The sequence below is a fragment of the Neovison vison genome, chromosome 3, assembly GCF_020171115.1.
Source record: "Neovison vison isolate M4711 chromosome 3, ASM_NN_V1, whole genome shotgun sequence".
Taxonomy (NCBI): domain Eukaryota; kingdom Metazoa; phylum Chordata; class Mammalia; order Carnivora; family Mustelidae; genus Neogale; species Neogale vison.
In genome coordinates, this window is record NC_058093.1 from 123,731,221 (window position 1) to 123,799,957 (window position 68,737).

The 68,737-nt window shown below is 53.7% G+C and overlaps 3 protein-coding genes across 7 annotated transcripts in view; 1 reads left to right on the forward strand and 2 right to left on the reverse strand.

The window, feature by feature from the left end:
• Nucleotides 1–16,787: 16,787 nt before the first annotated feature.
• Nucleotides 16,788–28,863, reverse strand: RBFA (ribosome binding factor A). Of its 2 annotated transcripts, XM_044242764.1 has the most exons (7): nucleotides 28,654–28,863; nucleotides 26,544–26,586; nucleotides 25,595–25,771; nucleotides 25,001–25,113; nucleotides 22,818–22,902; nucleotides 18,607–18,680; nucleotides 16,788–17,579 (listed from the first exon to the last, which is right to left on the reverse strand). In XM_044242764.1, exons 1-7 carry the CDS (start codon nucleotides 28,812–28,814, stop codon nucleotides 17,204–17,206), a joined length of 1,029 nt encoding a protein of 342 aa, XP_044098699.1. In that variant the 5' UTR covers nucleotides 28,815–28,863; the 3' UTR covers nucleotides 16,788–17,203. The 2 variants fall into 2 exon arrangements, with proteins under 2 accessions (XP_044098699.1, XP_044098700.1); XM_044242765.1 differs by lacking the exon at nucleotides 28,654–28,863 and having other exon boundaries at nucleotides 25,595–25,821; nucleotides 26,544–27,219.
• A 9,472-nt stretch (nucleotides 28,864–38,335) lies between these two features.
• Nucleotides 38,336–52,344, forward strand: TXNL4A (thioredoxin like 4A). Of its 2 annotated transcripts, XM_044242767.1 has the most exons (5): nucleotides 38,942–39,011; nucleotides 39,632–39,860; nucleotides 39,966–40,093; nucleotides 48,875–48,978; nucleotides 51,948–52,344. In XM_044242767.1, the coding sequence occupies exons 4-5, from the start codon at nucleotides 48,935–48,937 to the stop codon at nucleotides 52,117–52,119; spliced, it is 216 nt and encodes a 71-aa protein (XP_044098702.1). In that variant the 5' UTR covers nucleotides 38,942–39,011; nucleotides 39,632–39,860; nucleotides 39,966–40,093; nucleotides 48,875–48,934; the 3' UTR covers nucleotides 52,120–52,344. The 2 variants fall into 2 exon arrangements, with proteins under 2 accessions (XP_044098701.1, XP_044098702.1); XM_044242766.1 differs by lacking the exons at nucleotides 39,632–39,860; nucleotides 39,966–40,093 and adding an exon at nucleotides 38,336–38,593 and having other exon boundaries at nucleotides 38,827–39,011.
• The window catches only part of HSBP1L1 (heat shock factor binding protein 1 like 1), an 18,079-nt gene continuing 464 nt past the window's right edge, over nucleotides 51,123–68,737 (reverse strand). The window contains exons 2-4 of one of the 3 annotated variants that reach the window (XM_044242770.1): nucleotides 68,084–68,150; nucleotides 67,072–67,181; nucleotides 51,123–51,193 (exon numbers count right to left, since the gene is read on the reverse strand). In XM_044242770.1, coding sequence (XP_044098705.1) covers nucleotides 51,188–51,193; nucleotides 67,072–67,181; nucleotides 68,084–68,150 — 183 coding nt within the window. In that variant the 3' untranslated portion in view covers nucleotides 51,123–51,187. Of the gene's footprint in view, nucleotides 51,194–54,793; nucleotides 54,876–64,637; nucleotides 65,395–67,071; nucleotides 67,182–68,083; nucleotides 68,151–68,737 lie in introns of those variants that run through there. The other 2 variants (XM_044242768.1, XM_044242769.1) reach the window with 2 other exon arrangements.

The window sequence follows — 68,737 nt, forward strand, 5'->3', positions numbered from 1 at the left end:
AAGTAGAAGAGCTGTGAGTGCAGGAAACGGTGTGCCGACCCCCTACTCCCCCACGCCCACCTGGGTTCCTGGAACGACCTCAGACCCCATTCTGCTGCACCCACGCCTGCACCCGTGGGCCCTCCCCATCTTCCAATCAGATAGAAAGATTGTTCAAAATAAAAATGTGCATGGACACAATGCTGTCCTTCTGGGTGCTCTACAAAGGCCTTCCTTTTGTCAGAACCTACCCAGAGGCTCCAACACGTCCCAGATGGAGGGTTCTAGGCTTGGCCTTGGGGGGAGGGGGTGCCCCTCTCTGTGGGGAAGTGTCCAGGCCATAAGCTAGGAGTACTTCAGTGGTTTGAGGGAAGGGAAAGGTCAGTTCCTCCTGGGAGTTAACATCCCCAGATGCTAGGTAGGAAAGAAGACATTTCAGGGAGTGCGTCCTGCTGGGCTGATCTGGCCTGGTGCTACCTACACCTGCCAGGGTGAGCCCTGAGCTCTAGCCTGGAAGGGACCACAGAAATCTCAGGGTGTGCAGAAGCTAGGGCTCTTGAACAGAAAAGCTGCTCTCAGGGAAGCTGAGGAAAACAGACTCCAGAGCATCCCCACAAACCTTCCGTAGCCGGAAAGGGCCCTGAAGGAGCAAGACAGGGGACTGTGGGCTCTTGAGGCCGAAGTGCAGACCCACAGACCTGAGGTGCATCCCAAGCCCTGGGGTTCGGCTCCAGTGTGGCAGGAAGGGGGTCTCCTCCCGCGAGTGCCCGAGGGCTGAGCAGGGCGCTTCACTTCAAGACCCCCAGTCGGACGGGCTTTGTGAGGGTAGAGAGACAGGGTGAGGAAAGTAAAGGCAGATTCTCAGAAGGGTGGCGATTTGACAGCGTTACCCAGGCCCAGCGGGAAATCCGGGGAGTTTTAAGAAGGATGCTCTGGGGAGAAATTGTTCAAGCTGACAGTTGGGTTGCTTCCCACATTTTCATTTAACTAGGGAATCGCGTCGTGAGTGCCAGGGCTCAGGAACTCTTAATGACTTTCCCAAAGCAGTGGTGGCCCCCAGCGGAGCCAGTGCCCTGTCTGCTGGGGGTGCCCAGGCTCCCGAGGACTAGGGAGAGCTGCCGGGCGTGCGGGGAGGGGGAAGCCCAGGTCCAGCCTTGTTTCTGCTTATCTGATGCACCTACCCTGGGATCTGGGGGCTGGGACCCTACGTGTTAAATGTTGGTTAACAGCTGATGAGTCCTGGCTGCCTCTAAGACAAGGAACACAAATGCTTTCCCTCATCCCTTAGAAACACACAAAGCAAAACACACCACCAATACCACAATTTTCCCAAACTAAAAAAAATAAGGGTTGAGTTTAGTAAGCTCTGTGTTACCTCCTCTCAGTTGCCCCAGACCTCTCCACCCCCGCCCGTCCCGGGGGCCAGGTCAGGTGCAACGGTCCCCACCACCCAGACCACACCTGGCCTGTGCTAAGTGGCAGCAGGAAGGAAGAACAGGGCCCTGCACAGCGGCTCCACGCAGAGAGCGGCCAGCTTCTTCCTGTCCGCATCAGGGTGCTGCCAACAGACGTGGACCTGCGGGCCCTGGCTCGCTCCCACACGGGACCCTCAGCCAGCTCACCTCGTGTCTGTCAGGAGAGCAGACTGTTCGAGGACTTGATGCCGACGGCATGCTGATGGGCACGCTCAAAAGAGACGGCTGCTTCCCTTTTCTAGCGGGTTACAGGAACCGCAGACCAGCAGCTCGGCGGGTACTAACTCGCCAGAAGCCCGGGACCTGGGGCCCTGCGCAGGCATCGCCCGGGGGAGCACGGTCCAGAGGGTGCTCAGGAAGCGTGGGCAGCAGGAAGGGGCCTGGAAGAAGAGGTTCCACTGCTCGCCAGCACCAAGGAGCTGGAAGACAGACGCGAAGCTGAATGCGGAGCCACTGATGGAGACAGTCTGGAACACAGCGGGCGTCCGTGATCTTTCTAAAGAATCAGAAGCAGTGATGTGAGTGAGGCTCGCATTCAGGAGACTTGTCTAGAGCAAGCCTGGAAATCAGAAACGAGTAAGACAGGCCCAGGGCAAACCCTGTGCTATTACGGACACATTCGTGTTGTGCTGAAGACACTGGAGCACACTTGGTAACGGGTTTGCGTGGGGCCGGCGACAGGATGGGCAGGGCGCTGTTTTTATAGATTTTATTTATTTGCCCAAGAGGGAGAAAGCCGCAAGCTGGGGGAACAGCAGGCAGAGGGAGAAGCAGGCTCCCCGCCGAGCAAGGGAGCCCGATGTGGGGCTCGATCCCAGGACCCTGGGATCATGACCAGAGCTGAAGGCAGAGGCTTCACCAATAGAGCCCCCCAAGTGTCCTGCACAACACTTTTTTACAGCCCAAAACATTCTAAAGTCTAAAACACATCTGGGTCGTGGGCTCTAGGTAAGGGAGTGTGGGTCACCTTTATATCGAGGGGCTGAGAATTCCATCAGGAGGCCAGAAAAATCGCTGGTGAGGTCTATAGGACACTTATGTCCCTCCAACTTGCAACAACCACACAGACCACCTCAGGCAGGAATCTCCTTAAAACATCCCTGAAGCAGGCACGAGGGCCTGAGATCAGGGTGCTGGTCCAGCCTTACAGGCTCACATACAGTAAGCTTGGGGTGTCCGGGGGCCTCAGTCAGTTAAGTGTCTGACTCTTGGTTTCAGCTCAGGTCACGATCTCCGGGTCATGAGATCGAGCCTGCACGGGGCCCTGTGCACAGCGTGGAGTCTGCTTAGGGTTCTCCCCTCTGCTCCCCCCTGCTCTCACTCGAAGGCCCTCTCTCTGAAACACATACATGCTGTTCTTGCGACTAAGAATAATGCTGTTCACTGCACGAAGGGGGCAGTCGCTTATCCCAGGGAGGAGCTGATGTTGGGCTACTCGTACCCTGGGGAAAGGCCCTCCCCGAGCCCTAGGGAAGCCTTTTTCAACCATCAGCTAACATGTTAATAAAAGCTGCAATGAAGGTATAATCCGAAAAGTCTTTCTTGTACTAGTGACACCGCTGACTACCCTTGCTGGTGAGAGAACAGCGGCTCACCGAGGCGCGCACTCCTGCCCGCACACCCGAAGTCAGACACAGACTGGGTCTGCTCACCCTTAGAGCGACAGTCCAACACCAAGAAGCGCAGTAAAAATGCAAATAAAGGCAAATTATTTAACTGTGAAATAAACTCATCTAGGGGTGCCTGGGGGGCGCCGTAAGTTAGGCGTTTGCCTTTAGCTCAGGTCATGACTCCCCGGTCCTGGGACCGAGTCCCTCCCCAGGCTCCCTGCGCAGCGGCGAGTTCGCTCCTCCCTCTGCCTCTCCCACTGCTCCTGCTTCCTGTTCTCTGTCCAATAAATACATCAAATCTTGAAACGACACACAGCTCTTCTCTGAAATGAGCCCAGGCATTGCCTCTTTGGTGGCAGCGGGCGCCCGCTGTCGAGAGCCCACAGCTAGCTCCCCCCGGGGAGGGGGGCTTCACCTCTGTCTGGGTGTATCTCTTTCCTGTTTGGAAGACGAGGACTGATCTTTCGAGCCCGCAGCCCAGCAAATGGTCGGGGGCGCCTGCGGCTGGCTGGCCAGGGCAGCATCTATTTCCCCACATCCTCTGCCCATCCCCTTTGTCTCTTCCCGAAATTTCTCCAGCGTGTTGTCCCCTTACTGCAGACCCACCGTCCAGCACGTACGGGAAAGCTCCTGGAGAAAACACGAGACAACCACCTCTTTTGGTAACAAGAAAATTGCTAGACAGTAGCTCATCGGTGGGCCGCAGACACACTGGACGCGAGGTTCCCCAGTTCCGGCTGCCGCCCGGCCCCTCCCCTTGCCGGGAGCCCCTTCCCCACGGCAGCGGCCGGCTGTAGGAGGCGGGTGTATGAGCCACAGCTTCTGCTTGTGAGGGGCTCCCTGGCCCACAAGGCAGGGGGTGCAGCAGAAGCGAGGACCGCCGGCTGACCCTGCCTCCGCATCCGGTTACACAGCAAGTCTGATGATGGCACCTGCCTCCCAGCGCCAAGTAGGGGAGTGGAAGGGCTTCGAGTAATGATGCCACAGGCGCCCGGGGACGTCAGCAGGTGCTGTTACTGTCCCTGTGGCAGCGCACACATTGCTCTAGGCTCTGCTTTCCCAGATGGCAGGCGGGCCGTCTGGACGCATCACCATTGCGCTATTAGTGGCTAACAGTGAGCGAGCCGAAACCCCTTGCTGCCACAGCTGGGTTCCCGTCGGGGAATTCTCGGCTGTCGGGATGCTTTCTGCCGGGTCCTTACCGGGATTAAGTGACGTTGATTCTTATCTCGCCGCATCTCGCCAACAGGAGAGTGAAGGGAGTTCATTCTCGGTTCACACCCGTCCAGGCACAGTTTCCCACGCTGCCTCCCATCGACCAGGCTTGTCTCCAAGCCACGGTGTCCAGAGGCAGGAAGGGGGCTTCTCCTCTCGCACCCTCACTTCTCACTGGCCAAGTGCCCGTTTCTAGACGCTGGCAAGGACAGAGCTGCCTCGATACCTTGGCTCTGAGGAGGGACACATGCTGCCCCAACTGGATTCTGGTTAGCAAGGGAGCAGGTAGGGGACCCCAGCACCCCCACGCGCTGGGATGCCTCAGCCCCAAGGAACGCATCGCGAACGGTGCAGCTACGAACTGGCGGACAAGCCCAGACCCTCCAGCGGCCGAGAGCTCGGAACCGCAGCAGCGTCATCTGCGTCTGGGCCGCTGTGGGGCCACACGAGGTTGTCCACGGGAAGCGCCCCCTGCATGGTCACGCCGCAGTCAGCAGGAAATGTCAACGAGCGTGGTTATCAGCTCCTCCTTTCCCCGGAGGTCTGCCTCTGGTGAGCTACTCAGCGCAACTAAACTATTCCGGTGCTCAACTGCGTAAGTACTGAAGGTCCTGACAGCGCGTGTGGCCTCAGACCCCGAGGAGTCCGGACAACAGCCGCAGGCCTGCGTACGTTTTCCCAAAGTGCTTCAGCGTAAATAAGATGAAGTGTTGTCTTCCTTTAACACCGTATGAGACCTACCGGCACACTTTTCCCGTTTCCTTTTCTGCAGCATCTCTATTGTGGTAAAACCCACGTGACAGAACCTCACCGTCCTAACCACTTAGCGTCCGGTCCGGCGGTACCCGCACACCCCGCAGTGCGGCCGTCAGCAGCATCGTCCCCAGAATTCCGCGCATCTCGCAAAACCGGCCGCCTCGGCCCACCGAGCCCTGGCGACACCCCACTCCCCAGCTCCTGGCACGGCCACACGCCGTCTCTGACGCCGGCTCCTCGAAGCACCTTGCGTCAGCGCACCCTACGGGATTTGTGTTATTGCGACCGGCTTATTTCACTTAATGTGGCCCTATCCGTGCCAATACTTGCATTTTTTTACTTTTTCAAAATTTTTAAATAACTCTATTTTGTCACGAATATTTAGCAGAGAATATGGTTCCCAATGACCTCACATCACTTCTACATACAAGTTTCATGTTGTGTGTGTGTGTGTTTCAGTTCTTCCCCCGATGTGGGGCTGGAACTCAGGACCCTGGGATCAAGAGTCGCATGCTCTTCCAACTGACCAGCCAGGGGCCCCTCTTTGCTGTTTTCTAAATAGTGCCCCTAATGGGTGTGAGGTGGCACCTCACTGTGGCTTTGATCTGCATGCCCCGATGATGAGTGATGTAAGCACGTTTTCCTGTGGCTATCGGCCCTATGTGTAACAGCTTTGCAGATTTCTACTCAAATCTTTTCCTGTTTTTTTAATTGAATTGTTCATTCATTGTTGCTGCTGACTTGTAGGCATTCTTTGTGTATTTTCAATATTGATTAGTTATCAGATCTATGATTTGCAAATATTTTTGCCCATTCTGTGGGTTGCTTTTTTACTGTGTGGCTAGTGTATCTGTGTGACATTTAAAATTTTTCATGAAACTTGTCTTTTTCTTTTGTTGCCTGTGCCTTTTATGTCGTATCTGAGAAATCATTGCCAAATCCCAAGTCCTAAATCTTTTGACCTGTATTTTCTTTTAAGAACTTTATATGGTGAAGTCTTATATCTACGGCTTTGACCCATTTTCAGTTGCATTTTGCACATGGTGTGAGGGAAGGGTCCCGTTTCCCCAGAACCACTTCTTGGAAAGATTCCTTCCCTGTGGAACGATCTTGGTGTCCTGTCAACACATGTGCAAGGGCTTATTTCTGGGCTCCTGATGCCAGTCCATCCGTCGGTCAGTCTGCTTTTAGGCCAGGACCACAGTGTCTGATTACTGTAGTTTTCTGCTAAGTTTGAAATTGAGAAGTGTAAGTCCTCCAGTGTTTCTTTTCAAGATTGTTTTGGCTATTCAAGGTCCCTTGAGATTCCATATGAGTTTTAGGAAGGGCTCTTCTATTTCTGCAAAAAACATCACTGGGATTTTGATAGGGATTGGACTGAATCTGTATCCCTTTGGGTAATACTGACATTAAACAATATGAAGTCTTCCCATCCCATGAGCACAGGCTGTGTTTCCATTTATCTATGTTTTAATTTCTTTTTTTTAAAAGATTTTATTTATTTATTTTGACAGGCAGAGATCATAAGTAGGCAGAGAGGCAGGCACAGAGAGAGGGGGAGGCAGGCTCCCTGCCGAGCAGAGAACCTGATACAGGGCTCGATCCCAGGACCCTGGGATCACGACCTGAGCCAAAGGCAGAGGCTTTAACCCACTGGGCCACCCAGGCGCCCCTGTTTTTATTTCTTTGAGTAGTGTTTTGTAGTTTTTATTGTACAAATCTTCACCTCCTTGGTTAAATTAATTCCTAAGTATCTTATTCTTTTTAATGCTACTGTAAATCAGTTATTGCTATAACTTGCTTTTCAAATCATTCATTATATACAGAAACGCAACTGATTTTGTGTTGACTAAATCCTGCTACTTTTCAGAATTTGTTAATCAGATCTAACAGCTTTTTGTGAGGGCTTTATGATTTTCTACATTTAAGACCAGATTATCAGCAAACAGATAGAATTTTACTTCTTCATTTCCAATTTGAAGTCCTTTTATTTCCTTTTCCTGTTTAATTGCCCTGGCTAGGACTTCCCACACTGTGTTGAACAGAAGTGGTAAAAACAGGCATCCTTGACTTGCTCCCGATCTTCCAGGAAAAGCTTTCTTTCACCATTGTTTGCTGTTTTCTTTGCACATACGGCTTTTGTTAAGTAGTTTCCTTCTATTCCTATTTTGTTGCATGTGTTTTTTTTTCATGAAATGTTGTTGAATTTTGTCAAATGCTTTTTCTGCATCAAGATGATTGTGTTTTTCCCATTTTGTTCGATGGGGCATTTATTGATCACATTTATCAATTTTTGTGTGTTGACTCAACCTTGCGTCCCAGGAAAAAATGCCTCTTGGTCATGGTGTATGCTTCTTTTAATAGGCTACATTGCTTGCTATTTACTTTATTGAAGATTTCTGATCAATCAATGATCATAAAGGATATTGGTTTGTCGTCTTCATTCCACATAGTGTCCTTGTCTGGCTTTAAGGCGGTAATGATGACCTCCCAGTGTGAATTGGGAAGTGTTACCTTCATTTTTCTTTTTTGAAGTCTGAAGACTGGTATTAGTTTCCGTAAATGTTCAGAATTCACCAGTGAACCCGTCAGGTCCAGGACTTTTCCCTGTAGAGATTTCTGGTTATGGTTACTGACTTAATCTTACTGGTTTTAGGTCTGTTCAGATTTTTTATTTTATTTTATTTTATTTTATTTTTGTGACTTGGGCTTGGCAGGTTTTGTCCTAGGAATTTGCCATTTCACCTAAGTCATCTAATTTGCTGGTGTATGAATGTTCATAGCACTCATAATCCGTTTTATTTCTGTAGAATTGATCATTTCTCCATTTTCTTTTCTGATTTTAGTAATTTCAATCTTTTGTTCTTCATCTGAAGTTTTGTCAGTTTTGATCATTTTGAAGAATGTACGTTTAGTTTATTGATATTCTCTACTGATTTCCTGTTCATGACTTCATTTGTCATAGCTCTAATCTTTATTTCCCTACTTCTGCTAGTTTTGGGTTAGGGTTAATTTTTCTGTATTTCCTTAAACTGTAAAGCTAGGTTGTTGATTTAAGATCTTGGTTTTTTTAATGTAAGCATCTGTAACTATAAATGTCCCTTTAGCACTGCTTTTGCTGTATTCCGTTAAGTTTTGACATGTTGTTTTCATTTTCATTCATCTCTAAGTATATTTTAATCTCCCTATGATTTCTTCTTTGATCTATTGGTTGTTCAAGAATGTGTTGATTTAATTCCCACATATTTGTGAATTTCCCAATTTTGTTACTGATTCCTAACTTCATACCATTGTGGTCATAGAAAATGGTAGAACAGCTGTTTTTAAATTCATTGAGACTTAACGTGTGGCCTAACATATGATCTATCCTGAAAAATTCCCCTACGCCTCCGAGAACAATGTGTGTGCTCTTGCTGGTTAGTGTCCTGACGTCAGGGTTAGTTAGCTTATTCTGTTAAGTCCTCTATTTTCCTACTTCTGTCTGGGTTTTGTATCCTTTAGTACACGAAGGATATTAAAGTCTCCACATATTATTTTAAAACTATTTCTCCCTTCAGTGGTGTCAAATTGTGCTTCATATATTTCAATGGCCTGTCATTGGGCATGTAAATATCTGTAATTATGGATCTTGTTTTATGGAAATTTTTGTTAACAGGCAGTGCCCTCCCTTATCTCTTGGAATTTTTTAAAATTTAAACTCAATTTTGTTTGATATTAGTGTAGCTGCTCCTGCTAGCAATGACTATTTGCATGGAACACATTTTTATATCCTCTCAATTTTCACTCTGTGTCTTTAGATCTAGAGTCTTGAAGACAGCATGTAGTCGGACGATGGTTTTTTATCCATTCTGCCAATCTGTCTTTTCGGTGGGAAGTTTAATCCTTTTATATTTAAGACAATTACAGATAAGGAAGGACCTCTGTTATTTTGCTATTTGTTATGTGCCTTACTGCTTCATTTTGTCTCTCATTTCTTGAATTACTTACTGTCTTTTGTTTATTTTGGTACTGAAACATTTAAATTCCCTTCTCATTTCCTTTTGTGTATATTCTGTAGCTATATTCTTTGTGGTTAATGTGGGGATTATATTTAATATCCTGAAACTGAAACACTCTAATCTGAATTTATACCAGCTTAATTTCAGTAACACTCAAAAACTCTGCTCCTTTAACATCTCTCCCCAGCCCTTTCAGTTGCTGAAGTCACAACACATAAATTAACAACTCCGTTAAATGCCCTAGTCTCTCACACCCCGTAGAAAGCAAAATGTGGAGTTACCAACTGCTGTGACAAGACTACATTTTATGATCGGCTGTGTACTTTTCTTTACGGAGCTCTTTCCCCACACACAGCTTGCAGTTGCTGTCTATTCCCCCCACCGAACCCCGCAGGAGCCCTTCACGCACTTCCAGAAGGCAGGTCTAGCGTAAGAGCACCCCTCAGCTTTTATTTACTGACCAACGTCATAACTTCTGCCTCACTCTGAAGGACATTTTGCTGAGTACAGAATTCTTAGTTGGACGTTTTTCTTTCTGCACTTCGCATGCATCAGCCCACTGCCTCCTGATCTCCAGTTTCGGATGGAAATCTGTTAACCTTACTTGTGACCCCTTGTATGTATTGACTTGTTTCTCTTGCTGCTTCAAGATTCTGTGCATTCGGCTTTTGTGTTTCTTACTGGGGGTGTCTGAGTTCATCTTAACTTGGAGTTCATAGAGCTTCCTGGATGTTTCCTCAAACTGGGGAAACTTTCAGCCATTTCTTCAAATACTTGCTCTACCTCTCTCCTCCTTCAGGCAACCCCCATGATGCAAAGATTGGTGTGCCTGGTGGAATCCCACAATCCCTTTGGTCACATTAACTTTTATTTTTTTTCTTTCTGTTCCTCTAACTCAAATTCCTTTGTCTTATATTACAATCCACTGTTTCCTTCTTGTGCTTAAAACCTGCCTCTGAATTCCTCTAGTGAGTTATTTCATTTCTGTTATTGTACTTTTCAGATCCAGAATTTCTTCATGGTTTCTTTTTGCTTTCTCTTAGTGGATGGTTCCATTTTGTTCATTGTTTTGTTGACTTTCTCTACATCTTTCGTTAGTTGAGAGTCAAGGTAGTCGCTTTCAAGTCTTTGTCTAGTAGCTCTGCCATCAGGTCTTTTTCAGGGACAGATTTTCTTTTCTTTTCAATAGGCCATACTTTCCTGTTTCTGTGTGCATTGTGGCTTTTTTTTTTTTGAAAACTGGACATCTGAATCTAACCATGCAGTAACTCCGGAAATCAGATTCTCCCCTTTCCCCAGAGTTTGTTTCTCCCTGTTGTAGGCAGTCTCTATGCCAAGGAGCCGCAAAATCTCTTCCCCAAGCCCTCTTTCAATTCTGACACCCTCATGGCCTCCATTTACCACAAATGCACAAAGACCCTGTAAGAGGAGCAGTGTTGTGACCCAGGGATCAGGACAGACCCCAAACCCAACTTGTTACCACAGAGCCTGGGGAGGGGGAGGGGTGTCTAGACACTGCTGTACATCAGAACATGTTCAACATTATTTCATTACAGAAAAGGGTTAGAACCCTCCAGTGTGTTGCTACCCAAAAAAGGTATAGCTTTTTAACAATAGAGGACCTGGTCTTCAAATCCTGCCTCCTCCCTAACCTTGATGGCTCTGAGACTCGGAGACTTTGTAAAATGGAGCCAAAACCACAAGACAAATGGCAATGGCAACGGCCAGATAGCCCTGTTACGATGTTGTGCCTTGAGACCTCACAGCCTGGGACTCCTGGGTGGCTCAGTTGGTTAAGGTCTGCCTTCAGCTCAGGTCATGATCTCAGGGGTCTTGGGATCGAGTGCCATGTCGGGCTCCCTGCTCAGCGTGGGGTCTGCTTCTCCCTCTCCCTCTGCTGCTGCTCCCCCTGCTCACGCATGCTGTCTCCCAAATACTGGGGGGGAAATACCCCCTAGCTTAATGGCTTGTGAACAGGCATTCACACATCCATGCACTTGCACTTGTGCAAAAAGAACTGCACACACAGGCCTCCAGACTCAGCACACTCAGGCACGCACACATGTCCAGACTCAGCACACTCGGGCGCGCACACATGTCCAGACTCAGCACACTCGGGCGCGCACACATGTCCAGACACAGCACACTCGGGCGCGCACACATGTCCAGACTCAGCACACTCGGGCGCGCACACATGTCCAGACCCAGCACACTCGGGCGCGCACACATGTCCAGACACAGCACACTCGGGCGCGCACACATGTCCAGACACAGCACACTCGGGCGCGCACACATGTCCAGACACAGCACACTCGGGCGCGTACACATGTCCAGACTCAGCACACTCGGGCGCGCACACATGTCCAGACATAGCACACTCGGGCGCGCACACATGTCCAGACTCAGCACACTCGGGCGCGCACACATGTCCAGACTCAGCACACGTCCAGACTCAGCACACTCAGGCGCGCACACATGTCCAGACTCAGCACACTCAGGCGCGCACACATGTCCAGACTCAGCACACTCAGGCGCGCACACATGTCCAGACTCAGCACACTCAGGCGCGCACACATGTCCAGACTCAGCACACTCAGGCGCGCACACATGTTCAGGACAGTGCTGAGGCTGCACGTGGCACACGTCCCAGCTCTGCTGGTTTCTAGCAACAGAATTCAGGCAAGAATCTGCCACAGACCTTTTGTCCCTTCTCAGTGACATTCCTAATGATTCTTCCTCTGCTTTTCTTCTGGTAACTAAAATACACTCAATTACTTTTGGCTTTGTGACCAAGATTAACATGCTCTAAGAACACCTGCTTTGAAGATGCAAGAGCTGAGCATGGGGTAGAATGGGGCCACCTGCCTCCTCATAAACCGTCCTGACCGTAAGGACGCGTGTGTGATGCGGCCCGTGCACCAGTGTGCAGGCCCCAGACCTGAGCAGGGACAACACCAGGAATTCAAAACAGAATCCAAACAGTAGGTCCAGCCATACAACGCGGACACCACCATCCTGTCAGGCACTCTGACTACTGGCTCGTTTCTACGGAGCCTGCATCGGGCACCTTCCCAAACCCGTGTGCAAGCCGCCTGCACACAGTATGGCAGCACGGAGGCAACCGTATGTTTGGGGCTGAGCCGAGAGGACTGACCGGACACCGGAGAGTTTCCTGCACACACATTCTTCCTCAAACAGCCTACTTCAAAAGGCCGTGCCTCATCTTGTGGCTCACGGTGAGAGGTGCTTTCCTAAGCGAACTTGAAGATACACAGAAAATGGTGTTGCAGGGACACGAACTCCAAACAAAACGGTATAGGCTACAGCGTTTTGTTCTGTCTTCGGTTACTGAAAACCTACTTTAAAAAATAAAAGGAAGGACGCCTCCTCGGTGGCTCAGTCAGTGACACGTCTGCCTTCGGTGCAGGTGGTGATCCAGGGTCCTGGGATCGAGCCCCGCATCGGGGGTCCTTGCTCAGCGGAAGCCTGCTTCTCCCTCTCGTTCACTTGTTCTTTGTCTCTCATATAAAATCTTAGAAACAAACGGAAACTAGACTGCTCCCCTCTGCAGCAGGTACTCTGGGTTTGAGCTCAGTGGCGTCTGCGTCCACTGAGTCCACTGCGTCCCTCTGTCCACTGCGTCCAGACGGTGTGTCATCCCAGCTTACTCTGCGGGAGACGATCCATGTCCACCTCCCGGCACAGGCCGCGCTGAGCTGAGACGGGCAGTCGGATCCCTGACGCCACCTGGGACCGTGTGTGCCCAGACAGGAGCAGAGTGAGACACCGGATGCTGGGAGCCACGTGTCTGCTGCGTGTGGTCGTGCCAGCAGGTGCCTGGGTAGCAGAACTCGTCCTTTTCCAGGGAAAGAAGCAGCATGGAAGCTGTGGCTTTTGAGTTTTAAGGGACAAGTTCTGGGGAACTGGGTGTACCTATGCCCAAGGGAGACAGAAAATCACTCCTGACATCTCACTTGGCCACAGTCTTGCCAGGAAACAGGCCAATTTGTATGGATCCTGTTCTAGGACGGAAAAACCAGGACCCTGGCACTCGCCTCACCCAGATTCAAAGTTCCAGAAATCAAGGCTCAATGGCAGGACGGCCATCAAGATTCCTGCAGAAACCACATAGACTAGCAGGGGCCGGGGCGTTGAAGAGGGAAGCTACCCTGAAAGTCTGTTAGTGCAGACCGTTGGGGCGACCATGACTGCTGCAGAGGAGGGGCTCCCGGTGGGAGCCGCAAAGATCCAGCTCTGCAGTCAGGACCCAGAAGATCCAGTGTGCCTGTGTTCTCCCAGATTACGTGAAACCTCTTAAAACCTCGATTTTCTGCTACAACCCCAGGGACCAGTGGCTCCTTTGCGCTCCTGTTTCCGGTCCTGTGTTCTGCTTTGCCTCAGTTTTTCTCAGGCCCAGAGTGAAAAGGGGCCCCAGGCTGTGCCTTCGTTCACTGCTCATGTCCCCCCTGAGCCAGCAAGAACACTTGGCCCTGACCTTGGAGCAGCCCCAAACAGTCCGTTAGTCCGTCGAGCAACACGTGCCACACTCTGGCTGGAGAAACCTTGGGCCAGAGGCAGGCAAGAGGCTGATTCAGCAGTCCGGCCGTGAGGCCTCAGCTGTAGGGGCCGAACCGAGACCTGGGGGTTCACAAAGGCTTCCCCAGGTAAGGCAGGAAAGGGGAAGAGAATGTGCCAAGATCCCGTCCGAGGAACAGGACTGAGCGTCGCGAGACACCAAGGAAGGCCGTGGCACCTGCGGCGCCACCAGGGTGGCAAGAGCAGCCGGCAGGGAGGCTGTGCGGCCGGGGGCGGGGCTCGCATCCGAAAGGGGAAGGGGCATCAAGCGTGAAACGTGAACGATTAGCAAGGAACCCCTGACTTGAACAGAAGGAACATCGCGACGCAAACCTGCGGAGGCGAAGCGGACCCTGACGGGGGGCGGGGGGCGTCCAGGCTGGGAGTTCGGGGAGGGGGGCCTGGGACTCTGCCCTGCACTTGGCATCTGTGGCCCGGCCCCGGGTCCCTGCCAACACGGAGTAACCTGCCCCGGCCTTCCCCTCCAGCGCCGCGAGGGCAACCTTTCCCACTACGGGGTCCTCCGGGAACGCAGCTCCACAAACTGAGCGTCGGGTGCCCGCCTTGGGCACTGGAGTGCGGGCTCGGGCCAGGTCCCCAGCCACACCCCACAGAACCTCCCGCCCCCCAGCCTTGCCCCACAGCCACGCCTGCCCCCGGCTCCGCAGGGACAGGTTTTAAGCCCCCATCGCAGGAACTTACGCAGATCCTGTCAAACTTCACTTGGTTTCGGTTCTTTCTCTCAAGCTACCGAAAGGCAACTTGGTCGTAGGACAGCTGTCCCCTGGGCTACACTTTACGTAATTCCAGTGACTCTCAATTAAGAAACGAGCAAACTGGGGTGCTTGTGGGGCGGGGGGCGGGCTAAGGCCTCTGCCTTCCACTCGGGTCATGATCCTGGGGTCCACATCAGGCTCTCTGCTGGGCGGGGAGCCTGCTTCCTCCTCCCCCGCTTCTGCCTGCTTCTCTGCCTACTTGTGACCTCCGTCAAATTAATAAATAAAATCTTAAGAAAAAAGAAACAGAAACGAGTGAACCCCGGGACAGGGGATCTCAGCATCCAGTTCCCACGCCTCAACAGGCTGGTGCAGGGCCAGGAGGCCGGGACCACACGGGGCAACGAGAGCCCTATTTCCCTCGAGAGCTCAGATGCGTCACGTTTAGCTGTGGTGCCCTGAACTTGCTCTGTGACAAATACTTTTATTTTTTGAAAAATCCCATGGATCACAAACTCTTGAACAGAAAAGATGCCATAAAGAAGCAGATTTCCAATTCTCCTGATAGGACCCAGAAGGCCAAGATGGCAGACGGAGACCGAGGAACTCCTGCTGGAGATCAGGGCGTTTCCAGACACAGACAAAGCTGTCCCCGAGGCCCCCTCCCACGGAAGCCTGTCCCCTTTTCTCCCCATTAGGTGCTTCAGTTGCTTAACGGGCCACCATCTTCAGCGGCTCTCCCGCTCCTCGGTCCTCTAGGATCTCGTCGCTCCGCAGCAGGGGGGAGGGCGGGCTGTGGTCACGGCAGGGCCCCTGTGCAGACCGCAGCGTCTTGTGGAGAGGAAACGGAGACCAGCCAGAGAAAGGGCTGGGGAGGACGCCGGGGAGCCACGCCCGCTCCCCAAACCTCTACACACACCGACGCAGGAACTCTGTGAAGGGGAACTCCAAGTCCTCTCAAAAGCATCAGCGGTGAGGGGCTCCCGGGGGGCTCAGTGGGTGCAGCGTCTGCCTCCGGCTGAGGTCATGATCCCGGGGTCCTGGGGTCGAGCCCCGACTCAGCGGGAAGCCTGCTCCCCCCCTGCCTCTGCTCTGGCACCCCCGCGCTGTCTAGTAAGTGAAAGTTCTGAAACAGCCGAGCAGAGAGGGCCGCATGCCAGCTGCGTCCGAGTCCCTGCCCACCCCGTGAGCCCGGTCCACGCGGCCAGCTGCACCGGTCAGGAGGTGCAGAGGCGGCCCTGCGGTCACGCCCCCGGCCCTCAAGAACACAAGGGCTGGCGCTGCGGGGTGAGGGTCTGTCCCTGGAGGGCCAGTCCGTGGAGGACACCAGCTCGACACCGCCACAGGCTGCTCCCAGCCTGGAAGCTCTGCTCCCTCTGTCTCTGCTCCAGCCCCGGCCCCAGTTCTGAGACGCAGCGATGCCCCCCGATGTGTGTGCCACACAACTCACAACCTCACGATCCCACTGGCCCTGGGGCCCGGGCACTTTGGGCAGCGTGGACGCACAGCGGCCATCAGTAAGCAGGCTGCTGGGCGCCGCAGGGTCCTGGGTTAGTTTCTGACGCTCCGTGTTTGCAATGTTTTAACATCCTGGGGGCCTTGTTGGCGGGAGATGCTGCCCCCACCCTCCCAGGGACAGTGAACAGCTGAGCCCAGAGATCACCTTGGTGCACACAAACCCACCAACCCAGAGCCCACGCTCCAGCCCCCTCCTTTACCTGGTTCTTGCACGCCAGAGAGCACTTCCTCTGCCCCGCGTCCCCCAGGCCCAGCACCGCACCCCCCCCAGCCCGGAGCCTGCTGAAACTACGCTCCCGAGCCCACTCACTCCCGCAGAAGCCCCGGCTTCTCTCTGCGTCCTGACCGGGCCCGGGGCTTCCCCGAGGAGCCCTGCGCGGCGCGGCACGTCTCCGCCCCCGGGGAAACACGGTGCGCGGCCCACTCTCCTCTCCAGGCGGCCGCCTCGAGGTCTGCCGCCCAGCTCACCTGACGAGAGCCGAGCACACGTCTTCTCAGACAGGTGCAGCACGTGTCTTCTCAGGGCAGACGGGGAGTCTCGTCAGCAAGCGCACTCCCGAGTGAAACGCTCGCTAGGCGTGGCTACCTGCGTGCCGCGGGACGGGTGGGCTCACGCAGAACCCACCCCTACACCACCATGCCCAGCGCTCCGGAGGTGGTCCTGCCTGTGACCTGTGACGTGTCCCTTCCATGGGGCCACTCTGCGGGCAAAGCCAGCACTTCCCGGTGCCACCTGCCTGCACACAGAGCACGGGGGGCGTGCCCGCACGGCTGGGGGATGGCACGGCTGGGGGATGGCACAGAAGGGCAAGTCATGTGCCCCAAGCCACGAGCGTCCTCGCCCCGTCTCACTCCCGCGAGTCTGACTGTGCGAGCTCCGGGGACAGCCCATCAGCATTTGACACTGAGGACACCTGGGGAAGGGAGGAGCCCTGCACTCGGAAGACTTGGTAAGGATTTATTCTACGTCCTGCCGACAGCACACATCTGACAGGGCACAGCACGGAGCTCCTGTCCCAGGGAAACTGGACGTGGGGCCATCCTTCGGCACACCGACCGTGAGCATGACGTGTGGGGCACGATCGGACACCCGTGCCAACAAGGGGACGATGTTCGGCCGTCCCAACCACGAACCCATGCGCGGGGGCCGCACAACAGCCTCGAGTCCCCACGAGTCCCTGGCACATCCGAGCAGGGTACGCCCGTGCGGGCACTCGTGAGAAGGACCGACGGCGTCCAGCTGACAGACTGTCCCACGCTTCCCACGACCACCGCCCTTCTCAATGCAAGGTCCAAGTGCACCTGTGTGGGGGGCAGCACAGCCCCCGTGGAGCCCTGCATTCTGCCAGCACGGCTGACATTCAGGGCCCACCCCCTCCCCACGCCCCGCTCTCTGCCCCTGGCCGCCGCCTGCCCTGCTGCTTGGGGCTGCTGTCCACACCCTGGGGGCCCCCCAGGTCAGGGCTGGGGTTGCCGCCCGCCGCCCCCAGCAGGTGATTCCTGGGGCAGAGATCCCCATCTGCACAGGGTGTGGCTGCCACCTTCCCCTCTCTCGTCTCCGCCGCCAGATCAGCCGTCAGCCGCGACTCCTCAGGACTCACAGTCCTGTGCCCTTGCTTCCTCTTGTACTCCATGATTTGTTTGTTGAGCGCCTCATGATCGATCCCACACAGACTTGAGCACGTGGCAGAGGTCGGGGTGCCTCGCGGAGCAGGAGCGTCCCAGGCCCTGGCGCCGCTGGAGAGAGAAGAGGCTCCCGGTCAAGCATGAGAGGCGACGAGGGCCACTGCTCCTCCCCTCCCCCTCCACTTGCCAGTGGGCTGCCGCGTCCGGGGGAAGCTGGGCCGTAGGCCACTGGGCTCCCCGGCCCAGAGCCCCTGTGCCAGTGCTGCTGGAGCCCGCGGGCGGGACAGGCCAGCACCGTCCCACACAGGCCTTCCACGAGACGGGTTTTCCATCTCTCTCCCCGCTTAGACACGGCTAGTGTGTGGGGCCGGGTCACAGAATGGCAGCTGCAGCGTTTTCATCTACCCCGCCCGTTCCCCGAGAAACCAAAGGAAGATATCTGACCTGGGATGACCCTTTCAAAACCCAAATTTGGCCAAGTCATGCCTCTCACCCCTTTCCTGATCAGCTCTAGAAGGTCTCACCCCCACAGGCCGGGCTCCCCAGGGCTTGGGGCCTTCCCTCCTGCTCCTGAGGCTGGAGCCTGGGGACCCCGCCCGAGATCCCGACAGGACCCCGGACGCGGAGGCACCAGTATTAAGGAGCGGAGGCTGAGCGCCGGCTGGAGCTCTTCCCTCGCCTGCGACAGCCCCCAGCTCGATTGTCACGTCTCTTTCTCAGACCGGGAGGCCTGACTGAAAACCAGCGCTGCCCCCACCCACCCGCCTACCGATCCGCCAACCAGACCTTCCAGAGCCACGACCGTCTGTGGCTCCCTGGAGGCCTCGCCCAGCAGAAGGCGAAGAGCCCACTACGTGTTCCCGGACCCTGGGTGCTAGGGCAGGACACAGTGCACCCAAGAAAACCGTGCTGCGTGGACGGAGAGGCTGAGGGAGGGCCAGCTGCCCTCCCTTGAGGAGTCGCTGCGGCGACCAGAGGCCTTCCCAGCCACCACGCAGCTGCTGCTACTGGGAACGGCCACGGGCCTCTACAGGCTGGGGGCCCGGGCAGGGTCGGAGGGCGTAACGCACCTGCCGCAGCAACCGCAGCCCCACACCCGGACATCTGTGCGAAGAACCAAGGTCACGGCCCCACGTACCCGACGTCGTCTTGCACGGAGTCGTCTTTCTCATCCCGGGGTCCCAGATCAGCCACAGCCAGCAGCCGCTCGACCTGAGGAGGAGGGACAGAGGGTGCGCCGGTGAGCCCCACCGCCCCGCTCCGGCACCCGCGCCCGGCTCTGGTGGGCCACGTGCAGCCGCGCCGTGCTGGCTCGGACACGGGCCTCGGCCGACACCTCCCGGCGGTGCTTCCACACACAACCACGCACCGTCCCGTGTTCTCGGACGACCCACGGGAGCCTTCTTCAAACTGCACTTAGAGCTGCGAACATCGAGCTTCTGAAACAGTCAGGTAAGCGTTGGCTCCAATACCTAATTCCTAAGGAAGTGCAGGACAGTTCAATTCTGCCACAGAATCTGTGTTTGCGGAAAGAAAGCCTCCCGGCCCAGCGATAAAGTCACAGTCACGTGACTCCCAGCTCCACAGGGGCCGAGGGGACTCCGTGGAAATGAAAGCTCTCCTTGGTCGGGGCAGTGCCCAGAGCCCAGCTCCCTGGACACGGAGGGCAGCTCACCCCCTCACCCGCCGCCCTGCACACCCAGGACGCGCGCCCGAGACCCCAGCCTGCGGTGCGGCACGCCCAGGAGAGCCCGGTCCGGGACCAGGGCCCGCCATTCCACAGCAGCACAAAGTGCCATCACAAACCGAGGACGCGCCAATAAAAATCAGAAACGTGAAAAGCAGAACCAGAAAAAGTCCACAGAAAAGACCAGAAACAGGACAACAAAGCCACAAAACGAGCACTAACTGCACGTCTCCCAGGTTACTGCTCGCACCTGCCAAGGGACCTGAGCTGGACACACGGGCATTCTGCACAACTCCACACTGCACACCTTCAAGAACGGGCCGAAGCCTGGAACAGACTCACAAAACAAAGAACGGCAGACACGTGCATGGCAAGATACCCCCCAGTACGAGTCGGCACACACGCACGTGTGGCCGCCAGAGGCCACCACAAACGCAGCAGGACTCCTGATGTCTGCCGGGAGCTCGCGGTGGCCCAGACGGTTCCGTCCGACCAGCAGCTCCGGAAAGTCAGGCACGCCCGCCACTTCTACGCACTGACCTAAACACGCGACGATGAACCTTGTGCACACGGTTCCCAACACCTTTACTCACCGCTGCCAAAAACCAGAAGAGACCAATGTCCACGAAAGTGAACGGGTCACTTAGCAGTAGGGAACCACTTACACGTGAAACGACGGGACTCTCAAGAACAGCGCCGAGCAATACAGCCCGTGTCTGCCTCTGTCTGCAGAGCTCCAGAAATCTGGAGAAACCACCTGACAGCCGCTGGTTGTGGGGGCCCCGCGGGCAGGGGTGTGGGGGCAGGGGCGGGGCAGGGCACAAAGGCACGCCGGCCACCATCCCTGCGCACTGCCTGGAAATCAGGCGTCACCAAAACGTCTCTTTGAAGCCTTTACCGAGCACTCCATGCGAAAGCAACCAAATCCCAACGTGTCCCCTCAGGCTGCGGGGACGGGAGGCTCAGTGCCGACCTCTGAGACAGGACATGGGCTGCTGGGACGCCCTCTCCAGGGAAGGCTCAGGCCCGACTGAACAGGAGCCGGCAGCCCGCGTGGGCTCTCCTGACGCCTGCTTCTCCAGCCGGAAGACAAGCAAACGTGTAATAAATCACAAAGCCACTATCATAGTTGACGCATTTCAAGAGTTTACGTTTTTCCCTTTAAAATCATGGTAAGATCAACCTTTTGTTTTTTTTAATTTATTTATTTGACAGAGATCACGAGCAGTCAGAGAGGCAGGCAGTGGTGGAGGGGGGGAGTAGACTCCTCACCAAGCAGAGAGCCCGATGCGGGACCCCATCCCAGGACCCTGAGATCATGACCTGAGCCGAAGGCAGAGGCTTCAACCCACTGAGCCACCCAGGCGCCCCTAAGAACCTTTGGAAAACCCTCTGACTGGAATGGAAGACTCGGGGAAGTACACCATCTTTACGTGGGGAGGGACACTTCCCCAGCGGACTGCACCCCCGGGCATCCCCAGCGTTCCAGAGACAAAGCCCAGGAGCCTCTTCACATCCCTCCCACTCACCCGCTTCCCCAGACACAGCCACCAGTTTGACTCCCAGCACCAGAGATGAGCCACACTTGGCTCAACATCCTGGAAACAGAACTGCAGGGAACACGGCCTCCTCCCTGGCTCTGCATCACCTGCGAGGTGAGGGGAGCTCGTCCGCCCTCCACCTGTGCCCAGGGGTCTGACCCGTGCCCAGGGCTTCCGACGCGTACCCGGGGATCCAACCTGTACCGGGGAGTGTGACGCATACTTGGGCGTCAGGGAGCCTGACGCACACCCAGGGTCAGACGGAAGAATCATGCCGCCGGCACCCTGGGTGCGTCTCTGGGGCACAGTCAGTTTAAGCAGCAGTGTGAGCGTGCCCTCGGCTCCCGCTGCTAGCCGCTCAGCCCACAGCAGGGAGGGGGTCCTGCAGCGTCTCTCTGGCCCGCTGTCTGCTCACTAGTGGAAACCCTCTGGGGGAAGGGCGAGCCCGGCCTCTGTGAGGTTTTCTGTGCCACTGGGCACCGCTGCGTGTGTTTACCGGACTGACACCGGCACCCTGAGCACGCTTGGGGCAGAGCTCATTCCTGCTCTCCCGAGTGTTCCAGAGAAGGCAGAGTAAGCTGCCGCAACCACGGCCAGCCCCCCGCGCCTCCAACCACCGGCAGCTTTTCAACGTGTGCAACCAACATAAGACAGAAATAAGCTAACAGGTACAGAACTCCAAGTTTCATCCAATACCCCCATTCCAAAGGCACGCGTCTATCCAAACTTCTTTACTACAGACTGACTTTAACCCCTGTTTCAAAACACGTTGCCCTGACTTATACAAGAGCAAGCCGATCATGACCGTGCCCTCAGTGAGCCACCTGCCCCGGCCAGAGACTCCCCACGCCCCTGCAGCCTCTGCCTGCTTCTGACTACAGAACACAGACACCTGAGGACAAGAGGAGCAGAAGCCTAACCTTCTCTGACCCCAACACAGCAAGGACACAGGCGGACAGGCGCTGGGCAGGCCCAGGTGGCCTCCGTGGCAAACAGCCACAGCACACTCTCTAGGGACAGAACAGCTCTGGGGTGCTTGGAGCACTCCCTGCACCTCCCTCCCTCCAATGACTTTTTCTACAAAGGCGCCCACAGAGCCAGATGTGCCCGACCTCCCCAGAGAGGGACCAGCCATGAGGGAGAGGGCTCTCCCCGTCGCCGAGAGGTACCGCCTTCTGCCAGCTCCGCCAACCGTGCCTGGGTGAGTGCCGTGCGCGTACGGACCCAGCGCACCCCATAACCTGGCTTCTGCCCGGCTCTCTGAAGATGGCACTGGCCACGTCACTCTTCTCGTGAGAAAACCACGCCTCGTCAAGGGTTTAACTTGTACGATACCTTCAGTATTGCTTAAATAACGAATAACAAAAAATGAAAACATCCCGTTAGATTTGTTTTCCTCTGTGGATCTAAATACCACCTGGTCCTGGGGCGCCTGCGCACCTGACCCTCGGTTTCGGCTCAGGTAGTCATCTTGGGGTCATGGGACTGAGCCCCGAGTCAGGCTCCGTGCTCAGCGGGCAGCCTGCTTAGGATTGTCTCTCCCCCTCCGTCCTGTCCCTCCCCACCCCCGCTCACATGCCCCTGCCCTTTCTCTCAAGTAAATCTTTAAACAAAAAAATAAAAGCGAAGAAAAAGACACTATTTAGTCCTGTGCTGAGTAACAGCTACCTGCTATACCATCACGACTGCTACTGACTGGGGTCTTCGTAAATTTTTTAAAAGCATAACACACCTTAGTAACTATCCGTTAACTACCACCCAGAAAGCACACGTAACCTCACAGCCTGTAACCTTCGTAATTAACTTACAATTAACAGAATGTAAATTCAGTGTAAGTAACGTAGGTCAAATCCGGAGAGAAAGGCAGTTTGTAAGGCAAAAAGCAGACACGTGGTTTCCTAGCTAGAGATTTAGTGGTAAACGTTAAAGACCAGGAGGAGTGGTTACCGCTGGGGAGTCTGGCCGGGACAGGGGCCTGGGAGCCTCACTGTCCACTTAGACTCTTGGAGACTGATCACTGCTTGTAACTACACCCATGGTCGTTCCGGCACCGGAAGATGAACTACTGTCTGACTCGCCCGGTCATCCTGTTCCTCGCGGGGAGCTCCCGCAGAGCCGTACCTCTGCCAGAGCTGCGTCTCCCTTGTCCCGAATGAACACGATCGGCGGCACGTTCCTCAGGGTCTGCTGGGACATCAAAAGGTGCCTGGAGAGAGACGGTGCAGTTTAGCAGAAGGAAATACACGTTCATCTCATGGAATAAACAAGGGATCTGCTATCATGTTATTCAAACCCGAAAACGTCAGCACCAGACGCCTTCCTTCGCCCACTGCCACACCACACCAGGAATACGGAACACCTCGTAACTGCGTCACTGCCCAAACGCAACTCCTGAGAGCCTTACGAGCACCCTGATGTTGGCCTGGATGCCTCCTGGGCATCGCAGTGCCCACGGGCTGCGTGGTTTGGGCGTGAACAGTGGGCCCAGGCCTCACTGCTCCACTCGGGGGACATTCCCTGGCAACAAGGCCAAGAAGCGCGCCAAGGACCTCAGGCTCCGAGGGGGACGCGCAGCCCCGTGTGCACGGCCGCTCGTGCAGGCAGACAGACACGAAGCAGCAGCATTAGCGCCGGGCAAGGACACTGCTGGGACAGCCTCTCTGCAGTGACAACAGGTCCTGGGACGCAATTATAGCCAAGCCTTTCCTCAAAACCTCAGCTCGGCACAAGAGCCGGGAAAAGGGATGGTCTGTTCAGCTGGGTTTTCTGATGACCTAAAACTAATCAGAAAATAATACTGTTTTTGCCAACACGTGTTGGAAATCTTTCTCCTGTTACTGTTAACAAAGGAAAAATCAGATGAGCGCTCGCTGATGTAGGAGACTCCTCGGGCCTCCTGGGACAGACGTCAGGAGAACTGAAGCAGACAGTACGCACAAACACCGGGACTCCCCTGCTCCGAAAAACAGAGTGCGATGGACTCGGGAGAGGTGAGGGCAGAGAAAGGAAGGAAGCAGCGGGGAGAGCACGAGGTCTCAGTGCTGGCTGGTTGGTTTCTGCATTTCCTCAAACCGAGGAGGAAACTGAGTAACCCTTTACTACCGCCCAGTGCCGCAGTTCTCCAGACGTCTGGTCTCAAGACCTCTTCATGCCGGTCAAGATCACCGAGGACAGCGAGGGGTTTCTGTCGATGTGCGTTCTCCCTGTGCACATCCAGCACACTATAAATTACTATAAATTACAACTCAGAATTTGAGCGGCGCCTGGGTGGCCCCGTGGGTTAAGCCGCTGCCTTCGGCTCAGGTCATGATTCCAGGGTCCTGGGATCGAGCCCCACATTGGGCTCCTTGCTCAGCGGGGAGCCTGCTTCCTCCTCTCTCTGCCTGCCTCTCTGCCTGCTTGTGTGTGCTCACTCTCTCTCGCCAACAAATAAATAGAAACAAACAAAAAATTCAGAATTTGAAAAATATGCATTAGTTCATTTCAATAACAAACTTACTAAGTGACCACGTGGATTTTTTTAAAAGATTTTATTTACTTATTTAACAGACAGAAATCACACGTAGAGAGAGAGGAGGAAGCAGGCTCCCACTGAGCAGAGAGCCTGATGTGGGGCTCGATCCCAGGACGTTGGAATCATGACCTGAGCCAAAGGCAGCGGCTCAACCCACTGAGCCACCCAGGCGTCCTCAAATAAGTAACTCTTAAAAAAAAAGGGGAGGGGGCTTGAATTTTATCACTGGCGACAAAACAGTCCATTGTTTCCCCTGAAGTGACAGTTTCACTTGCTCGTTTTAGAGGAAATGTCTGCCAACTGCCCACATCTGAAACGGCGCAGCGAGCCCCTTGTTCCCGCCAGCAAACGAGTGTCTGCTTCAGCTCGGGGCAACTGCGCCTTTGCCCGAGGCAACCGTGCCATGCCAGCACGTGCTGTGAGCTGGTGCTCACTCTCGGTGACACAGGACACTGAGATGACACGTGCCCAAGGGTCAGGACGGAATGAACTCAGTCGCTTCTGCTTATTCACCAAGGATGTCCTTGCGAAAAATTGCGCTGCTCTTCCCCGCGAGCAGGTGGCAGGAAGCTGCAAGGACTAGGGGCTGTCGGCGGCCAGGAGCCCCTAGCGTCTGGGCCCCCACCTTGAGAACCACCGTCCTAGGTTATGTCCCACGTGAAAATGTGAATTACGCTTGAAATTTAAGAGTACGCTTCCCAGAGTTTGCTCAAAACCAAAAAGACTCGGGCACCACGGGGAGACTGGAGAAGTAAGCAGAAGCCAGCGGGCGGAGGACAGGGCGTCTCACCTCATGTGGGCGGCACTCCTCTGCAGGACGGCCTCCGTGCTGGCATTCTGCTCCGCGGGGACCTCGGACCTCCAGTACACGCGGCAGGCGGAGAAGTCTGCGGTCAGAGACACCTGAGCCCCCCACCACAGCCGCCGGTCACCTCCAGCGGCCGCGCTGGCCCGCACACGGCAGACAGGAGCCGAAACAGCTTCAGGCACCCGCCACGCCCCTCCCCTCTCGCAGGTGCTCCAGCCCGTCCCCTCGCCGCAGGCCACCGGCTCCTGCCGCACAATACAAATCCTCGGCGTCCCCGACCCGCTCCCAGAGCGCACATCAGAAATGCCCGACCTGCGGCTTCTCAGCCTCCGTGTGTCCCTCTAGCTAAACTCAGAGCACAGGAAGGCAGGCGCGGAAGCAGCCACCCCGCACACCTAACAGCACTGTGGGTGCCCGCACCCCACACCCGGACACGCACACCCCGTCGACACTACGTTAAGGGGTGACACTTAACGGGGCTCCTGAGCTCTAAGACCTCGGGACCGACGCGGGGCCTCCTCCCCAGGCACCAGGCTGCCGGCCTCGCCTGGTCCCCGCGCTCTGGCCCGAGTGTACCTTGGAGAGCTGCACGTTCAGGTCACAGATCTCCTGGCTCACTTGCGGGGTGCACAGCAGGTCCGTGAGCGCTTTGTAGAGGAGGCCGTTCAGAGCCCGCAGGCGCACGTGCTCGTCCCTCCTGGTCTTCTTCGCGGCGCTCTTCGTTAGGAACTCCAGCCGGGACGGCTTGTACATCTCCGCGCAGAACAGAAAGGGCAGAGTCACAACTGCACGCGGGACTTGCTCTAACCGAGGAGAAGGGGCCGGGGAGGACGGCCCGCAGGCCAACGAGAGCCGGCGTTAGTCTCAGCGCGCTACGCTGCGGTCCACAGACCTGGCTCCTAGACGCGACTCGCGTCCCCCCAAGTTAAAAGGACTGTCAGTACGTGTGTCTGCACCTGAAACAATCTCACATGGTATGAAATTCTCCTGCTTAAACAACTCAGGGTTAACATAGGACGCACTTTTTCTAACAAGAGCCACTGAGTACGTGAAGTCTCGCGGTCTATCCGCACGCACAGAGGCGAACACCAAACGCACGTTTCCGTGCTACTATTTGCTAACACAGACGGCATTCCAGGATGCTTCAGAATAATTTTTTTTAAAGGGCACCTGGTGACTTGGCTGAGCGTCCGACTCTTGGTTTTGGTTCCGGTCATGACTTCAGGGTTGTGACATGGAGACCTGAGTTGGGCTTGATGCTTAGCGGGGAGTCTGTCTGCCATTCTCTCCCTCTCTCTGCCCCTGCCCCCTGCTCACTCACGCTTTCTCCCTCCCTCGCAAATAAACAAACTCTTCTAAGAAGTAAAAGTTTACACTGGCAGTGTCTTTAGTCCCGCCCCTGCAGACCCAGAGTCCTGATAGGGAAATGGAAGGACGGCCAGGCTGGGGCTCTGCCCACTTCTGGACGCCGACGCCTACGCCCACCAGAGCCTGAAGCAGCCCCTCGAAGCCGCCTGGCACTTACCAAGTGAGAGCCCAAGGAAGGACCTTCGTACCAAAACTTCTTTCTATGGGGAGAAAATAAAACGGTGACACTGGTGGCAAATGGAGGAAAATACGAATCAACTCAACAGCACGATGCCACCATCCTGCCTAAAGGGCTAAACTTGCGCACAGAAACGGATGTTACCGCAGGACTAAGAAATTCAGAATTCTAATCAACAGGGGCTGTGGGGGAAACAGAAGATAATTTTAGTTCAACCTTCTAACGTTCACCCAAGGTCTACCTCCATCCCGAAGGTGGAGAGAGCACCTCAGAACACCTGCGAAACCGCAGGCGAGCCCCATACGCGGGGTGTGCGGCCCCGCACTGGCTGGGCTGGACGAGGACAGCAGGTGGTGGTGGGGGAGCAGTCACTGCTTCGCTGAGAGATTACAGATAAGCAAGAAAAGCTAGCTGCGCGAGCCCTGTGGTGTGGACTGGGGCTGGACATCAGGGTGGACTCCAGTGTCCCTGAGTATCTGACATATACAGAGACCTTTGCAGCCGAGAGTACGGGCAGAGTTAACAAAAATACATTTTCTGCTTTGTCAGCTGACAAGGCCTAAGGGACAGGCACCCCAGCTTTCAGATTATCATTTTTTTTAATTTAAGATTTTATTTATTTGACAGAGATCACAAAACAGCAGAGAGGCAGCAGAGAGAGAGAAGGAGGAAGCAGGCTCCCCACTGAGCAGAGAGCCCCATGCCGGACCCATCCAGGACCCTGAGATCATGACCTGAGCCGAAGGCAGAGGCTCAACCCACTGAGCCCCCCAGGCGCCCCCAGATGATCATTTCTGACGCGTCCAGCAATAACAGAGCTTCTCAGAGCACTGCGGACTGCAGGAAAACAGTTTCTAGGGACGCCTGGGTGGCTCCGCAGTGAAGCGTCTGCCCTGCGCTCGGGTCATGATCCCCGGTCCTGGGGTCGTCCTGGGGTCGAGCCCCCTCCAGCCGCCTGCTCAGCGGGGAGCCTGCTTCCGCCTCTGTCCCTCCCCACCGCGCCCGCTCCACCTCTAACAAACTTCAAGGGAAAAAAAAGTTTTTCAACTGAAAAGCCACCACAGAACCCCGAAACGATGCGCGTGGCACAGGGCACAGGACCTGTGAGCTCCCAGGGGTCAGAGACCACCGGAGCGCGGCAGGGCTGCTGGCTGGACACGCCCCGTCCAGGCGCACGTGCGCACCCGCAGGGCAAGACCCGCACGCGCCCCGGAGCACGACCCCTGCCCCGTGCGGCTGCCCGCGGGGCGTCCCCTAGAGCAGACAGGACTCGGTGCGCCCGACAGACGCGACCTCGGGCGGCCGCCCGGGCCCGCAGCGACCGCCCGCAGCAGGCTCCGTGGCAGGAGCACGAGGAGCCCCGCAACCCACACGGGGCACGCGCACAACCCCCAGGGCCGCGGGACCGAAGCCGGGTCCAGAGGGCCTGACAGCCGGCTCGGCGGGACGCGGTCCCGGAGGGGCCCTGCGGCGGGATCGGGGCTCCGGTCGCCGAGCGGGTGCGACCCCGGGACGCTGCTCCCCCCGCCGCCGCGGCCCCCGGGAAGCCGTCTCGGAAAGCCGGTCTGCGGCGGGAGAGGCCGCGGACGGCGGCGCAGGGACCCTCCGCCCGGGACCCCCCCGAGCCCGCGCCGACGAGGCCCGCGAGAACGGCTCTCGGGAAGCAGCGGGCGGGACACCGGACCCGCGTCCACCAGCGACGAGCGCCATTACTGCAGCTCCTCCGCCGCCGCGACCGACCGAGCCAGAGCGGGGCTGCCCGCCACGTGCCGCCGACCCGACGCCGCGCCCGCGCTCTGGCCGGGCCGCAGAGACCACGCCCCTCGGACCCGCCCCCGATGGGCCCCGCCCCGCGGACCCGCCCCCGGTGAACCCCGCCCCGCCCCCGCGAGCCCCGGCCCCGCCCCGCGAGCCCCGGCCCCGCCCCGCGAGCCCCGCCCCGCCCCGCCCCGCGGAGCGTCCCCCTGCACAGTGGACAGACCCCCCCCCCGCAGCTGCGACCTGCCCCCCAACCTGACGTGAGTCGCCCTCCGCCACAAGGGCACCGCCCCCACGCCCAGCGCCCCCGCGCGGACTGGGGGCGCATTACTTGGTTTTCGAAGCGAATTTCTTGAGCAGGTTCTTGCCGCAGGAGACCGGGGAGCCACGCAGGGCCCGCGCCCCGGCCGGAGGGAGAGCCGCGTGGCCACCGCGGAGGAACGCCCGGAGCCCCTCGCCAAACCCGCACCGGCGGGGCGTTACCGCCCACATGGCTGCGGCGGCGGAGCCGGCAGGGGCGACGCGGGGCGACGCAGGGGCGGGGCTGTGGGACCCGGCGGAAGCCCGCGGCGGGAGGGGAAGGCGGCGCGCGGGGTCGTCGGGCGCCGGGCGACCCGCGTACGCAGCGACGTCGGGGCGGGGCGACGTCCCCTCCCGCGAGGTGCGCACGGGGCGGGGCGCGCGGGGCGACGTCGGGGGCGGGGCCTGGGGGGCGGCGCGAGCTACAGCGGGTCCGGCCGAGGCGCAGGGCGGGGAGGGGAGGGGAGGTGCGGGCGAGCCGGGGCTCCCGGAGCCTCAGCAGCCGCCCGTGCGCGCCGGACGGAGGCGGCCCCGGGCCTGTGGGGCCCACCCGGCTCGACGCCCCGCGCCGCTCCCGCCCTCACCCCCGGGGCCGCAGGCCCGGCGCGAACGTGGCGCGCGGACGCTGGCGCCGGCGGCAGGAGGGAAGGCGGCCCCGGGGGTGCGGACCAGCGCGGGCTTCACCCAGAGGCGGGCGTGGGGACCGGCCGCCGGCTCTGCGGGGCGACGCCTCGGAGCCGCCCGGGGGCCGCCGCGGGAGCGAACGGCGCGCGGGGCTCTCGGCGGACCGCGTCCCCGTGCGCTGCCGTCCCCGTCCGGCCCCGCGCGCCTCCGACCGAGCCCGCCGGCCCCCGCGGCCGAAAGAAAACCGGCTCCAGCAACGGCGCAAAGGGAGACTGTCCGCATCTGAGCCGACCGCGCCCTGACCAGCCGCGGAGAGCTTCGGCGGGCCCGGGAGGGCCACGGGGACGCTCTCGGCGCCCGCGCGCGGCCCTCGGGGCGCGGCTTCACCGCAGGGCGCGGCCCTGGTTCCCGGGTGTCTCCGACCGCACGTTCCGGTCGGACGGGAGGCTGTGGTGGTCTCAGGGCACCGCGCCTCCTCCAACCCCCGTACGTCGGGGCGCGGCCCGAGCGGCCCGGCCGGGCTCTCGGCACACGACTGCGGCCCGGCCAGCAGAAGAGGCCCTCGGGGTTCCGCGGTGCAGGCGCTCGTCCCCGCAGCACGGGCCGGGCTCCCCGTGACGAGTATTGGTGTTCCTAAAGCCTCTGCTTTCTGCTCAGGTCATGATCTCAGGGTCCTGGGGCCGAGCCCCGCATCGGGCTCTCTGCTCGTGGGGGAGCCTGCTTCCTCCTCTCTCCCTGCCTGCTGCTCTGCCTACTTGTGATCTCTGTCAAATAAATAAATAAAATCTTAAAAAAATTACTAAGGCCAAAGCCCACACGCAGCCGTCAGCCTCCATGCTCTAGGAATCTTAGGGACCCCAAACCTGCAGAAATTCTCTGGGGACACTTGTAATTTATGTCAATGCGCCGTGACTGTCCTTGCCCTCAGGCCTGACCCACGTGAGGCAGAGCCTGTAACACCCTTAGCGAGGGTGGGACCTATTCAGAAGGACGCTCGGGCCCTGCCAGCAAGGAGGGGACCCCACGACTCAGAGACAGCGGAGTCCTGGCCCACTGCAACAGCCCCGCCCACAGAATCTGGTGCCAGGCGGGACGAACCTGAACTGCACCAGCAGGACATGGCGACGGCGTTGCTGGTACTGACGTAACAGGATGACCCTGATGACCTTTGGGGCAGACCCCTGGACTTGCCCTGTGACTTGTTAGTGAAGCCACCAAAAAAGCTGACTCAGCAGCAGACGAACCCCCGAGCTTCTAGGTTTCTGAGTAAGTCGACAACGGTCTAAAATCCTCGTGCTTCTTACTGGGTACGGACACTCTTCTGCTCTACGTTAGTGGTTCTCAAACATTTGGTCTCAGGTACACTCTTAGCTCAATCTTTTTGTTTTATTAAATTTTCTTCCTTTTTTTTTTTTTTTTTTTTTTTTAAAGTAGTCTGCGTGCCCAGTGTGGGGCCTGAGCTCACAACCCTGAGGTCAAGAATTGCACAGACTCCAACGGAGCCAGCCACGGACCCCAGGACTTCTTTACACCCTTCTTTAAGTTTTTTAAGATTTTGTTTATTTGAGAGAGAGCAAGTACCGCTGAGCAGGGAGCCCCCCTGGGGCCCGATCCCAGGAGGCAGATGCTTAACTGACTGAGCCACCCAGGCACCCTCCTTCACACTCTTAAAACTGAGAACCACAGAAAACGTTATTTTTATGGGTTTTATCTGTCAACATGTGTTGTACTGGAGACTACAGAAACATTAGTACAGCAGCACACGCTGCGCTGGTTGTCCACGCCGCCGCCCGCAGGGGCACTGCACCACCCGTGAGGAGGTCGCAGGATCGTTCAGTGACGGTAACGCCGACTGTACAGACCCTCAGAGCGTCTCCAGACCACATTCTGAGAATGTATGCTAAATAAGCTTTTTTTCAGAAACCTAAGTTCTGTGGTCAGTCTTGGTAAAGTTAGATACTAAATTCAGTTGTAATGTCAGACTTCCAACGGACAGTAATTTGCTTACTAGACACAAAGCTGGAGGAATCAAACCTGAGAACCGCTACCTTAATGAACGACACCAAGATTCAAGATAAACGACGTGACAAGACCCCAGTCCCCGGATCGATGGGTCAAACAGAGAACCATGAGTGCCTGCGTGGCTCCGTCGGTGGGCCCTGGATCCAGAGCCCCGATGGGCCTCACGCTCACAGGGAGTCGACGTGAGACTTTCTCTCCCTCGCATCTGCCCCCCCACCCCGTGTACGTGATGCTCCTTCTCTCTCCCTGAAAAAATAGACAGGGCGCCCGTGTGACTCCGTCAGTCAAGTGTCTGCCTGCAGCTCCGCTCACAGTCCTGGGGTCCTGGGATCGAGCCCCGCGTCGGGCTCCCTGCTCAGCGGGGAGCCTGCGTCCCCCCCCCCGCCCACCCCTTGCTTGTGCGTGCTCTCGCACGCTCACTCTCTCCGAAAAATAACTAAAATCCTTTAAATAAAAATAAAATGTCCTTAAAACAAGACACAGAAGCAAACTGGGCAGAAATAAATGTAAAATTCCAAGCGTAAAAGACAATTGAGAGAATAGTTTCGATTTCTGCTAACTAAAAATCTAACACGCTGCGCGTGAACGGGCCCACCAGCAGCCCAGGCCGTGGAACACGCTCACGTGCAGACACAACACGGCCCGTGCGCAGGTCCCGCGAGCACGTCCTCAGAGGACCTCCCGGACCCGAGCGCTGGAAGCGGGGCCGGGGAAACGCCACCGTTTCGGCGGTGACCGAAGGACCTGAGACAAGCTCACATACACGGAGCGGGGGCAGCGGCTCTGAGGCTCCGGGAGGCAAACCAGGGCCACCGGGGAAGGCGAGGGTGCTTTGGCTGTACAGGAGCCAGGCCGACCTGCCGCGGGAGCCGCCGCCCGAGAGCCTGGAGGCCCCCGCACACAGACGTCTGGCCTTCTGCTGAACCGGACCAGACAGTGGAGGCCTGCCCAGGCCCCTGCACAGTCCAGACGCCCCCTCCCCCCCAGTCTGTGGTTTAAGGGCTGCAAGGGCGGAAAGCAGTGACTGTGCGGAGCGCCCGAGCCTCGGGGGAGACGACCATCCTGCCCGGCTCGCTCACGGGGCAGGGGCTGCGGGCGCGCCACGTCCAGCGCCACCGCTTTGATGTCCCCGGTCTGGAGAGCTTCCACCCACGCGTCCTGATGCACCGACAGACCCGAGTTAACGGGACGAGGCCTCTGCATCACTGCGGTCGGGCAGGACCCAGGAGGGATGCTTTGGTCACTGTTGCTGCTACTGCAGGTCCGTCTCCATCCTGCCAGCGGCTGACCAGGAGCTTCATTCTGCCGGTTCCTCAGCAGACGTGCAGAGCCGGCCCGGGCCAGGCGGAGCGCTGAGCCCCACGCACAGCTCGCCCCACGCACAGCTTGCCCACTGAACCCTCCAAGAACCTGGCAAAGCCTGTGCGTCTCACATGGGAGGAACTGAGGGCTGACGCCAGGCCACACAGCTCCTAACCAATCAACCCACATCTGAGCCCAGGTTCGTCTATCCTCAGGCCCGGGTCTCACGCTACACAGCGCCTCCCTACACAGCGCCTCCCCGGGCCAGGGACCCAGCCCCAGGGTTAGGCTGCTGCAAACACACTTTACAAACAAAGCCACCGCAATCCACAACTGTCATTTCAAACTCAGAAGGGCAGAGCTGAGAAGAAAGCCCTTCCTCGAGGCAGAGACAGGCAAGGAGCCCGGGACCGGCCTCCTGACAGCTGATGCAGAGCGTCCCTGGCGTGCGGCTGGAGAAGCCGCGTCCCACACCCTTTTCCGGGCTGCTTCCCAGCATCTTGAGCACATGCACCAGCCTCTGGTGTGGCAGAAGCTGGTCCTTCCTGCTCACCTGGAGGGTCTGAGTTTTCACTGGACCCTCGGGCATATTAGCGCAGCCGTGTGGTCTTCTCGTCTTCCGACAGCAGCTCTTTGAGGGTTCCCAGACCCAGTTCCCGCGTGGGGTAGAGAGAGACATTCCCACACGTTCAAGGCTAAGCAGTCCTCAGGATACCAGCAGCGTGTCTGAGAATTCAACTCCGTTCTGACACTGTCTACCTTGGACACAGCATCCGATCCCACAGGTTAAGGACTCAGTCCTGTAAGACGGCCTCCTGCCCCCGAATTCAGACACTCTTCGGAAGTCCCTGGCTGGGACTCATGCTTCTGACCGACCAGCCACAGACTGGCCGTTCCAGTGACCTCCTCCTGAATCTGCTGCAGTGGCTCACAGAACGCAGGGAAGGGCTCACGGTGACCTGCTGGTTAAAGGTAAGAGTCAGCAGCCAGACGGAGAGGTGCTCGGGGACAGGTCCGTGGGAAAGGGTGTGGCGTTTCCATGCCCTCTCCTGACAGCGGCTCGTGCTGGTCTCTGGGAGTTTGCCAGCCCGGAAGCTTCCGAACCCAGTCCTTTTGGGTTTTACGGAGGATTCTTTGCATGGCCACGATGGATTAAATCATTGGTCACCAGCTGACTGAACGCCCAGGCCCTTTCCCCTCCCCAGAAGTCAGGCGAGGGGTGGAAAGTTCCAACCCTCTGATCACATGGTTGGACCTCCTGGTAGCAGCCCCCGCCCTGAGTGAGGGGGTTCCAAAAGTCACCTTCATTAACAAAAGACACCTTTGTCAGTCTCAACACTTGGGAAGTCTGGAGGGTTTGGGGAGCAGAGAGCCAGGACCTGTGGATGAAGACCACAACTGAATGACCAAATACGTATTGCTTATAAATTACAATCCCAGGCGGCAAACACTGTTTTCCTCATTTACAGATGAGACGTGGTGGCTGTTGGTAGTCCCAGGTGTCACGTGTCCTCTGGCCCGGAGCCCCCAGAGGTGCCCGGCTTGCGTGTCGGGCAGCAGCACAGATCCTCGATTCTTTACAAACACACAACAAACAACCTACAGCACACGCAACCACATCTCGTGTGTAAGCACAAAGTGCTACGTGAATGTCAAAAACCAAACTGAGTTACTTATTTTTTAAAGTGAAGGCTTAGAAAATTCATCTCTGTAAATCCTGCTTAATTACACCTGGAAAACCAAACTGTAATGTCTCTCCCCCAAGAAGTCCAAAGTGGGCCGTGAAAGCCATGACTGTGTCATTCTCATCCTCTCGTTACTAATTTGAGTTTCAAAACGACGTGGAAACAAAAATCAGAAATAACCTCCGAACAGGAAGGAGACCCCCTCGCATTCAGCACCCCCTCCGCCCCCGCAGTGTATGTGGACTCTCGGACGCCGTGGCCATCAGAAGGAAAGCAGATCAGAGGCACTGACGGCCAGGGTGTTTCTTCCAACATGACCGTCCAGCCCCGTGGCCTGTGCTCAGCAGAGACCTGTATGTACCTCTGCCCACGCTGATGACAATGGCCGTGGGCTTCATCAGACTCAGCTCCCTCTTCCCAGCCAGCCTCTGGGTCTGGGACCTCAGGCTCACAGCCAGCGGCACGAAGTCCAATCGCCAAAGCAGGTCATCCAGACTCTCGGTAAGTGGCACCAACAGCTTCCTCCTCCTCTAATTTCCTATGAAGGGAACAAGGAAGAAAAACCATGTTCTCTAATCAGAAATTCATCACGTCGCCCCAGGAAGGAGTTTCTGAGGGAGCCAAGGGTGCAGCCTGTCGCTGCTGGGTCCAGGACCCATGGGAACCCTGTGGGCATGTCTGGGGTCTCTGGGGGCAGGCCGTGGGGCCTGAAGAATTTCATACCACACTGGGGCTCCCTGAGGCCAGGAGCTGCTTGTCCCTTGAACCCCCAGAGCCTGGTACAAGTGTGATGGTCCATCAGACATAGCTCGGTGACAACAGGACATCGATGAAGGGAAGTAGGTCCCAGTCCAAGTTAGAGCACAGGCACCTGCTTCTGGGACCACAGAGTACCCCGATGTCGGCAAACGCATCTGGGTTTTGCAGAAGACATACCAACAGAACCGGAGGGTGCCTGGGAATGCTGCTTCTCACACAGGGAGCAAGGCCCCCAGGGTTTGATAGAGGGAACCTTTGTGTTTTGCTTTGGTTCAGTCCTAGCCCTGCTCTGGTCCCCAGACAGCTGTTCAGAGGGATTTCAAGGCCCAGAGGTTATAGGTTCCCGGGAAGCTGCCACAGCGCTACAAACACAGAATTCCAAATTACCCAAATTCTCCCCTAACACGTGTTTGGGTTAAGGGACAGCCCCGAGGCAGGATGGATGCCATGCCCACATCGCACAGGAACCCTGGCGTCTCTCTCTGTGCCTGTGTTCATCGCCCTGAAGTCTCTCCACTGTCTATGGTGCAAACACTGGCTGGACACCCCATCTCCCAGCTCACCAGGCCTCCACGAGTTTCTCACCAGCTGCGAATGTGGTCCACAGGCAGTGGGAGGCCCCTGAAAGGTTGTGAACAACATCTATCATCCGGCTGGTTTGCAAGGAGGACCGGAGGTTCAACAGCAGCTGTGAGAAGCCCCATAGAATATGCATCTCAGGTGAGAATGGCCAGGGCCGGAGCCAGCGGCATCGGAGAAGCGAGAGAGAACAAGCAGGTCCGCCGCTGTGTGACCACCGTAGCCCGGGTACTGACGGAGGAAGGAGCCCGCGCACGTCGTGGAGGGCCGACACCACCTTCCGTATTAAATGGATCAGGCAAGTTGCCCGGTGCTAGGGCCCGCTTCTCCCTTTCACTTTGGAAATCGAAGCCTCTTTTCTGGTGAATGTTTTCAATAAAAAAAAGTCTCAGCCACATTCCCACTTAAGCACAGCCGCTTCCTCGACCCTCACTCTTATTCTTTGGAGAGAAAGAGCAGGGAGTCTTGTGACTTATGGGGGGAGCCTACGTCCAAGCCATACTGAAGGCAGGGATGGTGTGTTCATCTCAGGTCCCTTTTCTGAATGTTTACCTGCATCTCCTGCTGCGGTAGAGAATCCTCGTGTCCAACGCTCTGGCTCTCTGAGCTGCCTTATAGCCACTGCTGCCCACACTGACGATTCCCAGGGTGGCCCCGGTCACCTCCTGGCCCATCCAGTTTGTAGATGTCTCTGTATCTGGCGCACTGGCCAACATATGACCTAAAATACACAGGGGACAGAGTGAGCAGCGGGGCCGGCACACAGAAAGCCACGCCACACCCTTCCCACACCACAGACAAGGCTTCTGCAAGGCTGAAGGGAGGGACAGATGGAAGCTTCCTCCTACCAGCACCGGAGCGTCCTGGTAGAGAGCTTTGGAACACCAACTTCTCTTACGTCAGGGAAGGCCTTCTGGTAGAAACGGTGTCGGCACCTGTGTGCACACGAAGAGCCTGGTTCTCGCTTCCTCTTTCCTCAAGCGCCTTTGCACCCAAGCTCACCGGGAGGATGGGGCACCCTCCCAGGGAGGGCCAGGGCGTGCGGAGACCGGTGCTGCCTTCTCACTTGGAGGCCTTCACCCCAGGGCAGCATGCGACGGACCAAGGAATGACCCCAAGGGCATTTCCATAGAGATGCTGAACTGACTTCAGCCATCAGGGGTACGCGTGGAAGCTTGTGGGGGGCGGACATGGCGGCTGTGGGACAGACTGCCCGTGCCAGGTGCAGGCGAGCCGGGCTCGAGTCCCGGGTCCGCCGAGAGTGGCTCCAATTCCCAAGTGCAACCAAGCCCTGAGCTCGGTGTGAAGAAGTCAGGCCCCGCGAAGACCTGCAGTCTGAAGACAGGCGCGCGTCACCGCGCCTGGGATTGTCCGTCACACGCTCCTTGGAAAACCAGCAGCTCCAGTGGCCGTCTCCCTGCTGCCAGCAGTAGGGCCATCCCCCTGGGGGCCGTGGGCTGGACACGCGCGTGGTGCGTCGGCCGCCTTCACACCAAGGCCGGCCGGGAGCTTCAGGTCCGGGGGATGCAGACCCACTCGGCGCACTCCCGCCCCGGATACACACGGCTTGGGTCTTTGGGCCAAACTGCATTTCATTTCCCCGAAAGTCCTGCCTGGTAATGAGAGGAAAGCGTGTCCGCAGATGTCCAGCACGACCTTACGCGCAGCGCAGCATCCTGCGGGTGCAGACGCCGCGGCCGGGCCAGTCCCGATCCGCCGCGGCCTGCGGGACGTCTGCTGCCCCGTCTTCAACAGGACGGTCGGGGCTCCCCGACTGCCCTTCCAGGGTTCCGAGCGCCCAGTTCCCAACACGGTGGCGCCCCCGCCCTCAATTCCACGCCGTCCTCAGGGCACCAGCTGAGTGTCTGAGCCGGCAAGGGTTCAACAAGGTCGTGACGCTCGCTACGAAGACGGCGGCAGCTCCCGCGGGCCGAGGGCGGAGTCCGCCGTGGCTGCCCCGCCCCCACCGCGGCTGCCCCGCCCCCACCGCGGCTGCCCCGCCCCCTCCACCCCGCCGCTGCCCCGCCCCCTCCACCCCGCCGCTGCCCCGCCCCCACCGCCGCCCCGCACAGGCCCCGGCCGCTCCCCGCGCTCCCCCCGGCAGTTTCCGACCAGCTCCCCCGCCGGTTCCTGGCCCTGGCGAGAGCGGCGCCCACGACTCCGGGACGCGGCCTCCTGCTTGCAGGTCCTCAGGGGCGGCGACACAGGACAGGGCGACCGAGACGCCGACACCGGGTTTCCGTCCCCGCGGGGCTGCGCCGGCCCCGAGGGACAGTTCTGGTTCCCTCAGCGTGGAAGGTCTCCAGAAAGGACCCCAAAGCTGACCTCTGGGGGTTTACGGAGGCTTCGCTGCGGAGCCGGGGCTGCTGAAATCACGGCCCTCGGCCGAGTCCACCTCCGGCCTCTCCCCGGGGTCGCCGCGGCGGTCGCGAGGGGCCAGGCTGTACCGCCCCGTCGTCAGTCCCAGGCAGGCCCCGTCGGACAGACCCAGCCTCACCGCGGCGCCACGGTGCCCCGGGGGTGCGGAGGGGGCAGCTGGCTGGGCGGACCAAGGGGGTGGGGTTGGCGTCCGACCTGACAGGACCCCTGGACGGGGGTGGGGACTGGACAGAGCGGACCCCTGGGACGGGGTGGGGACCTCCTCGGTCCGGCCCCTCCGCACCCCCGGGGCACCGTGGCGCCGCGGTGAGGCCGACGGGGCCTGCCTGGGACTGACGACGGGTCGGTACAGCCGGGCCCGGCGTGACCACCGCGGCGCCTCCGAAAAGCGAGCCCGCGGGGTTCGCCCCCAGACCACCTACCGCTCGCGCGCCGCCTGGAGCCCCGGGCCTCGGGTGTCGCGCGCCTCCCAGTGCCGGGCGCGCCCCCCCACGTCAGCGGGCACGCGCACGCTCACGTCAGCGCGCACGCTCACGCTCACGTCGGCGCGCACGCAGCGTCCGGCACGCGTCCACGCCCGGAAGGACCGCAGCGCGGGACGCTCTAGTCGGACTGGCAGAGGTGCGAGCGGCCGGAGCTGGGGGGCCGGGAGGGCGGTGGGGCGGGGAGGGCGGGGGCGGGAGCCGAGCGGGGCAGCCCCCACGGGTTCTCCGCGCCGGGGCTGGGGTCGAGCGCGGGGGTCCAGGGGTCGAGCGCGGGGGTCCAGGCGGGGAGCGGGGTCCCGGCCGCCCGCCGTGGGACCGAGGCCCTTTACCCCGTGCCCGGCAGCCGCGGGAAGGAGCGGGTGCGCGCAGTTCTCCTCGCAGGCCCCCGGACCCGCCCCGAGATGTCGTACATGCTCCCGCACCTGCACAACGGCTGGCAGGTGGACCAGGCCATCCTGTCGGAGGAGGACCGCGTGGTGGTCATCCGCTTCGGGCACGACTGGGACCCCACCTGCATGAAGATGGACGAGGTGCTCTACAGCATCGCCGAGAAGGTAGCGCGGCGCCCCGGGGTCGGCCTGGGACCCGCGCGCGGCCGCCCCCCACCCCCACCCCCATCCCCATCCCCCCGCTTGGCCCGCTGGCGCGGGGCTTGGAGGTGCGGTGGGCTCGTTCGCGCCCCAAGTTCGGGCGCGGTCGGCAGAGGGAGGAGGAGGTTCCCGGCCGCGTTCTTGCCCTGCGAGCTTGCGTCTTTCCCGGGAGAAGCTTCGTGGTTTCCCGGTGTCGACGGGGTGGGCGGTTCCTCGCCGCAGGGGCGCGAACAGGACACACTTGGGGACTAGTGAGCTGGGTAGCTTCGCGGACGGGGGCTGTGCCTGCCTGGGGCCTTGTGTCCTGCCGTGGGAGCCCCCGGCCTGCCCCAGCGTGAACCCTGCCCCTGCTCCCGGCCCTTCCGTCCACCCCACGCTCTGCACGTCGCTTGGCTGCTGTCTCGGAGCCAGCGCGTGGCGGGCGGCGACTGGAGAGGAGAGAGTCGGGCTCCGGGTGTTTCCCGTCAGGACTCCGGCTCGTGCGTGCCGGTGCCGGCCCGTCCCGTAACCGGGGCTCCGCGCTTCTCTGTAGCTTCTTCATGGTGGTTTGGAGGTTACCTGAATTTGGATTTTTGCAATTGTAGCAACAGGACAAAGAGCCAGTGTTAGGCTGTTAATGAGACACCTAACTTACCGATATTCCGAAATTGATTTGAGAGGCCACCGGAAGGAAGAGTGAAAGCGATGGACACATGGAAGCCCTGTTCTCTCTCAGAGGGTCAGGGGCCAGAGGAACGGATGTCAGAGTGTGTCTTGCATTGAGGACAGGAAAACTGACCTTCTGGGACATCTGGCGGGCTCCGTCCGTCCAGTGTGAGATCCTTGCGGTCCTGCGTTCAAGCCCCACCTTGGGTTAGTTTACTTAAAAACAAACAACTGACCTTCCGCTGCTAATTTTTACTATCTCTTACTTGGTAGGAGAGGCAGACTGCGGCAGGGGTGGTGGCACTGGGGACACTGGAGACCGATCTGTGTCAGTCATCATGAGCGTCCCTTGGACTACTTGCTGAAGTGCGTCTCCGAGGTTCCCGTTCTGCTGGTCTGGGGTGAGGTCCAGAAACAGCCCTTTTCAGAAGCCATCCTGGCCGTTCTGATGCTGATGGGACTTTCAAAACCCCTCAGTGGCGTCAGGATCAGAGTAGGTGCGCTGTGGTTGCCAGCCGCTCCCTTCCTCCTCCCCCGGCAGCTGGAGAGCGTGCCCAGGGAACTCGGGAGAGCAGCAGTTTCCTGACATGGAGATCCTCCCAGCTGGGGCCCAAAGTCATCCATGTGATGCCAGGAGATCTCTCTCATGCCTCTGCTTAGGTTGTGGTGGTCAAGGGCAGACACAGCCGAGGTCCGTGCTGCCTGGGAGCACCTCTCTGAGGAGCACGTGGCTGCTCCACTGACTCTGCGGTAGCTCGGCTGTGTGTTCTGAGTCCTGCGTTGCAGCTGGTGGTGTGAACACCAGGCAGTGACCGGCTCCTGCTGCCCTCCGCACAAGGGTCAGGATACTTAGAGATGGCAGGATCATTTTCATATCTGAGCAAAACCAGCAAATTGCTCTTAGCTAGAAGACAGATTTTGTGTGTTAATATAAGCTTTTAGGGACTTCCACAGTTCTTTTCTCATCCCTTCCTGTTGGTTATAGACTGAATCCCTGTATCGGTAGATGCCCTCTTTTTTTGGTATTGAACCTATTGATAATAGCTTAACTGGGCCCACTTTGAGTGTTTTTCTTTTTTTTAAGATTTTTCTTTTTTGTCCAAAAATTTGGATTTCTATTTATATTAACAAAGTTTTAGTAAAATATTACATAGTACAGTTATTAAAAATGCAAACTTGAAATGTGTCCTAAGATTATTGCTTAATTTTTTTCTTAGTATAAAGGCAGAATACGAGTTTATGATTCTGGAAGCCCTTTTTGGGGAAGCTCAAGGGGAATTTTTGAAATTTAAGGTTTTAGTACAAAGAACAACTTAACTCTCCATTTAAAAATCTTCCTCTGGGGGCGCCTGGGTGGCTCAGTGGGTTAAGCCTCTGCCTTCGGCTGGGGTCATGATCTCGGTCCTGGGCTCAAGCCCCGCATCAGGATCTCTGCTCAGGGGAGAGCTTGCTTCCCCCTCCCCCTCTGCCTGCCTTTCTATCTTCTTGTGATCTCTCTCTGTGTGTCAAATAAATCAATAAATCTTAAAAAGAAAAATAAAAATCTCCCTCTGCAGAAATGGCAGAGAGTGGGGGATCTTCCTCATATTGTTACAAGCCCTGTTTGGATACCCCAGCTGTTGTAGAGTAAAAGTTCCGCTGTTTAGGCTGGACTTGATGCGATTGTTTCTCCTGGAACGTGGTGCGTTGACTTCCCACCCCCCACCTCGTGCTGGGTTAGTTTTGAGCTGCACTGAAAACACAAGAGATCTGTGTACGGTTTCACAGATGTCTGGAGTTTGGTAGAGTGAGAATAACAAAGTTTTTTGTTCAGCTGGGGTTTTTTTTTTAAGATTTTATTTACTTATTTATTCGTCAGACTGCACAAGCAGGCAGAGAGAGAAGCAGACTCTCTACTGAGCAGAGAACCCAATGTGGGACTCGATCCAAGGACCCTGGGATCATGACCCCAGCCGAAGGCAGCAGCTTAACCCACTGAACCACCCAGGCATCCCTGTTCAGGTGATTTTTTGCACAGCCACAAAGAGAGACTGTTGTGTACCTCTGCTGTCTTGCCACTTTATACTAACAGTTTGTCACAGCTCATCCCGTGATGGGAAAGAATAGTTGGGACATTTAGATTTTTTGTGTTAAAAAAACTCATACAAATGAGTTTAAAATATGCAAAACCTCAGTGATATCATTGATTCATGATCATACATTTTCATAAAGTTGTAAATAAGACAAATATATGTATGGAACTTTTAGAAATGATTTAAGGGATCATTCTTAAGCTTTGCATAAAGTAAATTGAACCTTACTGGAGGTTGATGTTCAGTCAAACGAGATATCTTATGAGACAGGAAGAAGCGTTTGTGTGCTGTGGATTTGCGTGTCTGGGTGTGACAGCCCTGAAGCAAGCTCTAGGGGCAGTGTGGAGGGCTGGTTAAGAGCAGGGACCAGGCTGGCTCCTGCTGCTTACTCCCTGTGTGATCTTAAGTAACTTGTCTCTGTGCCTCATTTTACTCGTCTGTAAGCAAGGGACAGTAGTGTCTGAGTAGGCTAGTTGTGAGGATAGAATCACTAGAACACACTTCTGAACACTTCGGTCACACGCCGGTCACGTATTCAGTAACATTCGCCGCTCTTACGGCATCATCGCGCGCATCGGAACACCTGCAGGAGTTGCTGTGATGGAGCTACTCAGGCAAACAGTTGGGGAAAATCAAGTTTTCGTGCAGGTTTTTGCTGGCTTCTACACGAATGACCTAAGCATTGGTTCCTCTGAAATAAAATACAGAGTGGCAATTGGCAGTCTAGAACACGTTTTTCCAGCATTTTACGTGGGTTCTTAGCTGGAGGAGGAGCTCTCTTACAAGGCTGCAGGGGTGGTTGGTCTCCTGTGCGGGCCTTCAGGATCCCTGGTTCGAATGAGTGACTTTCACTTGTAGACTCATCCCTAGAAGGGCTGCTGGGCAGCTTAGTCAGTGGCCTGCCGGAGGAGGAGGAGATGTCCGGCAGCAGGGCTGGACAGGATGTTTACTGTTACAAATGATCAGCAGAATATATACATTAAGAAACAACTTGATAGTAGAAATGAAATTTGTACATAGAGTTCTTGGTTTTTAAAAAATGCTAGTAACAACCAATTAAAATTATTGCAAATACAGCAGGCAAATATTACTTTAGATCTAGAAGACTTAGGCAAATAAGTTTGACGTACCATTTAAAAAGATGACTCCCATGGATAGAGAGGCAAAGAACTTTAAAAAGAGGAAATTCTAATGGTTCAGTGAACTTCAGAGCCATGAAGATAGTACACACTGCTACTTGGACTTCTCAGAGATGAGAAGGTATTTACTGTGGCGTGGAGAACGTGAATACTGATACTCCTTTGGAAAGCAGCTTGGCCTTGTTTGAAAAGCCTTAAGAACTCAGTCTCCACATTCTTCAGTAGGCAAAGTTTTATGCTCCACAGGACTTTTGGTATCATTTCCAGCAAAACTGGGAGCAATGACTCCGTCTGACGGTAGGAGAGCCTGGTGATGACTGTCATCTCTGGTTTTTGAACATTTAGACCAGTCACCTGGTCTGGTGGGAAACAGACCTCAGCATAGTTGTCATGGCGACCCATGAAGTTGCTGTGCCAAGTAGTTTGTCCAGACTCGGAAATGGAGAGTTGGGATTTGAACTGGGAATGTCCTCTTCACCGGATGCAATATTATGTGGCCATTAAAAATGACTTTCTAAGCTTTTTAGATACCGTGGGCATTTGTTGATGACGTTAGCTCGAGAAAGCAGAACGTATGTGATTTCCTCATGAGTGAACATGTGGGTCTGGGGAAAGGGAAACACTTTTCACTGTTAAGACACTCAAACTCTGTTAATTTTATTTGTCATATATTTTTAAGTTACATAACTTGTTTGAAGAACACGGGGCTGGAACCCCGGGTTGGCTTAGTCAGAAGAGCACGCGGCTCTCAGTCTTGGGGTCGTGAGTTTGAGTCCCATGTTGGGGGTAGACTTTACTTTAAAAAAAACAAAAAACAACAAAAAAAAACCTGGGCCAGTCACATGGCAGTGGATTTTTCCTTCCTTTTGTATATTTCCAAAGTGAGCATTTTTTAAATGGAGAGAATATCGTAGACACCTAGCTCCTTTTCAGTTTTATAAAAAATACACAGGGTTGTAGTTAAGCACAGATTCTTTAAAGGGTGCGACATGTTGAGTAGAAATAGTTCGGACCGTGTGGAAGGCGCCACGGCAGAAGCCACATGGCCCGCGTTAGGAGCAGCGTGGACAGGTGGAAGCTTTTCCAGACGAGAGAGACCGCAGGGAGGCAGAGGGTTGGTGGAAGGCCCCTGGGCGCCGCCCGCTGGGCCGCGGTCCCTGCGGGGCAATTCCTCGCCAGCCTGTGTCCGGAGGAGGTGGCACCCGCCCGGCTCTGAAGGCCGGTCTCTCCGAGCCCAGGGTTAGGTAATTAAGCTCACGCTGTCCCAGAACACATTTTTAGTGACAGTAATGTGTTCCTCGCATTTCAAAATACGAGTTTCTTGTTGGGAATTCATGCAGCGAACGTGACTCGTGCTTGTGAGTCGGGCTCTGCGTCTGGGGGCACGTCGGGAAAGACAGACACGGTTCTGCAGGGCCATTGTGTAGCCCGCACGGGGGGAGAGAAGGACTAAGACCAGGGCACCACTTGGTTGCCCACTTCTGTTTTGAGAGGGCCTGTGAGGGAGGGGAGGGGCGGGGGCATTCTCGGGCAGACCCCACTGAGCCCAGAGCCTGCCGCGGGGCTCACAGCCCGAGTGAGATCGAGAGTTGGAGGCTCAGCCCAAGTGTGCCACCAAGGTGTCCCTGTCCCTTTTACTTCTGACGGAGCTACGGTTTTCTTACTCGTCATGGGAGGCAAGAGGAAATTGGGCCTCTCCTAAAGTCTCGCTGTAAAGACCAGCATTTACAGTGTGAAAATTGTCTCATCGAGTTGGGGTCGTTGAATGTCCTCAAACGTAAAATAGATGCGATGTACCTTGATCACTTTTAGGAGGATGTGGTTTCTGGTGTCCGTCTCTGCTCTAACTTGGGAGGTTTGGAGGTTCCAGGAACCAGAACCCATTGGCTAAAGAATCCACGTCGAGCCAGAAAGGTGCCCGGGCAGGGGATGGCTTGGCAGCTTGTGCCGCAGGAGGAGGCAGGTGTGCATCTGTACGCTTGGTTACACCGGAGCGTACATACCGTTCCCTGTAAGTTACGGTGCCTTTGTTTTTTAAGTAAAAAGTAACAAAAGGAGGAATCTCTGCTTCGTGGAATTCGGGTGTAGCAGCAGGTGAGGAACTCAAGGAGCACCACCACCCAGGGCCGCGGGGACATGGCGGGAGCCCTCTCGCGCAGAGGCTGTTTGGACCAGTGCCGCACGGTGCACGTCCCCGCACAGCCGCCTTCTCTTTCTCCCGGAAACGCGGGAATTGGCAGTGGTCGGGGAGGACCTGCCTCTCCACCTGAGACCCTCGGTGACTCCCTCTTTTCACAGCCAGGCTCTCTGTGGGGCCTGTCCGTCCTGCATACCCTGTGCGGGTCTTGCACGGTCACTGATGACCTTCCAGTAGCCAGAGTCACAGAACCACTCTCTGGTCCCTGACCCAGCTCCCTGTCAGGTGGGTCCCTTGACTTGGTTTGTGAGTGTGCCTCTCTGGCCACCCCTTCTGCCCTTGGCCCTCCCGTGGGGCGGCTGGACTGGCCGTTGGATGCAGACGGCAGTGGTGCTCAGAGCACAGCCATGCCAGCCTTCCTTGTAAGTAAGCCCTTCTCCCTAGATGCGCCTCAGTTTTCCCAGGTCCCCGACCCCTCCTCGCTTGGAGACAAACAAGTAAATGACCCGAACTTGGGCCTCAAAGGGCCTTGTCTACGTTTCCAGGCTCACGTTCCACCTCTAACCCCGCATCCCGGGCGCTGCTGCTGCCCTTGCCTTGTCCTCGCCGGCATCTTCATCTCGCACACGCTGCCTTTCTAGCCTGGCCCATTCCCCGCCCCCCTCAGGGCCTCCTGCCCGCTTTGGGCAGTCTGATTCCTTCGAGACTTGGGTAGGAATCCCATCCAGAGGTTGTGCTCTGGAGCCAGACGGGGTGAGTCTCAGCTTTGCCACTTGCTTCCCATGTAGCTTACAGTCTTTCTGACTCCTTCCTTAGGGTCACTCTGTCTTCCCGAGTCTTACTTTCATTGTACACAAAACATGAACCATGTCTTCATTCGGGGGTTAGAGTTAGAAGTAGGAGTGAGGAGTACCTTGTAAGTGAACTTGACATACTTTGCTTCTGCTGGAATTCAGAGTGGGGGCTTAGACAGACCAGACAGATCGAGACTTGTATCTTTTTTTTTTTTTTAAAGATTTTCATTTATTTGACAGACACAGCAAGAGAGGAAACACAAGTTGGGGGAGTGGGAGAGAGAGAAGCAGGCTTCCCGCCGAGCAGGGAGCCCGATGCGGGCCGATCCCAGGACCCTGGGATATGACCTGAGCCGAAGGCAGAGGCTTAATGACTGAGCCACCCGGTGCCCCAAGACTTGTACCTTTAAACAAGTTACTTTTATTAGTTGCCTTCTGATTATGAAATGTCCATTGATGCGAGTCCTTATGCTTTTAGAATTTTTTGCGTACAGCAGTTTGTTGTGGCTCGTGGATCTGCCCGGCACCTCACGTGTCCCGAGTGTGTTGACCGAGCACAGAGGCAAGAGAACTTTGGAGTTTGCTGTGGTTTACGTCGTGACTCGGGAAGTCTGTTGTGTCGCGGGCGGGACTTCAAGTCCACACACGATACTGGGAAGTCAGTGAAAACCAGGCAGTAGCCAAAGTTCCCGTCCTTGGGTACTCATGTGCTGAGGCTGTCAGACCCTGGAAATGCAGTTTGAGGCCTCTGGGAGGGGCAGGGAAGAGGAAGCTTGAATTTGCAAAGTGGCAAAGCGAATCCCAGGGACACAGATGCCAGAGTCCTCTTGGAGGAAAAGTTTTGGGGACTGTGAAGTGGACGGCAGTAATAATTTGTAAATTACTGCTAATCTTTTACAATTCTTGCTTTCTGGAGACTTATCAGTAAAGCAAAACAAAACAATTTTTTGCATACAATAAAAAGGACAAATTTATGATTTTACTTTTCTCTAAATTACATAATTTATAGCCCTGCCCATCTGATTTTTAGACTAACTGAATATTTACATGGCGATTCCCTAAGTTAATATTTACTCACTGTTACTGGTATCTATTTTGCGCTTCAGTCAACAAAGCAAGGCATTGAAGGGATAAAAACAGGTCAGGGTTACTGCCTGACGACTGTGTGTGTATTTGTACACACTGACTGTTTTATAGTCTGAACTTCTGTGCTGCGGTTTCTGTTTTATTTTTACATAAAATCAGAATACAGTTGATGAGTTAACCCGGAAAGTAAAACTGGGTTCTGGTGACCTGACCAGCACGTTCCCACTGTTGGCACAGGAGACGGGAGTTCCAGGACGGGGCTCGGCCACACGAAGGTGCTGCTTTAGGGCTTTCAGGACACGGTGTGTAGACCGCAGCGCGTGGCAGCGTCAGAGCCCTGGGGCAGAGAGCCGGGGCATGGTGGTGGCCAGGGTCTCTCCCAACCAGCACGGGGGCCGAAAGGAGTCCTTGTGAGATGCCAGCTTTGTTTGGTGTTGGTAGCTTGATTTTCTGTGTGAACTATTGGTTCGTAGTTCCCAAAGCAGAGAGGAGGGTTGTAGTGAGCCCTCTGCGCCCCTGTTCGGGTCCAGCAGTCCCCAGTACCCTTCCGTCTTCCATCAGCTGGCCCTGGACATTTTTTATGCTGCAGTATTTAAAGCAAATCCCGGATACCGCATCATTTCATCTGCAAATTATATTCAGAATTTTAGAATTAGTTTGTGTGCATTTCCTGGGGCTGCAGTAACAGAGCCCGCAAACTGGGCAGAGAAACGAATAGAAGTCTGTCATCTCACAGTCTGGGGGCCAAGAGTGCCAAGCCAGGGTGTCCGCAGGACCGTGCAGCCCCTGAAACCTTCTAGGGAGACCACCTGGCGCGTCTTCCCGCTCTGGGGTTGTCTGCCGTCTTCGGTGCCCTTGTCTTGTGGGTGTCTCCCGCCCTAAAAGTCAGCCGTAGCCCCTTCTCTGAACGACACCGTCTGGAATGGCCGGTCTCCTCCTAGCAATGACATCTGCAAGGACCCTCTGCCCAATAAGGCCCCATTGTAAGCACTGCGGCGTATCTCTTTGTGGGGGGAAGTAACCCAGCCCGTATCCTACGGGGTTGTCCAGCTTCCCAGAAGGCACCAAGACAGCGTTTGCAAGTGTTTAAAACGTCATGTCCTTTGTTGTAGCGATTACGTTTTAGAAGTTTATCTTTGGAAATAATGCGATATGTGCACAGACTTAAGGGTAGCCGTGTCCACAGGTGCGTAATTGGTATTGATGAAAAAATCTGAACTATTTTCATGAAAAATCAGAACATAATAGAAAAAGTAAAATAATGACCTGTTTGATAAAGCAATTATGTAGCTGTAAAAATTGTGTTTGGGGAAAGTGTGTAATTTGTAGAAGAGACTGCCCATAGTTAACGCAGGATATAAAATACCACATTTTACTTCAACAGCATAGACACGTGTATGTGTGTAGCAGAAAACGTGGTTAAGAATTTACTAAAAATCTACTTGTAGCAATTAACTCTGGTCGTTGGGATTGGAGGTGATTCTGATTATTTATTTATTTAGTGGTTCTGTTTTATGGACCTTTTCTGAGTTCTCTAAATCCTCTGACGCGCTGGGAATCAGGGAGCAGGAGGAAGGTGTGTGTTGTGCGGCACCAGTCACGGCGCTGGGCCCGGCGGGTGTGCAGGGCCACGCGGGAGGGGCGACCCGCCGCTTCTCAAGGCCTGTTTTCCCGCCGCCCCTGGCGGGGCGCGCGCACTGTCGGAGAGGCTGGTGTCGGTGGTTGCCGGACGGACCTCGGCTGCAGGGGTGACGCAACGGGCTCTTCCAGAGGGTGCAGCGGGTGGGACCCCGGGGCCGGCGCCTGTGTGTTAGCGTTCCTGCGGAACGGCGTGGGGTTGGTTTGGAAATTGTCCTCTTCCACACAGATTCTTGTGCTTGCTTTTCAGTGTGCTTTTGCAGAGTGAAAAACTGATGTGTTCCTTTATAGGGCTTTATCAATCTCTTACTTTTAGGTTAAAAATTTCGCAGTAATTTACCTTGTGGATATCACAGAAGTGCCCGACTTCAACAAGATGTATGAGCTGTACGACCCGTGCACTGTCATGTTTTTCTTCAGGTACGTTCCCTGAAAGCTCTCGTCTCAGTTGGAAGTTGTTGGTCCGGGATTTGGATGTGGTCCAGATGGCGTCACGTCCGATGGTATTTCTGTAATCGAGTTGGGTAACGTGACTCAAAAAAGACTTGTGGGGATTTAATTCGGAAAGAAATCACCATTTGGCGTTGTTTCTACTTGTCAAAATTTCTGTGTATCGTTCGTAGAAAGGTTGGTAAACGGCAGTGTTAAGCCTTAGACTTGCTCCGTTCCTGACAGGTGAGGGACGTCCGGGCGGGTATGTGCTGTACGGGCCGGGTGCTGGCTTTGTATCCCGGGCAACACGGAGCGCCGTGCCTCAGGGTGAGCTCAGTGTTCTGTTGCTCCGAGTTTGGGCCGGCTCAGTGGGTTTCCTCTCGGGGCCTCACGAGGCCTCAGCCACGGGCTGGGCCTTTTTGGGGCCGTCCGTCGGGGAAGAAGCCACTGGCTCATTGGGTCGTTGGCCGAATCCAGGTCCCTGGTCACGGGCTGGGGCCGCGGACTCCCGGCCGGCTGTGTGCCGGGCCCTCCCCGCTGCCTGAGGCCCTTCAGTCTGCACAGCCTGCACCCTCTCTGCGGTTTCCTGGTCTGCTTCCCCGAGGCTGTGAACGGAATAGACCCACCAAATAATCCAGGATCATCTCCTTATTTTAAAGTCAGTTGATGAGTAACCGTTGGGGCCTCTGCCAGTCTCTGTCATCTGCAGCGTCACTGGGGGCTGGTGTCTCATCGCAGACAGTCCCGGGGATGAGGGCAGGAACTTCGCAGGCTTGAGTGTAGGGTTTTGTCTCCCACCGGCTGCCCTCTGTCTCCAAAGACTCACATCCTTCCGGTGTACAAGAGCAGGTATGCGTGAGGCTGCGTAGGCCCCAGCTCGGCCAGCACATCGTGGGACAGCACAGCACACAGGCCGGGCTTCTCAGGGGGACGTGAGGAGGAAGGGGCTGACTCCACAGCCCTGGGAAGGTCTGCCCAGGCTTTCCTGCCTTTTCTGGGAAAGGCATGTGCAGCCAGGCCATTTCCAGCCGACTGCAGCAGGTAGCATTTTGGGGTTCTCCCGCCTCCTTTCTCCGCACCGCCATCCTCTGCAGCCCGAGTGCCCGTCCTGGTGCCCACGAAGACCCAGGAGGCCGCTCCTCACTCGCAACTGAACGTTCCGCCTGGGCTGCAGCACCAGGTCGTGGGGCCTCTTCCGTGTCCCCGTGCCCTTCTGCGTTGCAGCGTCTTCTGCCGTCTGGGGGGGCCAAGAATTTCTTCTCTCTTTCAGCCGCTCTAACCCCGCGTGGTCGGTCGTCACCGTCCACAGCAGGGAGAAAGCAGGTGGCTGCTCCAGGGCTCCAGCGCTCCTCAGGTGCACGTCCAGGCGCATCCTGATGACTTCTGCAGGACCGTGTCCCCGAGGAACAGGGGCCCCTCCGTCCCGGCGGTGCGCTCCTTCCTTCCTCCGGCACCTGCACCGGCCGCTCCTGCAGTCCGCGCGTCCACGAACAGGCTCTTCGGGCGGTCCGGGCCGTTCCTGTCACGCCGGTCTCGGCGGCCCCACACCCTGAGGCTGCGGCTCGTGAGGGCCGTCTTCGGGCCAGCGTCCCGCCGCCGGTGGCCGGCCCGACCGAGGCGCAGAGGACGCTGTGGCGGACGGGGGGCCGCAGAGAGGAGGGTGGTGGGGCGGATGCCGGGCGCCGGACTGAAGAGAAGACGGAGCGCCTTCCTTGCCGCGACGCCGGCATCCAGGACGGGCGCCCCTGCTCGAGGTCACGTTTCCGCCAAGTGCGCGAACCGAGTCCCGCCAGGTTTCATGGTCTAGTGTGCGGACGTTAGGTCAGACAGGACAGGTTCCTGCTGTCACCGGACGTGGCGCGTTGGCGGCAGCGGAGCAGGGGGGCGGGGCGAGCAGGTGTTTGGAGAGACACGAGCGCCGGGTCGGGGCGGCGGGCCGCGGAAGGACAGCCGGAGGACGTTTAGCCTGAGCCCACGCCTTCGCGGGGGCGGGCACGCGGGCGCAGATGGTCCGGCCGCGGCGGGGAGACTAGAGGCGGACGGGGAGGGACGGGGTCCAGACCCCCGGATTCCTGGGCCTGCGTGCGGATGTGGAGAGTGACCCTGGAAGGAGGTGTTTGCAGCGAAGGAGAAACCTCGCGTCTGCCTTTCGGAGGCTCCCTGTGGTGGGACAGACGGAGACTTGAGGTGCCGCTCTTCATTCCTGTAGAAGTGAAAACTTGAATAAATGAAAACCATCTCCAACAGACTTGGAGAGATCAGTGCACCAGTGACTACAAGGGTTAATCTCTCTGTAAAGTGTACATATCAATTCATTTTTGAAAATAGCCTCTTAAAAATAAATTCGTAAAGTATCACCTACTTCCCTAGTCATAGAAATGCAGACATACTAATTTCACAATTAGGACTTCGGATAAAGTGTACGCTAGGGTGGGGTATTGTGTTTCCTAGGTAAATTGGTACAGCACTTTGGGAAACAGTGTCACTTTCCAAGTGACGCACACTGTGTCCTGTAGGACGTTTGTCCCGAGGGAGTGTCTAAGCCATGCAGAGGGAGCTTGGGCCATGCATGGCGTGTGCTTTTACACTAGTGTTCAACGGGTTCTCGTCTTCCAAATCGTGGTAGATCCTCCTGACTGTGTATGTTTTTGTCTTAACTGATTTTTTTTTAAGATTTTGTTTATTTATTTGACAGAGAGAGATGACAAGCAGGCAGAGCAGCAGGCAGAGAGGGGGGAAGCAGGCTCCCCGCTGAGCCGAGAGCCCGATGTGGGGCTCGATCCCAGGACCCTTAGACCATCACCTGAGCCCAAAGCAGAGGCTTAACCCACTGAGCCACCCAGGCGCCCTTAACTGATGTTTAACAAGAGCTTGTGAGGGTGGGAAACAGAAGGCATTTTTTTCATGGAATTCTTAGAAGACTGTGTGTGAACTTTGACCCGGTCTCCTCTTTGCAGGAACAAGCACATCATGATTGACCTGGGAACTGGTAACAACAACAAGATCAACTGGGCCATGGAAGACAAACAGGAAATGATAGATATCATCGAGACCGTGTACCGGGGCGCCCGGAAAGGCCGCGGCCTGGTCGTTTCTCCAAAGGATTACTCCACAAAGTACAGATACTGAGCTCGGCCCAGTCTCTGTGCACAGAAGTGGCGTGGAGTCGTTTTCATGTGGAAATACTGGAAACTATTTAAAGCCTTAGAGCCAGCGTTTGGAGAGATTATGAAGATCACAGGGTTGGTTGGAGGGCCCTTGCTATAGGGGTTGCACGGCCTCAACTCCGCCCGCCTGGCTGTTGGATTTTTTTTTTTTTTTTAAGATTTTGTTTATTTACTTGGCCCAGAGAGAGAGAGATCACAAGTAGGCAGACAGGCGGGCGGAGAGAGGGGGAAGCAGGCTCCCCACTGAGCAGAGAGCCCGGTGTGGGGCTCGATGCCAGGACCCTGGGATCATGACCTGAGCCGAAGACAGGCACTTAACCCACTGAGCCACCCTGGCACCCCTGGCCGTTGTATTTTTATATTAGCAAATACCTGTAAATATCTAGCCGAAATAAATAAAACACTCAGTGATGGGAAGTTGTAATTGCTATTTCTTACAGATGTCCCATGCAGGGGTGCCTGGTGGCTCAGTGGGTTAAAGCCTCTGTCTTCAGCTCAGGTCATGATCTCAGGGTCCTGGGATTGAGCCCCCGCATTGGCCTCTCTGCTTATCAGGGAGCCTGCTTCTTCCTCTCTCTCTCTGCCTGCCTCTCTGCCTACACATGATCTTTGTCAAATAAATAAATAAAATCTTTTAAAAACAATTGCCATGCAGGTTACGATTTTGGCAGTCAGAGTTGCTGGACTTCTTTCCCATCGGAGTGGAGTTCAAGTGTGTGTTCTGTAGGACCCCGTGTTTGATGCGTCCTGTTGGGGGCGGGGAGTGGCGTGTGAGCCTCCCAGGGCTGCCCTGCAAAGTAGCCCAGACGGGAGTGACAGCGGACAGGAGCAGGCTTCCAGATCTGAAGGCAAGAACTCTAGATCCAGAGGTGGTCAGGGCTGGGTCCTTTGGGGCTGTGCTGGAGAATCTGTCTCCTGCCCCTCTCCCAGACCCTGCTGCTTTCTGGTGATCGTTGCCTGCTTTGGCTTGATGCTTCGCCCCATCCTGGTCTTCATCTTCACATGGCCTTCTCCCTGTGTGTGTGTCTGTGTCCACATTTCCTCTTCTTATAAGGACACTGGTCACTGGAGAGGGCCATCCTATCTCCAAATAAGGTCACATTGTACTGGGGATTGGAACTCCCGACTTAGGCAGGGTGTGCCTGGGCGGCTCTGTTGATGTGAATTGTCTGCCTTCGGCTCTCTCGTTATGATCTCAGTCCTGGGATCGAGCCCCGCATCAGCTCCCTGCTCAGCAGGAGCCTGCTTCCTCCTCTCCCTCGCCCTCTGCCCCTCCCCCTGCTTGTGCTCCCTCTGTCAAATAAATAAAATCTATTTTTAAAACTCCCAACATAGGAATTTATGAGGAGGCATAATTCAACCCACAGCAGAATCCGAAGACTTGAGTTCAGAAAGAATACACTTGGGGGAGAAAGTGTCTTTTATTCTGGTTATAAAAACAGTGCAATAAGATAATGATTCTAGGAGTCCTCCTTTTTTTTTTTTTTTTTTTTTTTTCAATTTATTTATTGAGAAAGAGACAATGAGAGAGAGCGTGAGCAAGGAGAAGGTCAGAGGGAGAAGCAGACTCCCCGTGGAGCTGGGAGCCCGATGCGGGGCTCGATCCTGGGACTCCGGGATCATGACCTGAGCCGAAGGCAGTCGTCCAACCAACTGAGCCACCCAGGCGTCCCTAGGAGTCCTCCTTTTAAATACAAAGAGTAAGTTGTTGCTCCTTCCTCCGAAGATGGTATCCCACGTACTCAAGCAGGCTGCATCTTCCGTGGAAACCGCGCGCGCAGCTGGTGGCCTCCTCCCAGGCTTGCGCCTCTCCTGCCCCACAGCTCGGCGGGGGGTGGGCGGTCGGGAACTTCCCCGGCACATCTCGTCCATACCGGCTCTCCTGTGACAACTCCCGTTTTCTCTCAGGTGAGGAGGTGGCGGTGTCTGCTGTCCTGCGGGTGTCTCAGAATAGAGCCTGGTGGGCCTCCGTGTGCGAAAGCCACGGCCGGGTTGACCGTGCTTGAGACGCGAGGGCAGACCAGCAAATGCACACGAGGCGTGCTTGAAGTCGATCTAAAACTCCAAAGCAGGCTCACCGCATTGCTCCAACCTGTGAAACAGGGCGTACAGGGCCCTGACAGGTGGGGGGCGAGGGGAAAACTCATCGTGACCCCAGGCCCGGGCACGTAACAGACGTTCAGTGTTCCGCTTCTGATGTTTCTCCACGAGAACAGCCGAGGATCCCCTGACAAGCTCTGGGTTTTGTCATCGAGGAAAACCTGCAGATGCCACTGCCCACGCATCAGGGTGCTGCGACCAGATCCAAAGGGTCTGATTTTGTTTTTTAAGATTTTACTTATTTATTTGACAGAGAGAGAGATCACAAGTAGGCAGAGCGGCAGACAGAGAGGGGGAAGCAGGCTCCCCACTGAGCAGAGAGCCCGATGCGGGGCTCGATCCCAGGACCCTGAGATCATGACCTGAGCTGAAGGCAGAGGCTCAACCCACTGAGCCACCCAGGCGCCCCTAAAGAGTCTGATTATTGCAAGAGTCAAGGACGCGGAGAAACTGGATCACTCAGACGCTGCTCAGGGAGAGGAGTACGGGCGACCCTTGGGAAAACGAGATAACTTGCATGTCCGTCAGCTCCAGAATGGGTAAGCAATGTGGTCCGTCTGTACCATGGGATGTTATTTGGGGCTAAGACATGAAGTACTGATGTACCGTATGTTGAACCTTGAAAACATGAGGGTAAGTGAGAGACTAAGCACCACATATCGTATGATTCCCATTTTTATGAAATGCCCGGAATAAGCAATTCATAGAGACAAAGTAAATGAGTGGTTAGGGGGAGGGGGCCAGAGGGAGGTGATCGCTGATGGGTGTGGAGTTTCTTCCTAAGACAATGAAAACATTCTGCGACCGGCTATGGTGATGGTGGCACACATCTGTACATCTACAAAACCACCGGATTGTGTTAGTTGGTTAATTGTGTGGCATGTGAATTACATCTTATTGATAAAGCTTTATTAGCTGCCGAAAAATAAGCAAAGAAAATTACATCCCACATTTGTAAACTTACCCTGTAGTAGTGCTATAAATGTGTTTAGGGCGCCTGGGTGGCTCAGTGGGTTAAGCCGCTGCCTTCGGCTCAGGTCATGATCTCAGGGTCCTGGGATCGAGTCCCGCATCAGGCTCTCTGCTTGGCGGAGAGCCTGCTTCCCTCTCTCTCTCTCTGCCTGCCTCTCTGTCTACTTGTGATTTCTCTCTGTCAAATAAATAAATAAATAAAATCTTTTAAAAAAAAATGTGTTTATAAGTTCATGTCTTATTTTGTACCTACTGTCTACCTCAGCCTGAATTAAGTGATTTACAAGCCATTTTCTCAAATCCTTCCAACCCCCTGCCAGTAGCTAGCGTGCAGAGAAGGAAAGTAAAGGTTAGGCTGTGCAGAGTCCCATCTCATCCAGAGAATGTGGCTTCAAGGCTGGATCTGTGCGGCTGCCGGGCCGCCTCATTGCTGCACACATTGCTTTGTTCAAGTGCAAATTAACCAGTGCAGAAGGTGCACCAGTATCCCCGGTTCCCTGAGCACTGAATGGTTTCTGTATCTCATCCTCCCCGGGGCAGCTTGTGCAAAGTCCAAGAGCTAGTCTTGGCAGCTTACACAGAGGCAACAAGCCTAGAAGGTACAGCATATATTCAGGGGGGACAGCAAGTAATCAAGTACCCCGAGAAAACGGACACATAGGAGATAGGAAAGACTTTATTGCAGCATTACTGGAAACAGTCAAATGGAAAACAGAACCCAAAGGGTTACCACACAGCTGTCAGTGACTGAAGCAGAGCTACACACACCAACGTAGACAGCCGTCCTGAAACAGCCACTAGGTGTGCAGAGCACCACGGCATGACGCGTCTACTTACAGCTTGCAGACATGTGAAACAGCTTTGCAACATTGAAATAACCAGAAACCGCGTGTGTTTGCAGTAGATTGCTGTGTGGGTCCCTGGGGTAGACTGCCTCTTCCCTGCTGTTGTGAGCAGAGAAGCAAGGCGTTGGGGTCACTGATGGAATCAAAACTACAACAACCCTAAAAACTGTGCCTGGATTTTAACAAAAACTGGATTTTGGTTCCTCGGGTGGCTCAGTTAAAATGTAGGATATTGAGGCACCTTGGGGGCTCAGTGGGCGAAGCATCTGCCTTCAGCTCAGGTCATGATCCTAGGGTCCAGGGATGGAGCCCCACGTTGGGCTCCCTGCTCAGCGGGGAGTCTGCTCCCTCTGCCTGCAGCTGCCCCCACTTGTTCTCTCTCTCTCTCTCTCTCTCTCTGTGTCAAATAAATTAAAAAGAGGGAAAAAAATATAGGATGTGTCCATGGCCTCACCACATTTCTGATCTGAAAGTTGAGGTGCTAGTTGGGAAAGTCTGATATCTTGAAAATCAGAATGGGGAACTTTGGGAGAACTCACTTATATGGTTGCCATTTTGAATAGTTTTTCTACATCATCTTTACTAAAGGCTTTTAAAATACATCTGGTTTTAGTATTCTTTTGTGGCATTTTTACATTTGTCATCAAAAGCTAGACAAGTGGAACACTAATGGCGTCTTAATGAGACTTGTACTGTCTTGCACACTGTGTTGGGGTGACATCCCACTAGCCTCCCCAACCACTGTTGTAACCCCATCCTCCAACTGGGCTTTGATTTTCTTGTTTAGTAGAGTAGTTAAGCTCTCACACATCTCCATGGACAAAAAGCACCATATAAAGGATTGCAAAATTATTTTGAAACTCTAGCAATTCAACTATTAATTTATTTTTTTAAAATTATGAGTAGCTCCTGGGCCCCAGGACTGAGCAAAATCAGTCTGGTTGCTTGCTGCCTTGTGAAGATAACCAAATGATCATGTAAAAAGTGAAATTACGACTGTGATAGTCAACAGCAGAGTGCCAGGAGATCATATACCAAGTAGATCTGACCCAGATGGGGATTCAGCGGGAGAATCTCTGAGGAGATTATTTTCAAGCTGATATCAGATATTAAAAAGCAACTAAGTGGGTGTAGGGGTAATTGCATTCTAGAAGGGGACCTGCAGGAACAAAGGCCCATGGTGGGAAGGAGGCGGGCTCATCTGAGAACTGTGGTGGCTTAGGTGGAGTGGGCAAAGGATGCTTTGCCTTGGGAACCAGGTGTAACATCAGCTTTTTATAGATTTTTATTTATTTATTTGATAGATCACAAGTAGGCAGAGAGAGAGGCAGGCAGAGAGAGAGGGGGAAGCAGGCTCCCTGCTGAGCAGAGAGCCCGATGTGGGGGCTCGATCCCAGGACCCTGAGATCATGACCTGAGCCGAAGGCAGAGGCTTAATCCACTGAGCCCCCCAGGCGCCCCAACATCAGATTTTAGTTCTGAGGTCTTTCTGTCCCCTTGGAAGAGCTAAAAGGGGATTGGGAAGAGAGTTAAAAGTCTGTGGTGATAGATCAGGCAAGAGACTGTAAAGAACAGAAGTTAAATGTGAGAATTTAAAACTTCACACAACTGCTTCTAGAGCTGCTGACTGACAGATTTAGGCCTTTATTATTAAACTTGAGGTTTTCATAAGTTCCCTAATTTTGAGGTAAATGAGTTTTAAGTTACAAGTTTATGAATATAGCATTTGATACTGAATTCACAACATTTACTTAAGTATTCTGTGAGTAAATTGCTTGGTGCTAAAAATCATGTTTGTCCAGTTTATGTTTGAATAAGTGTGTTTAAGCACATGTAATTCCATCTACGACTTTCCCCCTTTTCCTTATGGAAGCATTTTGATTTCATTTAAATATATGTAACATGGAACTGGAAAATACCGATCCTTTAGGAATATGTTAGGGCACTAGATGAGAAAAATATGCAGCCAAGAATATTATATCCAGCTAGACTATCATTGAAAGTAGAAGGAGAGAGAAAAACTTCCAGGACAAACATAAACTAAAAGAATTTGCGATCACCAAACCAGCCCCACAAGAACTACTGAAAGGGGTCCTCTAAGCAAAGAGAGAGCCTAAAAGTAACATAGACCAGAAAGAAACAGAATACACAGTAACAGGCAATACAGTGTCACTAAATTCATATCTTTCAATAGTTACCCTGAGCATAAATGGCCTAAACACCCCAATCAAAAGACACAGGGTATCTGATTGGATAAAAACCAAGACCCATCGTGGGGCACCTGGGTGGCTCAGTGGGTTAAGCCTCTGCCCTCGGCTCAGATCATGATCTCAGGGTCCTGGGATTGAGTCCTGCATCAGGCTCTCTGCTCATCAGCGAGGCTGCTTCCCCTCTCTCTCCTCCTCTCTCTCTGCCTACTTGTGATCTCTCTCTCTCTCTCTCTCTGTCAAATAAATAAATCTTTTAAAAAATTAAAAAGACCCCTCAATTTGCTGTCTGTCAAATAAATAAATCTTTAAAAAAATTAAAAAGACCCCTCAATTTGCTGTCTGCAAGAGACTTGTTTTAGACAGAAAGACACCTCCAGATTGAAAATGAGGGGAATAGAAAGCAATTTATCATGCTAATGGATATCAAAAGAAAGCTGGGGGACACCTGGGTGGCTCAGTTGTTAAGCTTCTGCCTTTGGCTCTGGTCATGACTCCAGGGTCGTGAGATTGAGCCTGCATTGGGCTCCCTGCTTGGCGGGAAGCCTGCTTCTCCCTCTCTCACTCCCCCTGCTTCTGTTCCCTCTCTTGCTGTGTCTCTCTGTCAAATAAATAAATAAAATCTTATTTTAAAAAAATAATGAGTGAATGGGTCAACCAGGAAATTAAAGAATAATTGAAGAAAATCATGGAAACAAATGATAACGAAAACACAATGGTTCAAAATCTGTGGGATGCAGCAAAGGCAGTCCTGAGAGGAAAGTATATAGTGATACAAGCCTTTCTCAAGAAACAGGAAAGGTCTCAAATACACAACCTAACCCTAGACCTAAAGGAGCTGGAGAAAGAACAGCAAAGAAAGCCAAACCCAGCAGGAGAAGAGAAATAAAGATCAGAGCAGAAATCAATGAAGTAGAAACCAAAATAACAGTATCAACGAAATCAGATCAATAGATCAGTTGATCAACAGATCAATGAAACTAGGAGCTAGTTCTTTGAAAAGAATTATTAAGATTGATAAACCCCTGGCCAGACTTATCAAAAAGAAAAGAGAAAGGACTTAAATTAATAAAATCATGAATGAAAGAGATCACAACCAACACCAAAGAAATACAAACAATTACAAGACCATTTTATGAGCAACTATATGCCAACAAATTAAGTAATCTGGAAGAAATGGATGCATTCCTAGAAACCTGCAAACTACCAAAACTGAATGAACCAGGAAGGAAGAACTGGAAAACCTGAATGGAGCCATAACCAACAAGAAAATTGAAGCAGTCATCAAAAATCTTCCAAGAAACAAGAGCCCAGGGCCAGATGGCTTCCCGGGGGAATTCTACCAAACATTTAAAGAAGAATTAATACCTATTCTTCTGAAACTGTTTCAAAAAATAGAAATGGAGGGAAAGTTTCCAGACTCATTTTATGAGGCCAGCATTACCTTGATCCCCAAACCAGACAAAGACCCCATCAAAAAAGAAAGTTACAGACCAATATCCCTGATGTACATGGATGCAAAAATTCTCACCAAAATACTAGCCAATAGGATCCAACAGTACATTAAAAGGATTATTCACCACGACCAAGTGGGATTTATTCCAGGACTGCAAGGTTGGTTGAACATCTGCAAATCAATCAATGTGATACAACACATCAATAAAAGAAAGAACAAGAACGATAGAATCCTTTCAAGAGATGCAGAAAAAGCATCTGACAAATTACAGTATCATTTCTTTTTTTTTTAATATTTTATTTACTTATTTGACAGAGATCACAAGTAGGAAGAGAGGCAGGCAGAGAGAGAGGAGGAAGCAGGCTCCCCGCTGAGCAGAGAGCCCATGCGGGGCTCGATCCCAGGACCCTGGGATCATGACCTGAGCTGAAGGCAGAGGCTTAACCCACTGAGCCACCCAGGCGCCCCTACAGTATCATTTCTTAAAACTCTTAGCAGTGCAGGGAAAGAGGAAACATACCTCAATATCATCGAAGCCATCTATGAAAAACCCACTGTGAATATCACTCTCAATGGGGAAAAAACTGAGAACTTTTTCCCTAAGGTCAGGAGCATGGCAGGGATGTCCATTATCACCACTGCTATTCAACATAGTACTAGAAGTCCTAGCTTCTGCAGTCAGACAACAAAAAGAAATGAAGGCATCCACATGGGCAAAGAAGAAGTCAAACTCTCACTCTTTGCAGATGATACGATACTGTGGAAAACCCAAAAGACTCCACTCCAAATCTGCTAGAACTCATACAGGAATTCAGTAAAGTGGCAGGATTTAAAATCAATGCAGGAAATCAGTTGCATTTCTTTACACCAACAACAAGACAGAAGAAAGAGTAATTAAGGAGTCGATCGGCACCCAAAACTGTAAGATAACTAGGAATAAACCTAACCAAAGAGGCAAAGAATCTGTACTCAGAAAACTATAGAGTATTCATGAAAGAAATTGAGGAAGACACAAAGAAATGAAAAACCATTCCATGCTCATGAATTGGAAGAATAAATGTTGTTAAAATATCTAATGTACGTAGAGCAATGTATACATTTAATGCAATCCCTATCAAAATACCATCAATTTTTTCCCACAGAAATGGAACAAATAATCCTAAAATATGTAGGGAACCAAAAACGACTCCGAATAGCCAGACGCATGTTGATAAAGAAAAGCAAAGCTGGGAGCATCACAATTCTGGACTTCAAGCTCTATTACAAAACTGTAATCATCTAAAGACAGTATGGTACTGGCACAAAAACAGACACAGATCAATGGAACAGACTAGAGAGCCCAGAAATGGACCCTCAACTAATCTTCAACAAAGCAGGGAAGAATGTCCAATGGAAAAAAGACAGTCTCTTCAACAAATGGTGTTGGGAAAATTGGACAACCACATGCACAAGAATGAAACTGGACCATTTCCTGATACCACACACAAAAATAGACTCAAATTGGATGCAAGACCTAAATGTGAGAAAGGAATCCATCAAAATCCTTGAGCAGAACACAGGCGGAAACCTCTTCAACCTCAGTCTCAGCAACTTCTTCCTAGAAACATTGCCAAAGCAAGGGAAGCAAGGGCAAAAATGAACTATTAGGACTTCATCAAGATCAGAACCTTATGCACAGCAAAGGAAACTGTCAACAAAACCAAAAGACAACTGACAGAATGGAAGAAGATATTTGCAAATGACATATCTAGATAAAGGGCTAGTATCCAAAATCTATAAAGAACCTTTTACTCAACATCCAAAGAACAAAGAATCCAATCAAGAAATGGGCAGAGGACATGAACAGACATTTCTACAAAGAAGACATCCAGACGGCCGACAGACACATGAAAAAGTGCTCCACATCACTCGGCATCAGGGAAATACAAATCAAAACCACAATGAGATATCACCTCACACCAGTCAGAATGGCTGCAATTAACAAGTCAGGAAATGACAGATGCTGGCGAGGATGCGGAGAAAGGGGAACCCTCCTACACTGTTGATGGGAATGCAGGCTGGTGCAGCCACTCTGGAAAACAGCATGGAGGTTCCTCAAAAAGTTGAAAATAGGGGTGCCTGGGTGGCTCAGTGGGTTAAGCCTCTGCCTTGCGCTTGGATCATGATCTCAGGGTCCTGGGATCAAGCCCCGAGTAGGGCTCTCTGCTCAGCGGGGAGCCTGCTTCCCCCTCTCTCTCTGTCTGCCTCTCTGCCTCCTTGTGATCTCTCTCTCTCTCTCTCTCAAATAAATAAATCTTTAAAAAAATGTTGAAAATAGAGCTACCCCATGACCTAGCAATCGCACTACTGGGTATTTACCCTAAGGATACAAATGTAGTGATCCGAAGGGGCACGTGCACCCAAATGTTCATAGCAGCAATGTCCACAAGAGCCAAACTATGGAAAGAGCCTAGCTGTCCATCAACAGATGAATGGATAGAGAAGACGTGGTATATATACACAATGGAATACTACGCAGCCATCGAGAGAAATGGAATCTTGCCATTTGCAACGAAGTGGATGGAACTACAGGGTATTATGCTAAGCGAAATAAGTCAATCAGAGAAAGACAATTGTCATAGAATCTCCCTGATACGTGGAATTTAAGCAACAAGGCAGAGGATCACAGGGGAAAATGGAACAAGACGAAACCAGAGAGGGAGACAGTCCATAAGAGACTCAATCTCAGGAAACAAACTGAGGGTTGCTGGGGTGGAGGCAGGTGGGAGGGATGGGGTGGCTGGGTGATGGACATTGGGGAGGCTATGTGCTAGGGTGAGCACTGTGGAGTGTGTAAGACTGATGATTCGCAGACCTGGACCCTGAAACAAATAATGTACTCTATGTTAATAAATTTAGAAATCTAAAAAATTAAATAAAATTGAAAAAAAATGTTAGGAAGATGTTAAAACAGGAATGATATTATAAAATGCCAAATAACCTCTAAAGGCGGGTGTCTGTGGTTTGAGTAGATAATTGAGATATTAAATGTCAGACTATGAAAGGGGATCAGCTTGGAACTTTCCTTGGAAAGAAGTTAGTGTTTGGGAGAGCATAAATGTTTCTTTTTCATTTCTTAAGTAGGCTCCACACCCCATGTGAGGCTTGAACTCGTGACTCTGAGATCAGGACTCGCATACTCTACCGGCTGAGCCAGCCAGGCGCCCCCAATGTTTTTATTTTAGTTATTAACTAATAGAAGCTTTCTCCCACCCCCTTTTTAAAAGATTTTCTGTATTTAGTTTGAGAAAGAGTGTGAGCAGGGGGAGGGGCTGGAAGAGAGGGAGAGAGAGTCTCAAGCAGACCCTCCCTCTGAGTGCAGAGCCCATCTTGGGGCTCCTTGGGGCTCGATCCTGTGTCCTCGAGATCACACCCTGAGCTGGACTCAAGAGTCAGACGCTCAACCGAATGAGCCCCCCCCCCAGGTGCCTAGAAGCTTTCTTTTCTACTTACTTAAAAATCCTGGATTTTGAATTGTGGTCTGTGCTATTAATGAGGACTCAGATCTGTTTGGTTTACTTCAAATATCCACTTTAATTTCTGCTGAGATTATGATAGGAGCCAAGATGTTTTAAGATTGCTCACATACTCCAATGGAACTACTATGATTTTAAACCACCAAGAATACTGAATCTAAATGATGCCATTTTAAAACTTTGGATTAAAAAAAGAAAGACATGGGGACGCCTGGGTGCTCAGTCAGTGAAGTGTCTGCCTTCAGCTTGGGTCATGATCTCGGGGTCCCGGGATTGAGCCCTGCGTCGTTCTCCCGCTGATTGGGGAGTCTTGTTTCTCTCTCTGCCTGCTGCTCCCCCTGCTTGTGCTCTCTCTATCTCTCAAATAAATAAAATCTTTTTAAAAAAATAAAATAATGAAACGAAAGACACGCACCCCTTTTGGGAGTATAACATGACACTCCCTTTCTTAGATGCGTTTGACTAAATGTACTTCTGACCCTAAGGAAATGTGCACAGAATTCATGGTAACAGCGCTCCCCACGGCATTATTTGTGACAGCGGGAAAGTGGGGAGCAGCCTCGGTGTCTGAGGGGTATTATAGGAAAGTTCAGATTATTACATACGATAGAATAGTAGTCAGACATTTAAAAAAAAAAGTATGAAAAGTGTATGAAATTCTCACAAAATGTTTATGATATGAAAAGAACAGGATATGAGATTATAAACAACATGATCAAGCATATATAAAATAGTATATGCACAGAGAAGTGCTTACAGTGGTTAATTCTAAATTGAGAATTCTGGGTAATTTTGATGTTTATATGAAGAATAAGTTTTATTCATTTGCAGGTATAAGTTTATTTTATACAATGAGAGCCTATTATCAACCCTTTTTAATTTTTTTTAAAGATTTTGTTTATTTATTTGACAGACAGAGATCACAAGTAGGCAGAGAGGCAGGCAGAGAGAGAGAGGAGGAAGCAGGCTCCTGGCTGAGCAGGGATCCTGATGTGGGGCTCAATCCCAGGACCCTGAGACCCTGACCTGAGCCGAAGGCACAGACTTTAACCCGCTGAGCCACCCAGGCACCCTTACTTTTTTTTTTTTTTTTTTTTTAAGAATTTTTATAGGGGCACCTGGGTGCCTTGGTGGGTTGAGCCTCTGCCTTCGGCTCAGGTCATGGTCTCAGGGTCCTGGGATCGGGCTCTCCACTCTGCGGGGAGCCTGCTTCCCCTCTCTCTCTGCCTGCCTCTCTGCCTGCTTGTGATCGATCTCTCTCTCTCTTTCTGTCAAATAAATAAATAAAATCTGCAAAAAAAAAAAAAAGATTTTTAAAATTTATTTGACAGAGCACGAATGGGAAGCAGTAGAGGGAGAGGGAGAAGCAGGCTGCATGCCAAGCAGGGAGCCTGGGATCATGACTTGAGCTGAAGGCAGATGCTTAATCGACTGAGCCGCCCAGGGACCCTGAAAAAGAACTACTTCCAAAAAATGATTGAGAAGCTGGTGTTGTTTGCATAGTTACCACCTGCCAGCCCCTTTTTAGATGATCATAGCTCTATTTTACTTTAGCTTAAAGAGGCAAATCACACAATTACTTGATTGTCTCTCTATAACCTACAAAGTGCCCTGAAGTACGTGTGCATCTCCTGGGTAACTACCCTCCAGGAGCGGGGTGGGCGAGGCTGACCGAGCTCCCGGACAAGCTGTTCTCTTGGGTTGGGTTGGGTTGGGTCTGGAGAACACTGAATCTGTTTGGACTGGACAGATTAAAATGAGTCTTCCCAAACACGTGGGAGTGGAAAAGCTGTGTTGGAATGCAGTTATTTGAAAAGCAATCTCAATCAGAAAACAGCTTATGACACTTTTTAAAAAGATCTATGTAGAACTTAATTCAGGAAAAAAACATTGACCTAATGTAGCTTATGCTTTTCTCCCATGATTTATAAATACAAGGTATATATTTAAAAAATTTTACAACCATCTTTGTTAATCATTTCCTGAATTATGTTCTTCCTGGATTGTTCTTTTAATCTTTCTTTTTATTAGAATGAATTTTTAAATTAAGTAGTAAAAGTCAGAACTCATGCAAATTATTATTTTAAAAGTACAGTTTTGACTTTATCACATTTTCGAGTGACTGGTCTACCGTCCTCAGTTCTGTAAGAAAAAAATTGAAAGAGGTAATGGTTGATTTATATACCAATCAATGTACAGTTAAATAAACAGGAAGCCAAAGCTTTCAAGAAAAATACCTTAATTTCCTATAGTTATTAAAAGATTTGTGGATAAGAAAAATTCAATATATAGAAGAACATACATGTTAATTGCTTTTCCTTTTCCACTGATGGAGTCAGACGGAAGGTGAGGAAACAGTGTGAAACAACAAAACACTGCTTCTCATCCGTGTCCCACCGCCGTGACGGACCCTCCCGGGCAGCCCGGACAGAACCCCTGTGAGGTACACTGTGTCTCTGCATGGAATTAACTGCAGGAAGGGGGCCACGGTGTCGTGCAATGGGGACACTGACAGACCGAGAACGTCTCCGACATTTGGGGTTCACCGACTCTGCCTCCTCCCATCACCCCTCCCCAGGACAGCAACACGGGTTTCAGAGGTGTGCAGAGTCCCCCCCAAGTCCGCGGCACAAGCCCGCTGTGAACCCTGACCTAGTGCAACCGGCAGACCCAGATTTACCCAAACATCTCTATTTAGGTCTTCCTGTTTGTCTCAGCAGCAGGCCCCCTTTTAAACAAACTTGGGCGTCTGACCTCTGGGGCCGCAGGCGCCTCCGACAGGGAGGCTTCCACATCTACTCAATCATTTAACTTGATGCCTAATAGTCGTGGTTTTGACTAAATTTAAAACAGCAGCTGGATCTGGGTGACGAAGGGAAGGACACGGGTTCCTGGGCTGCCAACCCCAGCCTGCAGCGGGCAGTGTCCTCAGCCCTGTCTTACCGCCAACTCAGCCCCGCGGGAGGAGGGCTTGGCTGGGAGGCTGGGGGCCAGCTGTGCCCCGAGGGCACCTGCACACACTGCGCCCCTGCAATGTTTTGCTCCCCTGGGCAGCAGGGCGCGGCCTCGGGCTACCTTTCCCCCCCCCCCAAGAGGAGACACAGGTATTTCTAAGTCACTGGGAGGTGAACCGGCCCTGATTCAGCAGGTCAAGTACAGATCATTTGCCCCTGACTGAGGATAACAAAGGCACCTTAACTATTCAATCAAAATTGGCTTAATTAACCAGAATATTTTGGAAACAAAATATGGGTCCGTATCTTCATAAAATAAGGCTGTGTCTGTCCCCACGTCACACGGGCGTAAATCTGGTCTGAACCCTGAAGTCAAGTAGGGTTTGCAGCTGCAAGATTAAGTGCGACATTTCGCGGGAAAAGAAATGTTTGCATTGTGGGGGCCGGCGCCGGACCCTCAGGAACCACCATGAAACTGAGGGCTTAATGCACATGCATTTTCTTTAAATGGTCATAGAAATACATGGTCCCCACAAAAACTACTAGTTCTACGCCCCAGCCTCTACTCCGTCCTAACTTGTGCTTTGATTGAAGACTAATTTGAGGGGTAGTAGGAAAAATACTGTAGTAAAAGCCAACTGTTCAATAATAGAGCCTGTGATTTTAAAATACACTTTTTAAGGAATTATGACGAGGAGCATTCCAGTTGGTCTGTTTAGAAAAGAACACTTGTAAATGTCTTCTATTATTCCTGAAGGTTTTCTATGTAGGATAAAGGCAGTAATCCCCACAGTGAACGAATATGGGATCGTATTTTTCAAGATGAAAGCAATCAAAAGATAATGTAAACGGCCAACATAGTTACCTCCCTGCTGAAGACCACTTGTTCCTTAACGGAATTTTGGATCCCAGCTCGCACCATGAGCTCACTGACATTCTTCTGCAGATCCTCAATGCGACTTCCCATTTCTTCCAGTACAAGGTCAAGGAGGCTTCAAACCACACCTGCTCATCAAGGCGACTGAAGAAAACGCCCAGGGCTACTGATGCAACTTTTAAACCGAGGGACTCACCTCTGGGTCAGCACAAATTAACCCTTTCTCAGAGGGTTTCGTGGTGTGTCTTTACCCTTGGAAGTGTGAGCTCGGTTCTGAAAGCTTGGCTCCCTTTATGTGGACACAGATTCAGACGCATGAAATGGTCTTTGTCGGTTTAATTATGTTTCAACCAAACTCTAATGAATGAGTTTACTGTATATATAATGGAAACTAATTCTGTTTAAAACCAACTTTCCTACAGTTTAATTTTACCATGTTTAAGGATAATTTTTCCCTATGAGAACCCATCTACAGAATCAGAAGTTGAAGTAAATGGTTCCATATGCAAATACTTTACATATAATTTCTAAGGAATGACCTTAATGTTATGAAGTGATCTCTAGCTCCCCAGGTCTTAGGGCAGAAGTTACCATTATGGAGGTTTGCTTGAAGTGGAAACAAACTTTCTATCCTAATTCTGTTTGAATTCATGTCTTAACAAAGCAGTAAGCTGACATTCCCGCTTACGTTTCCAAGTTTCTGATTGGTGGAGTACAAATGTCATTCAGATTTATTTAGGGCTCGGTGGAAAAGCCCCATCCGGGCAGGATGTGCCTTGTATTTTATCATTGCCACACAAAATGCCCTGTTTTGCTGGTCAGGCAGGAAGTAATTACCTGTGAGTGGTAATGGCTACATCAGGATACCAGGGAGAGCCACGCGAATGTAAACCCCAGGCAATGCTAGGTCAGTCATCCATTAGTAGCAGACGAAACGATGTCCCATGATAATTTGAGTTCAAAAGCATCGCAGTATTTGTTATAAGATAGAAAAGGATATCTCTGAGGTTTAATGTTGCAGTCAGAGCTTGAAAATGTTCTTGAAGTTCCTGAAATAGATTTTCTGCCTGAAAAAATGAACCACAAAGCTGAATGTAATATATATATGCCTCTTGATGTCTGTAATTAAATTAGATCTATCGCCTTCCTTTAAAAAAAAAATATTTACTCTCGATGTAGGACATTTGCGCCTCATGGAATAGATCATCCTTAGGGAGATAGTTAGGTTTCTGACAAGGTGCCGAGGACTTTCCATGCAAACGGTCAGGAAAACCTTTCCAGACGGTGCTGGGACGAGGAGAGAGCCCAGCGCGTAACAAGGTCAAGCGGGGCTGCCCTCCCCTCCCACTCCCCGCAAAAACTAGCTCGAATCGATCCTGCACCTGAATGTAGGCGTTACAACTACCGATGGGCAGCAGGGGACGCGGGAGAATGTGACAACTCGGGGCACCCCCGCGAGTCCCCGAGGAGCGCGGAAGCAGCGGCCGCAGCACCTGCCCGCGGCCTCCCTCGGGCCGCCCTGAGCGGGGGTTGCGGCCCGTGTCCACCGGCGGCAGAGGCGCGGGTGCGGTTCCTGAGACAAGCCCTGGTCCTGCGGGCTCCGGGGCTGGCAGACCCGCGTGCGCAGTGCGGGGCGCGCGTGACCTCCGCGCGC

What these genes read in the sequence shown, in the direction of transcription:
- TXNL4A (XM_044242766.1), top strand. Translation starts at nt 38,859, where the DNA reads ATGTCGTACATGCTCCCGCACCTGCACAACGGCTGGCAGGTGGACCAG. An exon ending in TCTACAGCATCGCCGAGAAG is followed by an intron (nt 39,012 to 48,874) that starts GTAGCGCGGCGC and finishes TCTTACTTTTAG; the next exon opens with GTTAAAAATTTCGCAGTAAT. An exon ending in ACTGTCATGTTTTTCTTCAG is followed by an intron (nt 48,979 to 51,947) that starts GTACGTTCCCTG and finishes TCCTCTTTGCAG; the next exon opens with GAACAAGCACATCATGATTG.
- RBFA (XM_044242764.1), bottom strand. Translation starts at nt 28,814, where the DNA reads ATGTGGGCGGTAACGCCCCGCCGGTGCGGGTTTGGCGAGGGGCTCCGG. An exon ending in AAATTCGCTTCGAAAACCAA is followed by an intron (nt 26,587 to 28,653) that starts GTAATGCGCCCC and finishes TTCTCCCCATAG; the next exon opens with AAAGAAGTTTTGGTACGAAG. An exon ending in AGGAGTGCCGCCCACATGAG is followed by an intron (nt 22,903 to 25,000) that starts GTGAGACGCCCT and finishes GTCTCTCTCCAG; the next exon opens with GCACCTTTTGATGTCCCAGC.